General features: G+C 38.7%; 1 non-coding gene across 1 annotated transcript; it reads left to right on the top strand.

Moving 5' to 3' along the window:
* Positions 1–50,345: 50,345 nt before the first annotated feature.
* On the top strand, positions 50,346–50,418 carry TRNAW-CCA (transfer RNA tryptophan (anticodon CCA)). The gene has a single exon. It is a non-coding gene; the product is annotated as a tRNA-Trp (tRNA).
* Positions 50,419–72,089: the final 21,671 nt, after the last annotated feature.

Genomic DNA, 72,089 nt, shown 5'->3' with positions numbered 1-72,089 from the left:
CTCTTAAGGTAGGTTCCTGCAAAGTTATGGTAGATTCCTATACCCAAATTATATGTAATCATATCTTATTGATCAGAAGCTAGTCACATGGCCTTACACTCCTGTAAGGAAGACTGAGAAATGTAATATTTATTCAGAGAAACCATGTATCCAGTAAAAACTTAAATTACTACTAAAGAAAAGCAGTGGTCTCTTCTACACCCAAACAGTGATATTGGGGAGATCAGGATTTCACTGAAGTTCAAGCATTCATAGAAAAGAGTAAGGGTATAAGGAAACTTTAGCATTTTGTAAATAAAAGACAAAAAAGCACAGTTACGCTATTATCCCAAATTATAAGAAGTTGAGTTCCCTATCCACTTTACTGTGAAGCTTCCTAATATTTCCAGGAGTTTCTCTCCCTAAATATCTCTGAGGGTCCTCGGGTAGTATAAAAATATTCATGAACCATTTCTTACCATCTCTCATGCTTTTGCTACTAGGGGAGCAGAAACTGATGTTCTTGAGGATGAACACCATGATGACCACCCTTTCTGGTCCTCCATTACCACCATCAGGGGATCCAGAAATCTACCTTGATGGCTCTATATTCCTTCCTTTCATGGATGCCAGTTGATTTATTGCAACAACAATATCTTCATGAGTGGTAAAATCTCTTTCAATTCAGAGCCTCTCACTCTGCCGTGGCCCATGAAATACACTCATATTACCAAAATTAATTGTGCTAGTAGTAATTGGATTTTCAGTGGTGTATGTGGGCGGAATTAGTACTCTCACCTCACCCATAGCTTTGATAGACAGACATATTCGTGCTTCCAAACTCCTTCTATCTTCTATGGCAGGGGTCCCCAACCCCCGGGGCCGCACAGCAGGAGGCGAGTGGCAGGCAAGTGAGCAAAGCTTCATCTGTATTTGCAGCCGCTCCCCATCGCTCGCATTACCTCCTGAGCTCCGCCTGCTGTCAGATCAGCGGAGGCATTAGATTCTCATAGGAGCGCAAACCCTACTGTGAACTGTGCATGTGAGAGATGTAGGTTGCACGCTCCTTATGAGAATCTAATGCCTGTTGATCTGAGGTGGAGGTGAGGCGGTGATGCTGGCGCTGGGGAGTGGCTGCAAATACACATTATCATTAGCAGAGAGGTTTGACTGCACAGAGACCGTAATAAATCAATTGCTTGCAGACTCATATCAAAACCCTATCAGCGCGTAGCAAGTGAAAACAAGCTCAGGGCTCCCACTGATTCTGCATTATGGTGAGTTGTATAATTATTTCATTATATATAACAATGTAATAATAATAGAAATAAAGTGCACAGTAAATGTGATGTGCTTGAATCATCCTGAAACCATATCTCCGCTCCCCCACCCCTGCCCCCGTCCGTGGAAAAATTGTCTTCCACGAAACCGGTCCCTGGTGCCAAAAAGGTTGGGGACTGCTGTTCTGTGGTAAGCTCCCTCCCAGGCATCCTATTACTCTTAGTTAGAATCTGCCTTGGGCCAGACCCTTATCAGCTCACTGACTTATTTTAATATCTTTGAATGTCAATGGAGAGGAGTCATGGACTCATGGATTCAGCCCCCTTTTTCTCATAAACCTTACTTGTCCTTTATTCATTTGTTTTCACAAATAGTTACAAAGAAGGCAAGTTGCTAGCCTGGCAGGATCCAACTATAAAATGAATGCACGTGAGTCTATTGGGAAAGGCATGATAGAACTTCATGGGCGAGCAGAGTCTAAGCCCTGGGTTCAGTCTGTGCCCTATGACACTAGAGGTAGAAAGAGAATTCCACAGGAGTTAGAGCAAGGGACTAGGAAAGAGCAGGCAGCAGGAAGTGGTGTGGCCAGGGAAGGAAAGGTCTGTGACAGGGGCGATGAGACGTGATGGATACAGACAACGGACTGGAGAAGTATCCCTGTTGGGCGGTGATTATGCATCACAAAAAAAAGGATAGCATTCATGAACGTGACCAGGGTCACCAGAAATGAGAGAATAAGACTGACAGGAAAATTGGGAGGACTCCTAGGTGATTTCCTTCCTTGGTTTTCCCCAAGGTCAGTAATATGTATGAGCATTTTGAAACTGTTTCCACAAGTATGTTTTGTGGAATGCTTATAATTTATAATTAGTTAAATTTTAATATGAGTTCTAAAGAAATGACAGTTTCCCTGTGGTTTTAAAAAACTATGCTGTTAATCAACTACTTTTGAATATATTTACCTGTATTCTGAATGGATGTTAGAAATTCTCCCCACTCCCAATTATTTTCTTCTGTAAGTGTACATTGTGTTTGTCTTGGGTCTTTAGAGTTTTAACCTTTCGATAGGGGTTAGTTAGCAAAGAAATTAATTACATTACATTCTGGAATAAAGGGATTGCATATGATTTCATTACTACATCCACACTTGGTAGAACGGTGGACATCAGAACCTACTGGCCTATTTTGTGGATAGAGAGGAGGGAGAAGGAGTAGAGTATTAGCAGCAAAACAGGGTGCCCCAAAACTTGATTACTGACAACTTGTTGTCATTGGCAAGATCACTACCACTCATGAGAGGTTTCTCGTCAGGTCCGCAGAGCACAGCAACAGGGAGTCCAGTATTCCCTTACATGGTATGTCTTGGTCCAGGCAGGTAGAGAAGGGGAGAGCTGGCTCCAAGAAGGGGAACTAAGGATGCAGGTTTCAAAACTATAGTCTCTGAGGTGAGCTGGTAAGAGCAAGGCAGGAGCCAGTCCTTGAAGGATACTAAAGGAGAGGTTCAAGTGTACAAAATAAAGTGGAAAGGATCTTGATAATTACAACTGAATGATAAAGTCAGGGGTTGAAAGAACCATGAACTGAACTCATCTGTAAACTTCTCCATCAGTTTTAGAGGACTCGTCATCAAGTACAGGGAACTGGAGTGCATTCCAGATCCTAAGCCTTAGGGGATTCCATTTTGCAGGACTGCAGCCGCTCCATGTTCACGGCTACTGGACTAAGCAGCACCCTCAGACTGAAAACAGAGAACACACTCTCTAGTGCCTCTTCTCTCACTACAGGGTTGTGCAGCTGAGATGGAAAAAAAAAAAGACTAATTAGTATAATAATAAGTAATATTTGAATACAAGACTATGCTAAATGTTTCATATACTTTACCTCATTTAATTCTTAAATCCTAAAACCATTTACATATTAGGAAACTGAAATAGAGGAACTGGGATTTGGGTTTTTCGTGAAGGCTCTTACCACTTGAGGTTTCTATACATAAAAATATCCTGTGCACCCACTGAAAAATCGGGCAACCAGTTTCTTACCCTACCTTCCTCAAAATCATGCAATTAAAAAATTGCTTGACATTTTTGAGACTTCCTTTCATGTTGATTTTAGCTCATTAATAATTTTCAAGAGGAAGTTCCCTTGTATGGCTGTGATTTTGGACATCTCCAGTGGGGAATGTTTGTGGAGGGAATGATACAGTATCGTAAATAACTATATAGCTCTCTGCTTCCAAGAGACCTTGGTTTATATCTAGTTTTTCATCATATCAGGTATGTGTCCTCAGGAAAGACTCATCTTCTCTTAAGTCATATTTTTCTCACCTGTAAAATAGGGAATAATAAATAAAATAGGGATATTCTGAGTATTAAATGAGATCATGTGCATAAGGAGACATGGTCCCTGATATATGCAGCTTAAAGTCTAGTAGGGGTGGATAAACAGCAAACCAATAAAACCAAAGCAGAAATGGAAGCCACTCATATAAAATATATTAACAAATTTTAATGATTAGTGAAAAAACAATGACTTTATTTGAGATGTAAAGGTGGCAAGGGATATGATTCAAATTGTACTCATACTTTATCTTAAATACAATATCAAGTCTTTGAAGGCTTTTAAGAAAAAGAATATCATGTAATTTTCACTTTAAATTGATCATTTTGGCTGCTCTGTGGAGGATGGATGGAGGGAGGAGGGCAAAAAACGGCAAAAGCAGGGAGACCAGGTAAGCAATTAGAGTGAAAAGAGAGATGTAGGTGGATTCAAGTAATATTTTGGAAGTTGAATTGATTGGATTTTATAACGGACTAGCTATAGGAGTTAAGGACAAGTGATAAGATATTAAGGATGATTCTCAGATTTCTGGCTTTACCAATTGAGGTTTGAAAGACTAACGATGGAACAGATTTGGTGTGGGAGAAGGATGATCAAGAGTTCAATTTTGGAGCTGTTGAATTTTAGGAACATTTGAGATATTTAAGCAGATGTATAGAATAGGCAGCGGCCTATCGTGTCTGAGGTCTGTACTGGACATATACATTCAGGAAGCACCAGAATTTGTATATGGTTTCATAGCCATGAGAAAGGATGAGAGAAGAAATGTGTAGAGAAGCAGGTGGAAAAATGAGCCTAAAGATATCCCATATTAGAAGGTAGAGGAACTACTAAAAAAAAAACTTGAGTGACAAAAATAGGAAGAAAATGAAGATCTATTGTCTATAGGGCACAATTTTATACTTCAATAGAAAGTTTATTTTCTACTATTTCTTACCTAGTTTTATCTTATTTGTCTAATAAGGTGAACATTTCTAGATAGAGATTATGATTCTTCTTTCTCTGATGCTTTATATTGCAAAAGTCCAATAAATATTTTTGATTGATTTGAGAAAAAGAGATGATAAAATAAAGATTCTAACTTACGTCAGAATACTGAAAGTCATCTTACCTTCCATATCAAATCCTTATGTCTTTTAATAGACCATTAGGAAGATTTTAGCCCATCTCTTTGCGTAAGAGAGAAGGAAAATTTTCATAGCAAAACCATTTTCTTCCTTGTCTGCTTAAATAAGATATCTTATTTGTTAGTAGATAAAGGCCATTCAATTGCAATAAAGACTCTAAATCAGAGGTTGACAAAATAGGCAAGTATCTGATTATGATTCCGGACCTATTCAATGGCTAATCAAAACTATAATCTTTAGTTGATTACATTTAAGAGTGGTAACACTTCAGGTTTGTATCAGTTAATCATGAAAGCAAAAAATCTATTAAAATACTTCATAGCCTTTGTACCACCTGCCCACTAGTACAGTAATTACTGAAAGGCAAAAAGAAGAGTAGGGAGGAAGATTATTTCTAAGAGGATTTTAGTTTTAATACTTAGTTAAATTATGGCTACATGATTGTCGAGCCAGAGATCTACAGGAAAAATGAGAGATTTAGTAGAAGATAACAACTGAAGTTTAAAGGTAAGAAATCTAGGCGGTCATGTTTATCACCTGACTGTGGTGATGCTCTCCCCTCTGGTTTTTCATCTGTTTTACCTGGGGAACTGGACATTCATGGGATGAGCCTTTTGACTGAAAACAAACAAAAACAGAACAAACAGACAAAAAACAAATCCCCAAACCCCATTCTTTGGATAACAAAAAACAAATCCCCAAACCCCATTCTTTGGATAACATCTACTGTATTGCTCTGGGTTGGTTCAAGTAAACTTCAAGGCATGTGTGTTTTTCCTTTGATTTCTAACATTATAGAAAAAGTAGTCAATAGATAATGTTGTGTTTCTTAATATTTATTAATATTTTAATGTAAGAATGTAAAGCAAATATGTCCTATAATACTGTTTTCTGGATAATTATGGTTGACATGGAAAAATAAGAAGCAATATATGAATACTGGGAAAAAATGCAGACAATACCAAGAAATATAAAGTGAAAGTAAAAGCCTTCATACCTCAAACCCAGCCTTTCTATTGAAGGCTTTTTTGAACAGTGCTTGTGTAGCTTTCAAAAGCATATATGTATATATTTCATTCATTCATTCATTCATTCAACGAATACTATCAAAACATTTATTATGTGTTGATACATGCATAAATATATATGTATGTACACATATAATGCAATGTATTATATGTATGACATACATATATGTGTATACATAATGTATTGCATATATAGTACATGCATACATGTATATGTAATATAGCTACGAGATATAAAGAGATGTGTGTGTATGTGTGTGTGCATTCCAAAAACTACTAAAAATGATTTTCAGTTACTGAGATTATCTGCACACCAAAGATTTTTCTGTGTAGATAAGGTTATGCATTTTTTCCTCTATTTCAGATATTTTTCTTACCTTCTTTTCTTTTTCCTTTCCATCCTTCCTTCCTTCATTTCCATATTTGCAAATGATACATGATATAATAGACATCATTGTTTTCTAACTAATTTCCTAATTATGCCTCTACTTTTCATCTTAAGTGTGATTTTAAAATATTTTTTATAATATTAATGATATCATAGTGGTTTTGGAGCCAGGATACCTGAGTTCAAGCCTCAGTTTAACAACTTATTAGCTGATGACTTTGAACAAGTTTTTCTGAGTCTTTGTGACTCGGTTTCCTTGTCTATAAAATGGAGATAATAATAGTGCTGATCCCAGAGGATTGTTGTGAAGATTAAGTGAGCACATAGAAAATGACTAGAACAAAGTGCTCAGTATGTCAATACATGTTAGCTAGTGGTATTTTCCTTCCAGTCTCACTTGCTAAAGATCTTTTATGTTGTTGCTTGAAACGATGAAATATGGGTTTGAATCTATTAGTTGCTGTAGTGAATCTCTGCTTCCTTTTTATCTGCTCTGCATTTTTGCTTTTGGAAGAATTCTACCTTAAACAAAGCCAGTTGTCCTACTTATAAATTCATCTAATCATTACTTTGCCTAAACTAAAACCCACTTGATATTTTTACTTTTATATTTTTATTGAGGTAACATTGGTTTATAACATTATATAAGTTTCATGTGTACAGCATTATATTTCTGTTTCTGTACACACTACAGCATGCTCAACCACCAAAAGTTTAGTTTCTGGCTGTCACCATACAGTTGATCCCCTTTACCCATTTCACCCTCTCCCTTCTCCTCTGGTAAGCACCAGTCTGTTCTCTGTATCTATGGGTTTGTTTTTGTTTGGTTTGTTCATTTATTTTGTTTTTGTTTGTTTTTATATTCCACATATGAGTGAAATCATATGGAATTTGTCTTTCTCTGTCTGAAATCTCATTTCCCTTAGCATAATACTGTCAAAGTCCATTCATGTTGCAAATGGCAAGATTTCATCTTTTTTATGACTGACTAGTATTCCTGTGTGTGTGTGTGTGTGTGTGTGTGTGTGTGTGTGTGTTTTGGCATCAGCTTTACATTCCAGCACCATTTTATGTCTTATACTTACTTTCTTCTTTCTTACACACTTAATTTATATTATTTTAATAAAATATGCATGTTCTTATAAAGCAAATTTAATCAATTTTGAACAGGATGAGGTTATCAATTAATTACAGATTAATAAATAAAAATAAATTAAACAATTTAATTTAAAAATTAGGGATAAAGTAAATTAAGACAAGTGATTAGGTTATAAATGACTTTGCAATTGGCAAGAGGGTTTTATCATTATTAAAAAACAACAAACACCCCATGAAAGATAAAATCCTGTGGGGAGAGAACTTTGTTAAACTGGAAAATACGTCTTCATTTTGTTCATTTGTGGTTCAAACCTGTTCTAATATGAATGTGGAGAGGAAGGAAAGGCAATGCCAAAGGAATAAATGAATAAATAGGTGGATAGCATTAATATAAGAAAGAGATAAAGATATTCAAGATAGTTTTAGCTGCCCACTGGGTGGTCCTCGATGCATTCTGAAATCACTTGCATATCCCCAAGGGACTAGCTGACATCAGAATTAGGCATCCTAGGTAACACTTTCCAGGTCGATAGGAAACGTGTTGAAAAGTTTTGTCAGAACCACATAATAGCTGAATCCCTCCCCTGTCTGTGATTGTGTCTCATCACACTGGACTTTAGGTTTCTGAATTCTCACGGAGGTGACTCTTGCGGTCATCTGAAGAACCCCATTATTCACTTTTTAATTACTTACCCAAATACCACCTCCTGGAATAGGGGCTCGATCTGAAGACTGCAGCCTGGGCACATCCATGGATACTATGTTAGCCTCATAGCCTGTGTAGGACAGATGAGGCTGGATATGAGGATTTAGAACAGACCTCAGGATAGTCTGTCTGCCTGAGTCAGCAGATAGGTCAGTCCTTCAGGCCCCAAGGGAAGGCTTAGCCATGCAGGTGGTAAATGGCCAGGGAGATTTCTGCAGGGCTGTATTTCTTTGGGACTGGGAGGCAGATGACCTTTAGATTCCTGAGAAAGCTCCTCATAAGTAGTATATTATGACTTTACTGCACCAAATTCCCCTTTTCCTCCTAAGCACTCAGCTAGACACTCCTCCTTTACTGAACTCATAAAATTTTCACTAATGGATGGAACTAATTGTCCCCTAGTTTCCGACCCAGATTCTGATGCCTCTACTTTTTCCCATTACAGGTAGGATTGGGGCCAAATCATTATAGATGGCGCCAAGGTGTCCAGTCACATACTTGAGAGGTCAGGGAGTGTCTCTTTTCCCTTCTGAAACGTACAAATCAATTTACATCTTAAAACCACACTTAAAAAGAGGTTTGTTTTGAAGTGCTACAGAAAGCCGTGGTGTTTCCTTTAAACATTGTTTCCTCTCAGTTTTATAAACTCTCTGGTATGAAGCTCTGGTATAATTAAGAAATAATATTGGTTTTATGGTCTTGGAGTCCCTAGCATAGAAAACCATTTCCTTGGATTTGTTCATTTGTTAGGGTTTTTTTTTCCCCTCCTAACTTTAAAGTAGGAAAGAAGGGAAAATCATCAAGAATATCAGCATTTAAGCACACCATTGCTCAAATTTTGAATTTTGGCATGAGGTCGAGCAGTGTCTTCAGGTAAGGGGGATGAAGGGGGAAGGGCGATATAAACATAATCTGAATTGCTTGGGGGAACTTTTAAAAATGTAATATCCATTTTTTCTATCCCTTATCGTTTGAGAAGGAGAAATGAGGAAAAGAATAGTAGTGGTGAACAAGTACTTCTTGTGCACTCCATTTTTCTGGTTAGAAAGCATTTGGCACTTTGAGATAAGATATTTGCTGATTTGTAAATATTGTTTGTGTTGGGCTCGTTTGTGTTCAGATGCATTCATGCTTTACTTAATATCACTGGACGCGGGGGTGGGAGAGGGGAGCAATCCCTGCAGGCTGTGCTTCCCAGGCTCTTGTGTCAGCTGATTCCCACTTGGGTTTGGCCAGTGAGAGGCACTGACAGGAGGTCAGAGGAAGGGTGAAGGGGAAAGGCCAGGGTATTTCTCCCCATCTCTCTGACTCAGGCAACATGGCTCTCTCAGTGACTGAGTCTCTTCCACCCCTCTCGTTCTCAATGGATAGATCTCCCATGGTTTTAAGTTCCTCCAGGTAATGCTGACTGTTGGGCTTCAGTAACCTTCCTCCTCTAGGCCCCTTGCTGCTAGTCAGCAGGTTGCCTCACCATCCCCTCCCTGTTTGTCTTTCAGCTCTTTCATCATCTGGGAACCAATTCCCTGTATTGCTTCCACTGTTTTCAATACTTAGCGTCATTTTTAAATTTTCCTGCTTTAAGCTTAATGATATGTCATTATCGCACTTAACTTTTGCATAAAATAAACTGAAAAGTGTAAGTAGACCTTCTGTACTAGTTAATATCCATTCAATCACAAGATGGAGAAAACCAATCAAAACTTCCTTAAGGCAAAATCGTACATTTAATGGCTCTCATAACTAAAAGACCAAGGATTGTAGACTGATTTGGAGGTCTCACGGTGTTACCAGACCTCATCTCACTGGGTTGATTTCTTGTTTATTTTGTTCCCTCTGGATTGACATCATTCTCAGTCTTAGTCTCACTTGATCATAATACAAATTCCAAAAAGAGAAAAAATTTACTTTCCAACAGCTAGCAGCCTCCTGGAGGTGGCCAGTCTCAGTGCTGGGTCAGGTCCCCTGGCTCTGCGCACTTCGTTGATGAAACCTCTGCCAGTCCCAGATTGCTCCACTTTCTGTCCAGCCCATAGAGCCAGGCGCCATCCTGTCCTGGTCCAGTTTTTCTGCTTATTGACTTCATCAGAATGATGCTTCTCTTTGAAGGTGTTGACAGAGCTTGTCATGTGATTTGTGAAGTTCAAACAAAGCCTTAGGAAATGAAAAGAACTGCAATTCCTAATGGTCACTAATGGTTTGTAATGGATACATAACCCATCAGGCAATGAAGTAAGTGAATAACCATTTTGTTTTGAAATGTAAATAGAGGCTTTGGTAATTATCCATCCCTAGTAGGAATCAAAGGTGTATTTAAACCTCAGTGTAATAGGAATTTACCAAAAGAAAGTCCACAAACCTGGAAGCAGAAAAACCAGGCAATAAGACTGGTGACATTTTAGGGGGGCTTTTAAATAGCACTCTTCGCTTCCTCTCTTGAGTTTTGAATAAATGTATGTAAATAGGCAAAAGAGTCAGAAAGACAGAGAATGAAATATTATTTTTATTATTGGAAAGGCTGGAATGGTCTTTCCAAAACAGACATACTCACTGAGGACTATTGCTTTATACTTTTCAGTCCCCAAATAGGGAATGAGATGGACCTTCAGAACTGCTTCTAGAAAATAGGTCTTGGTCTGACCCCTTCATGGTTGCCCCCTGAAACAAGAACAGAGAAGAATGCTAGTTACCCCAGAGATAGGAGAAAGGTGAGCATACCCAACTGCTTTTCAGTTCCTCTAATGAGATATCTGTCAATCTTCCATTCAGGAATGGGTAGAAATTATCACGTGGGTAGATGCTTATATTTTCTGGGTTCAGGCTGAAATGCTGAGGCAGAAATGAAAGGATCCCTCTCCAAACACCTGTGAAATATGTGTAACATTTTTTGATCTAAGAAAGTTTTACCATTGGATAAAGGCTTCATAAATGTAATACATTAAAATGTGAAACATGTAGCAAACGATTCCCAAAAAATCAGCATAATGACTATCACTTAAGTGGGAATTCAATACCAAATCCTTAGTGGACTTAGCACAAAAATGATTGTGGATAATAGACCAAGCCATTAGTATTATTGTCTGGTGATTGTAAGAAGCACAAACAACCCTTTTTTGCAACTTTATTCTAGAAGCATGGTATATCATTCAAAAAAAATTATTTTCACATTAAATGTTACGGTTCTCCCACAGGGAATTTAATGTGATTTTACATGACTAATGAAAGTGAAACCTATATTCATGAAATAGAGGGGCAAGGCTATTGGTTGGGTAAGTACAACAAAAACCAGAGAGGAAGAATCCTTAGGATCCTGCTTTCTTCCACTGGAATAATGAACAGAGATTAAGTCATTACTCCTTCAACTAAGACATTTTAATTTCTTCTCAGGTTTCTGAAATGTGTTTTAATCCCTAGGAATGATTGCCATAAAATTAAATATGTTGGGTGGAGAAGTAAGGTGTATTTTGCAGTGAGCATGCCACATTTTCAACATGGCTCAGATCTCATTGCTTACAAAGCCTTGTCTACGTTTAAGAATAGCTCTAGTTTGTGTTAGCCTTTCTGTTGTTGGCAGTCTTTTTAGAATAACTTTTTATTTTGAAATAACCTCAAACTTAGAGAAATTTTTAAAATAATATAGAGAACTGCTGTATAACGTTTACCCATATGCTTTGATTGTTTTATTTATTTATTTATTTATTTATTTATTTATTTATTTATTTTTGGCTGCGCTCAGTCTTTGTTGCCATGTGCAGGTCTTTTTCTCGTTGCAGCAAGCGGGGGCTTCTCATTGTGGTGGCTTCTCTTGTTGCAGAGCACGGGCTCTAGGTGTGCGGGCTTCAGTAGTTGTGGCATGTGGGCTCAGTAGTTGTGGCTCGCGGGATCTAGAGGGCAGGCTCAGTAGTTGTAGCACGCGGGCTTCGTTGCTCCGCGCATGTGGGATCTTCCCGGACCAGGGCTCGAACCCGTGTCCCCTGCATTGGCAGGTGGATTCTTAACCACTGTGCCACCAGGGAAGCCCTGATTTTTAGTATTTTGTTGCATTTGTTTTATCATTCCCTCTCTCTCTCTCTCTTCCCCATCTCTTCATATTTCTTTACATATACCTACATTTCTATGTAAATTTTTCTGTGCCATTTGAAATTTGTAAAATATGATGCCTCTTTATCCTAAATATTTTAGTGCACATTCCTTAAGAACAAGAACATTCTCTTACATACCCATAGTGCAATTATCAAAATTGGAAAATTAACTTTGATACAATATTATTATCTAATCTATGGATCTTATTCAAATTTTGCTAATTGTCCAACTACTGTCTTTTTCATTGTTAGGCTTTTTGTTCTGACTCTCCCAGACTTTAGACAAAGTGTAGGTACAGAAAGCAAGAGGCACCACTTAGTGAGACATCGATAGCCTTTCCTATGTTTGAATTGCTTGTTCTCTTGTGTAAATATAAACTTTGACCTGCAAAGGAAGTCTTCTAAGACTTGCTTTCAGAGATGCTTTCCTAGCGCCTCTTCTAAGTCACAGCCAATGTTAAATAGCAGACCAAGACCTCCAGTTTCCTTAAAGACTTTCGACCAATTTCTGACCTCCCCCATGCATGGTCCTGCAAGTACTTCCTAGCAATCACTCCATCCTTGTGTGAGGATTCTGCCATTATTCTTTTCTAATCATCTCTGGTTCCCCGGTGGTATCAGCCCTTCAACCTGCAACGTCTTACTGCCGATGTTGGTCCTTAGATTTTGTTGCTTCCTATTAATGATGTTGAGAGATTTCACTGGGATGTGTGATCTCACAGAATTTGGATAAAACCTGATGTTATGATGTCCTCTAATTCTCTTTCCAATATACACTAAGTTTCCACAGTCCTTTGTCTTCCCAGTCAATCCTCCATCTCCTCCAAGGCATTGCCATCCCATTAGAGCTCTAAGCCAGTGCTTTGGGCCCAAGGCTCCTAATTCACTCTAAGCTTTCACCATCTCAACTTATCCTACCAGGATGAGGCTGGTCTCTTTCATCTTCTCAGGCTTGTGATGCTGATCATGGGGGAATGGCCTATGTGTCTGCACATTGTAGAAAATACATAAAAACTCATGTATACACACACACACACACACATATGCCATGTGAATAGACTTAACTGAGACTCATATTGCTAGCATCAGAACCTATCTTATGTTTCATGTGAGACAGGAGTTGGATTCAAGATCAGACAGCTGGTCTAATCTTCTTGCAGATAGCCACTCCCAATCTCATGATACATATATAAAATTAAGCTATCATTTGACAGCAAGCTAGAGTGAGTCGGCTGTTAGCAGGACAGGCAGAAGATTAGCCTGCGAGTCACAGAGCTTGGAAAACTAGGTCCTCAATGCTTCTCTGTTGAATAAATGATAGATAGGATAAAAAGCACTTAATTTAAATATGCTAGGGCTAGCTCCAAGAAGTTAGTTAGAGCATCTCAAACAAAATGCCTGCCTGAAACTTTAGTAAGATTCTTCTGAATGACCCTTGTTAGGTTAGCAAAAGTCCAAGAGATAAACAGAGAGTAAAGCTTTCAATGCTCATGAGAACACAAATTACAGTATTTTTATTAAAGTCATATAATTATAACTATTAAAAAAACTAGATACATATTGACCACTAATTACCTATATTCACATGCTTAGAAAGGGATTTTTAATTGAGTACTACAACTTGGCCTAGATAAACACCCTCATTTCCATATACTTATTTTAAATTGCTACTTAAATTCTGCTCAGTCTGGTTTTCTTCCTAGAAGTCAGAGGTCTTGCTTGTCATTCTTTTTCTCCCCCCCCAAGGGTAACTAGTTACCCTTATTTTTATTTCTTAACTTTTGTATTATATAAGTTTCAAGTGTATAGCATCATAATTTGACATCTGTATGCACTATGAAATGATCACCATCACAAGTGTAGTTTCCATGCATCACCATACAATTGACTCTTTCACCCATTTCGCCCACCCCCAACCCCTATCCCCTCTGGTAACCACTGATCTGTTCCCTCTATCTATGAGTTTGTTATTGTTTTATTTTGTTTGTCTCTTTGTTTTTTTTAGATTCCACCTATGAGTGAAATAATATAATATTTGTCTTTCTCCATTTGACTTATTTCACTTAGCATACTACCTTTAAGGGCCATCCACGTTGTCACAAATGGCAGGATTTCATTCTCTTTTATGGCTGAGTAGTATTCTGTTGTGTGTACCACATCTTCCTTATCCTTTCGTCCATCAGTGGACACTTAGGTTGTTTCCATATCTTGGCTATTATCAATAAAACTGAAATGAACATGGGGTGTATATATCTTTACGAAGTAGTGTTTTGTGTTTTTCAGATTTCTTTTTCAAATACCCAGAAGTGGAATAGCTGAGTCATATGGTTTCCCTGTCATTCTTGTAGTAGGCAACAATGCTACAGAGCTTTCTACATGAATGACTGTGCTATCTGTTTGGCCTTATCTATATCACTGTGTCTGGCCTATTTGGTGCTTCTCATGCTCCTGACTACTGGATTTCTTAGAAATTTTCTCTTTAACTCTCCACTTGACTTTACAGAAGGAACCACAGATCTCCTGATGTGGACTCTCTGGCTCTCTTGGATTGATTGATTTGATTTTTTTTTTAATTAGTAAGATTTATTTATTTATTTATTTATTTATTTTAAATATTTATTTATTTATTTATTTGGTTGCACCAGATCTTAGTTGCGGCAGTGGGCTCCTTAGTTGTGACATGCGAATTCTTAGTTGCGTCATGCATGTGGGATCTAGTTCCCTGACCAGGGATCGAACCCGGGCTCCCTGCATTGGAAGCGTGTAGTCTTAACCACTACACCACCAGGGAAGTTCCCAAGATTTATTTTTTAGAGTGATTCTAGGTTCACAAAAAATTGAGGGGAAAGTAGAGAGAGTTCCAACACCTGCCCATCATCCCCATCACCAATATTCCAGATCAGTGTGGTGCATTTATTACAATCCATGAAACAGCATGTATACAACATTACCAAACAAAGCCCATAGTTTACATTAGGGTTCGTTCTTGCTGTTGTTCATTCTATGGATGTTGACAAGTGTGTAATACATATACCTACTATTTTAGTATCCTATAGAGTTAGTTTCACTTCCCTAAAAATTCCCTGTTCCCCACCTATTCATCCTTCCCTATTCCTACCCCCTGGCAATTACTCAACTTTTTACTCTTTCCATAGTTTTGCCTTTTCTAGAATGTCTTATAATTGAAATCATACAGTATGTAGTACTGTCAGATTGCGTTCTTTCACTCAGTAGTATACATTTAAGGTTCTGCCATGTCTTTTCATGCCTTGATAGCTCATTTCTTTTTAGTGCTGAATAACAGTCCATTGTCTGAGTGTACCACAGTTTCTTTATCCATTCACCTACTGAGGGACACTTTGGTTGCTTCCAAGTTCTGGCAATTATGAATAAAGCTGCTATAAACGTTCCTGTTCAGGTTTTTGTGGATATAATTTTTCAACTCAATTTGGGTAGATACCAAGGAGCACAATTGCTGGATTGTGTGTTAAGAATAGGTTTGGTTTGGTAAGAAACTGCCAAACTTTCTTCCAAAGTGGCTGTATCATTTTGCATTCCCACCAACAATGAATGAGAGTTCCTGTTACTTCATATCCTCACTAGCATTTGGTGTTGTCTGCGGCTTGGATTTTAGCTATTGTTATTTTAATGTGCAATTCCTTAATGAAGTATGATGTTGAACCTTTTTTCATATGTTTATTTGTCATCTGTACTTCATCTTGGTTGAGGTGACTGTTCAGAACTTTTGCCCATTATTAAACTGGGTTGTTCATTTTCTTATTGTTGAGTTTTGAGTTTATTGTATATTTTGAATAACATTTCTTTATCGAATATGTCCTTTGCAAATTTTTTTTCCCAGTCTGTGTTGTGTCTTCTCATTCTCTTAACAGTGTCTTTCACAAAATGGAAGTTTTTAATTTTAATGACGTCCAACTTGACAATTTTTTCTTTCATGGATTAAGACTTTTGTGTACTATCTAAAAAGTCTTTGCCAAACCTAAGGTCATCTAGATTTTCTTCTATGTTATTTTCTGGGAGTTTTATAGTTTTGTGATTTACATTTAAGGCTGTGATCCATTTTGAGTTAATTTTTGTGAAGGGTGAATGGTGTAACGTCTATGTCTATATCCATTTTTTTCTTTTTTGGTACATGGATGTCGAGTTGTTCCACCAGTATTTATTGAAAAGACTATCCTTTCTCCATTGAATTGCTTTTGCTCCTTTGTCAAAGATCAGTTGACTATATTTGCGTGCTCTATTTTGGGGCTGTTTATGCTGTTCCATTGATCTGTTTATTTATTCTTTTACCAGTACCCCACTGTCTTTGATTACCGTAGCTTTACAGTAAATTCTGAAGTTGGGTAGTATAGTGCCTCAGCTTTGATCTTTTCCTTCAATATTGTGTTGACTATTCTGGGTCTTTTGTCTCTCAATGTAAACTTTAGAATCAGGGCGCGCCCTAGTGGTCTAGTGGTTAGAATTCCAGGCTTTCACTGCCAGGGCCCAGGTTCAGTCCCTGGTTGGGAAACTGAGATCGCACAAGCCACACGGTGAGGCCAAAAAAAAAAAAAAAAAATTTTAGAATCAGTTTGTCAATCAATCCCAAAATAACTGTCTGGGAATTTTATTGAGGTTACATTGAACGCTTATATCAATTTGGGAAGAACTGATATCGTAACAATATTGAAACTTCCTTTCCATAAACATAGACTATATCTCCATTTTTAAAGTTCTTCTTTGATTTATTTTATTAGAGTTTGGTAGTTTTCCTCATCTAGGTCTTGTATATGTATTTTGTTAAATTTATACCTAAGTATTTTTTTTCTTTCTCTAATGTAAATGATATTGTAATTTTTATTTCAAATTTCAATTGTTCATTGCTGGTATATAGGAAAGCAACTAATTTGCATATTAACTTGGTATCCTGCAACCTTGCTAGAATTGCTTATTAGTTTCTGGAGAGTTTTTGGTTGTTGTTGTTCTTTGAAATTTTCTACGTAGATAATCATGTCATCTGCAAACAAAGACAATTTTATTTCCTTCTTCCAAATCTATATACCTTTTATTTCCCTTTCTTGTCTTACTGCTTCAGCTTGGATTTCCAATACAATGTTGGATAGGAGTGGTGTGGGGACAGCCTTGCCTTGGTTCTGACCTTAGTAGGAAAGCATCTAATTTCCTATCATGTACAATGAGATGTTAGCTGTTAGTTTTTTGTAGATATTCTTTATCAGGTCAGGGAAGTTCCCCTCTTTTTATAGTTTGCTGAGAGTTTTTATCATGAATAGATGTTAGATTTTGTCAAATGGTTTCTCTGCATCTATTGACAAGATCATGTGATTTTTCTGCTTTAACTTGTAGATGCGATGAACTATATTATTTGATTTTTGAATGTTGAACCAGGCTTGCATACCTGGAATAAATTTCATTTGATCATAGTGTAAAATTCTTTTTATATATGTTGGATTCAATTTGCTAATACTTTGTTGAGGATTTTTGCATGTATGTTCATGAGAGAGATTGATCTATAGTTTCCTTTCTTGTAATATCTTTGTAAGGTTTTGGTATTAGGACAGTGTTGGCTTTATAGAATGACTTAAGAAGTATGTCCTCTCCTTCTATCTTCTGGAGGAGATGGCAGAGAATTGGTATAATTTTTCCTTGAATGTTTGGTAGAATTCATCAGTGAACCCATCTGGGCTTTGTTTCTTTTCTTCTCATAGTTTAGAATATTCTTGAAGAGAGAGATGAAGGCCATCAATTTAGGGGTTCAGTCCTCTTCCAATTAATATCAATATTGACCTTTGTTACGTTTAGTGACAATCTACTGATATGTCACATGCTGCTCTAAAATCTATCTTAAAAAAGAAAAAACCCTACATCTTTTGCAATTAAGTTCCCTCTCTCCTCTCATCTAAATGGACTTAGAATTTCTGTTTCAGGCTTCTGATCAAAATGTTTACTTTTGGTTCATTCTGGACCTGAGTGTTTGAAGATGGAAGTTATTTATTTATTCTTCCACTTTTATTAAGATATAATTGACATATAGCACTGTATAAGTTTAAGGTGTACAGCATAATGATTTGACTTACATACATCATGAAATGATTATCACAGTAAGTTTAGTGAACATCCATCATCTCACATAGATACAAAATTAAAGAAATAGAAACAAATTATTTTCTTGTGATGAGAACTCTTAGGATTTATTCTCTTACTAACTTTCATATATAACATATAACAATGTTAATGATATATTTATCGACTGTACATTACATCCCTAAGTACTTATTTATCTTATAACTGAGAATTTATATCTTTTGACTGCCTTCGTCCTATTCCCTCTTACCAAGAGACAGACAGAGGCTCAGCAATATTTTTTAAACCAATTACTGATGAAGCCATTATGGTTGTAAGTTCAGACTCCTTTGGGTGAGCTGTCCTTTGTACCAGGATATATCCAGCCTATGACTGAGTATGAGTGCTTACTGCACTGTAATTTAGGACTAATATGGTAGTTTCCTATTTACTGTATCCTTACGACATACAAGGTGTATTATATACAACATCTCATTTATCCTTACAGCAACCCTATATTCTTCATTGTTCAAATGAGGAAAATAAGGCTGTGGTTACAAAGCTTGCCTCACATCACACAATGACAAAGTCAGAATTTAAACTCAAGTCTGTCTGACTCCAGCCCATGTTTCTAATGACTATGGTATATAACCTCATTTAATAAGTAAGTATCAAGCACCTCAAATGCCAGATACTACTATGGTATGATACAAAGTTTTGCTAACTTTGTATCTCTTCTTTTATGTATCTATTCTTTGGATCTATTCTTTTATGATACTTATAATTTAATTAGAGATATGGAGAGATACAAATGAAGTACTGTAAAACACGAGGAAGGAAAAAAGGATAATTCTGCAATGGTTAAAGAAGACATCATGGAGATAATGATGCTTGCTCAAATGTTTGTATGGAGGACAGACATGGATATGGAAGGCCGTTGCAGGATGGCACAGAATGAGCAAAGATAAAAGTAATGAGCAAAATGTGCGTTCAGCTGTATGTAGCTTCATGAGAGAAAGGTCTGTATTTTATTTCTGAATACAAAGTACCCGATGTAATGCATAATAATCAGGTATCCAATGAATGTTTGTGGGTTGAGACATTGAGGCATTGTGCCTAAAGGAGAAGGGGTTTGGGTTGAAAGGTGAAAAGAGAGAAGGTTGTAAAGGTAATTGGAATCAGACTCTAAACAGCTCTGAAGGTCCTTCCTAGCCCTGAAAAGTATGCTTCTCTGAATTGTCAGCTTATAGCATAAGAATTGACTGGTTATGAAATACAGAACCATTGACTATTTTGGAGGAGGGCATAATGAAACAGGCATTGGAAAAAATAGACTGAGCTGAGAGAAAGACGACAGGGAAACTAATTAGTAAGACAATTGCAAAAATCTAGTTATGAGGCAAAAAGAGTATCTCCCAGCTTAACAACAAGAAAAAGCCAGACAGACTACAAGATCTTAACTTTTGCTAATGCCATCAGAGTGGTGAGTTCACAGGGTAGCTAATTAGTCTGAAATCTAAGAAAATACAGGTGTCTCCAAGAAGCTGGAAAGTGAGCACTGGCTTACCTGTGGCAAAGTGTAGGCAGAATTAGGGCTGCCATACAAGTAAGCAGCATTCAGCTAAAATTTCAAGGAATTGCTAAATAGACCCCTCTGAGCTGCAGACACAGGGGTGCTGGCCCTCACCTGTAGGCTCTTCTCCATGACTCTCCATGGGGTGCTCTAGAGAAAGATTGGAAGAAAGATGAGAGATCTGGGAAAGACTCCCAGGAAAGGGTTGAATCCTGGATGAGACCTTTGTCTCCCATGGAACAAAAGCCTGAGGCCACTGGGGGAAAGGCAGCAAACCTTGCTGTCCTGGATGGGAGAAGACCCACTTCTGCTTGGAGGAATGTAAAAGAAAAGCCTGTCCCTGGGGGAAGGACAGAAAACTTTGCTGGGCCAAGGACATTTGAGACCTCCTTCTACTGGAGGAGGGCAGGAAACACTGTTCTGCAGAAGGATCGCCTGAGACACAGGGCAGGGTTTAGCTGCTATAGGTAAGAGATAGTATCACTAAGCCCCACCACCAAGACCCAGTGACACAGGACTTACCTGAGACTGAGGCTGGACCAGGACAACAGTGAGCCTCCTGGGCCTCTGTCCCCAGGTAAAAAGCAACCTCTGTGCACCACAGGGAGAGGGCAATAATGTGGAGAGAGACACTGTCTGAGGTACAGGCAGGGATGGCTGAAGGCTGAGCCTAGAGTAGGAAGAGAAACCTTCTCCAGCAACCCATCATTTTGCGTGCTGAGTGGAGGATAAACTGTAGGGAGGTGAGAATCTTGGCAGAGAGATAAGGGTAAGCAGCTTTTGCAATAATCCAGCTGAGAAAGGATGGCAGCTTGGCTAGTGTGGCAGCAGTTGAGTGAGTGTGAAGTGATGTGGTTCTGATTATGTTTCCAAGCTAGAGCCTGCAGGGAGGGCTTGCTGATATATCAGATATGAGATGAGAGAAAATAATAGGAATCAAGGATGACTGAGGCTTTTGGACTGAGCTACTGGAACGTAGTATTATCAATTACTAGGTTTGGGAGGACTAAGGTTTGGGGGTAAATGAAGAGTTCCCATTATTTACTCTAGACAGCTATTTGTAATCATTTAGAAGCTTCATAATTATCTCCACATTGCGCTTCATCTCCTGTGTATATGGGAGGCCAGCCCTGCATTTGAGGTGCAGAAGAACTGCAGGCAGCTTCCTTCTCAGGAAGGTGCTTCTTCCATGGAGAACGGAAGTTTTCCCTGGTCCTTTTATATCAGCTGCCCTTGCTTTCTTGATTTGCAAGATGAGGAGCTTTTCTCTTTATCGATAGTCTTGATTGCCCCTTTCGTAGGGTAGAAAATGTAACCTGAGACTTTAGAGATGATATTTACCATTGTGCTTCAAACCTTGTTAACTAGATTTGTAAATGTCATGGTTCCTTAGTCTTTTTATGCCGTCCTCCCTTCTCCTCAATCTTACAGAGTCAGCAGTGCCTGCTGATTCACATGCTAACATGTTGTCTTTTCAAGTAGGAATTACAAATTTTATTGGAGGAAAGTGGAGAATTTTGAGGATCCTGTGAAGCAGTTGCATTATTTGGTCCCTCAGAACCCTTTAAGATGCACACAATTGTGTTCCAAAATATAACAGGTCTGCCAATATTATTTCTCATTGGTTTAAAATGGAAGGGACAAACTGCCCTTTCTCAAGCTAAATTTTCATGGTGTTCTGACTAAGCATAGGAAATAAAGTAGTGCTTAATTGCTGGGGGTTGGGAGAGTGGTAGAAAGACTTTCTTCAAAATGGGGAATGTTTAGGAGCAGGAGCATGGAAACTTATATACAGCAGCCTTCTAACCACCGGGGTTGGAATCTTGAAGGCTGAGAATCTCCAAGTGAGGGTTTGCTGACAATATTCATCAAAAACCTGAAATGCGTGTTAAATATTCAGCTTTTTGGGCCCCATCCTAAATCTCCTGCTTCGGAGTTCTGTACTAGGACAGGACTTGGTATTTTTAAAAAGTTCAGGTGATGACCCCAAGATCAGGTCTCTGCAGTGTGTCCTGCAGCTTCTGGTTTTCTCATTTATGTCTCCCCCAAATAGTCATATTTGCCAGGCATTAAATGTTAACTGCATATCAAGCACCTTGCAAATATTATTTCTGAAATTTCACCCTGAGAAGAGTGTATATTCACATTTTTCAGATAGGAATCTGACTTAGAGAGGTTGAGTAGCTTGCTCAAGTTGACACAACTGATGAGTAATAAAGTCACCATAGTACATGTAAAATACCAACTTCCAAAAACTAGAATACATTTAGACCATAAAATAGTACTGAATGAGTTTAATCTTTCTTTGATCATGCCAGAGGTACTTGTAGTACCTTAAGGTTATTATTGTAAACCTCAGTTATCATTAAATAGTATTGAACAAAGGAATTCTATTCATTTTAGTGTTCTTGTTCTTTGGGTAATTAATAACAGACAATACATAGAGTTGGATATGACAAAATTGAGTGTTATGTTCTTCTGTAGATTCAGAGAACATTCTAATCTTCCATCAAATTTAGAGAATTCCCTGGCAGTCCAGTGATTAGGATTCTGCGCTTTCACTGCCAAGGGCATGGGTTCAATTCCTGGTCAGGGAACTAAAATTCCACAAGCCCCACGGCGTGGCAAAAAAATAAATAAGTAAATAAAATTAAAAATAAAATAAAAAATAAAGAAATCTTTCATCAAATCTAGTCATTCTGCAAGCAAGGACACCTTATTTTTCACAGGCTTTATGCTACCTGATGTTAGTGGTTTCCAAATCTGGCTTTAAAGCAGAATCACTCAAATGGATCATAGGTTTTAAAAGGCTGAAAAATTCTTAAAAATACAGATTCCTGGGTTTTACTGCTAAGGATTTTGATTTGGTGGGTCTTAGGTGCAGCCAGAGAATCACGTTTTAGAAATCTTCCAAGTGATTCTCATGGAAGCCACGTGTAAAGTACCTGGTTCATGAAGAAGTTTGAAGATCATACTAGGAGTATATAGTCACTCAAAATGCCTTCCCTTTGTTAGTTCTAGAACTCTAAAAATCTGGGGGGGAACAGCTACTCATTTGGATTCTTCCCTTTAAAAACAGCTTTTACAAGGATCTCGACTTTGTGAATACGTGAAACTAGGGCATAAGGTATTGGTGGCTTCTGGTGCTTTCTGTCTGACGGGAATGAGAATGCATAAAAGAGCTTGTGAGAGATTAAGGAAGCAGAAGGCAGCAGGCACGTGGAAGGGTTCCGAAAATCAAATGAGGACTACCCAAAACCAAACTGGTCCATTTCATATATGTAACTAAGGTTAGTGTTATCTCCACATCAGTATTTGCTGTTTCCAAGTTAATCCACATATTTCCAGGATCCTTTGAGGGTAACTCCTTTCTTAATGTTCTTGGAAAGAAGGGGGAACATTGCTTCCTGCTATTACCTTAAACCATTTCCAGTGACTTGGAATTATGAGACTTGGCATCCTGTTTTGTGGTATCAATAACTCCTACTCATTACTTTTCAACTTCAAGGAGAACATGATTTAGGGACTTTGAGAAAATAGAAAAAAAAAAAAAGAGAGAGAAATTACGTTCACTAGTGAATGTCTCCCTGGTGTGATCTGAAATGAAGAGGCACTCCAGACCACTGATGAGGATACGTTTTTAGAGGGGGAAGGGTCTTAAACTCCGTAATATTCCAAACCAATAGCATTTTTTTATGTGTTGTATGGTACCCTGAATATTTTTTATCATGAATCCGATAGGTATATTCTTTCTGAATTCTTAATCAATGGCTCTGTTATTCTTATGTTATATCCCAGAAATAAAAATGTTTACATATATATTAGTCAACAAACAAACCATTTTCCCCAATCTGATGGAAGTACTTTATCCTGATGAAAATTCATTTAGTCATTTTTTTACCAAAGGATAGAAGGAAATACTGGTGATCTGCAGCTTGGGGACTGTTGCTAGTTTCCAGTTTACCAATATGACTTAGGGACAGGTGCTGTCTGCTTATCAGATATCACGTGAGGGAGAGCCAGCAGAATCCAGGTCTACCAATGGCCCCAAAGCATCTGGATTCAGAAAGACTGACTTAGGAAGAAAGAAACATTAGGGACAACAGCAGGAATATTCTGAAAGATACAGTTGTTTCAGGGCTGGTTTTTAAATATTTGGATAAAGAATGCTGCTCTTCCCTTTTTCCTCAGTATTTAGATTCTCAAGTAACAGGGGGCATGGGAATAAAGAATAAAGTCTACACGTCCTAGACTCCATTACGATCATGTGACTAAGTTCTGGCCAGTGGGGTATATGCAGAGTTACTTGTGAAGCTTCTTAGAAGAGTCCTTCAAAGAAAAGAGTTTGTCTCCTTTTTTTTTTTTTTTTTTTCCATCTTCTGGCTGACTGGAGTGGTTGGTACTAAAGCAGCCATTTTGGAATATGATTAGAAGTTGTGTATAGAAAATAGCAGAACAACAAGATAAAGGAATCTTTGGCCTTGGTAATTGTGTATTCACATATCAGTTTGGCTGGGCCTGCATACCTGGAATTGTATGTGGAATAGACTACACTCTTATTTAGTTGAAGGAAATTTAGCATCATGGTAAAGAATAAAGGCTCAGAGACCAGATTGGGTTTGATTGAGTTTTGGGTCTATTTCTTACTAGCTATGTGACTTTGAGCAAATTAAAGTAATGAATTGTGCCTCTATATCCTCATTTATAAAATGGGCTACTGATAACACTTAACCCACAAGATTGCTATAAGGAGTCAATGAAATATTGTATATAAAATGCTTAGAACAGTGTCCGGCACATGGATTGCACTATATACATAATAACTATTATTATTATTTGAGCCACAATTATTTTCACAGTTTTGAGATTACAGAATAAGCTAATACTAGTGAATGCAAATGCTTGGTACATATAAATAGTGCCTGGTAAAAAGTGGGTGCGTAATATTTTGAATGAATGAGTGAACTATTTCTATTTACCTTAAGTTCACATACTATAATAACCTGAAAAGTGACCTTAAGAACACTGCAGCTTTCATTCACCCTTGAATTATGAGCAAAGCAATTAGAGATTAAAGAGGATTATTAACCCTGTGTTCTGGTGACATCTAGATACAATAGTGTCCTTCTGGTATAGAGCCCCAGGACTCAATAGTCATTCACCACTCACTAGTTCAGCAGCTTCTCAGAGGGTCACTGCTTTCAGTTCTCAATCCTGTGCATCTGTCAAGCGTCAGGCTATTAACCCATTGCAGGCTCCTCTGCTACTGGCATGTGTGGCAGGCTATCCATGTGCCGCCAGCCATTGGCATACACTCAGAAAAGACCCATCTATTTAATATTACCCAAACAAAGACCACGGTCAGGAAGAAAACCCACCTCCAAGAAAATGCCATAATGTACTGAATTAAAAGAAGTACTTACTGGATTATCCCATAATTGAGGAAAAGGGTGCTTAGCCATCCTATATCTTTCCAAGCACCAATAATTTGGGGTCAGCCAAACTTTAAGAATGAGTTCTATTTTGTTAGCTCTGCCTATGTTTATACTCCATATGTATGACATACTTTTTCAAGTAGTGTTGAAAGGGACATATGATTTCCATTCTATTATTTCCCTAAGTGAAGAACATGCCAAACTTCAGGGAAGGCATGTGATATCTGCAATATTTATAGATTCCTCTGAAAAGCTTTGCTACTATATAGAGCATACAGTTAGTTTCAAGTTGCTCTTTTCTAACCAGTCCATATATTTTCTTTAAAGTTAACATAAATTTAGACATTATGCTACCTATAATTCGAATGCATCATAAAGAAGATGGAAGACTTTATAGTAAAGGTATAAAATTGAAAAAGAAATATATCTGATGCAACAATAGTATCTTCTTATACACACAGTTTAAAAAATTTCATTACTCATTGGCCCAATTTTGCATTTAAATATGAATTCATTTAATTTTACTTTGCAATCAGGTAAATTAGTGAGAAGGAATCTAAACAATATGCTTTAATTGCATTTATAAATTATTCTCTCTGTACTTCATGAGCATTCTTTCTTTTTTAGATATTGAAATGTAGTGTCTAAATATAAAGAGCAGTAACATCTGGTTCTAATTGCTGGTTTGAATAATACAGACAGACCTTCAACATTTCATGCTTTTGAAAGGATGTGTTTAGTAGGAGGTACCAAGTCAAAGGTTGTAAAAATTTTATACCACTAAAAATAGTTGAAATCTCAGATGCATTTAAAATGGAAATTACCACTTTTTGAGCAAATAGTTCCTCTCTGTGTAAGCTGTATATACGCTAGAAATGGTTCATCAAAAGAAACTTTTTGCTTTTTTTTATATCCCATATACCATCATTCTTATAACCACAGTACTTTTATTTTTCACAGATTCCATGTCTTATTCACATCCTGAAGTAAACATTCAATAGTCACTGAACCCGTATGTTGTGCAAGGTTTTATATTTAGGGTTGTCTTTTAGACCTGTTCTACCATAATAAGCTGCAGTGGAAGAGTTCAGTTGTCCTCATGGGTGACAGGCAGATGGGTTATTGTACTGCTAGAAGTGTGTGTGTGTGTGTGTGTGTGTGTGTGTGTGTGTGTGTGTGTATCTTAGGTGTTACGTGTGACAGAATACTGTGTCTCGCCAAAAAGTCCTGAAGAGTGTATGTGTATGTTAAAGCCTTTCTTACTTCCCCTGACCATAAAGATCCTTCCCCCAATACTTGTCTGACTCACAATTCTTTTCTGAGTTCTGATTTTGTGGCTTTATTGGTTTTAACACCCTTGAGAAAAAAATATAAAAGCAAACAGACTTTTATCTGTGGAACCCAGTAAATAACTGTTGTCTTAATGCTTAAATCAATGGAAAAATCGTGTGTCATAGAACATTATACAATTATTCCATTTAGAATAAAATCTAATATATATCTGGATTCAAGATCTCCTTACAAAGATAAGCATTGCTCCCTTTCTTGAAAGCCAGTATCCCTGAGAAGGTCAGTGCTGTGAGTTCTCAGAAAAGGTCTCTCCATAGTTTGTTGGGCACCTGAGACCATCTGGGCCATGAATATTCTGGGAAGTTGAAAGTTACCACTTCTGAAATAGTATTTTACAATTCATCTCAGCAGATTCCTGTTTTTAAATTATCAGTTGAACTGAAATTTTGAACTGATAATTATGGACCATTTGAAATGGACCAACCTCTCTCTGCATGGCAGAACAGCAATAGTGGGTGCTTAGTGCTTAGTGGGTGGAGAACGCACGTTTAAACACACAGGCTCTGGAACCAGACTTCATGGACTCACACCCATGTTTTGCTGTTTATTAGATGTGTTGCCTTAAGCAATTGAATGAGCTTCTTTGGACCTCAGTTTTCTTATCTGTAAAATGAGGATAATAATAGTACCCACTTCATAGGTCGTAGTGATACCTAAATTAGTTAAATTACATTAACTACTTATTATTACTGAGATTGTTTGGGACTCTTTTTTCATGACTTTATTGAGAAGACAGGATCAAAATAATCTCTCCACAGGCATAGTCTAAGAAGAAAGCTTGGTCAGGAAGGCAGGTGTGAAGGCGGAGAATTCAGCGAAGATTTCCGAGCCAACTCCAAGCCAGCACCGGCAATGACTCTCAGTGGGCCTTTTTTAGAAATAGGCCAAAGGCAACTAGTCGTAGCTCAGACGTTTGACCCTCTGGACCCAAAAAGAGTGTGGATCTGCTCCAACGTCTAGAGGGAAAAAGAGTTTTCACCCACCAAGACCTCTTAGGAGCCATGTCTGCTAATACGAGGTGAGCACAGGTTTTGTTTTCCCTTATGGTTTCAGTGGACTCTGGACCCTGGGTTAGAGGAATACTCGGATTCTTCCCACCATATTAATCTTTCTTCTTAACTCAGTTTCTTCCTGAACCAGAGACAGTGATCTTGACTGGAAGAACTTCACAGTAGTCAGTGTTTATATAGCACTCAAATTAGTACCTTATGCACTGTGAAAATGCCCCCAAAATATGACTGTTAAAAATACTACCCCTGATAATCTCAGCTATGGTTAGCTGAAATAAAATTGGTGAGCATATAACTAAAATGAACTGTTATCACACTTTGTTAATTTTGATCAATGGCAACTTTAAGGAATTAACATATCTATTAAAGTTTTGCTCGATTATTCTTATTAACATCATCCTTCTGGAAAAGTTCACTTAATTTAGAGGGAAGCCTTTGTCTTGGTAACGATTTGCAGTTCATGCCACTGCCTTGCTCAGGCCCTAATTATTTCTTAACTAAATTTGGAATAAACAGCTTCTGCCTTTGGGGCTCTTCATCCAAACTTCCAATCAGATCCTTTATCACTGCCAAAGTTGTTGTTTTAAAAATAAAACTCAAATCTGTTCCTATGACTCATTCACTTAAAACTCTTCAATAATTCTCCCATAATCTCAGAAGAGAGCCCAAACCTTTATCGTCTGCATTTGGTCCTTTATGATCTGATCCTGCTTTTCTCCAGTCTCATCTCCTACTACACCTTGGCAAAAAACTTGGTAACACCCAACTCTTTGCTATGTCCTAAGCTCTTTCTCATTTCTATCTGGTTGGCATGCTGTCTTTCTATGTGGAATGCCTCCCCCTACGTTGTCTATTTGGTGATCTTCTACTCATCCATCTTGCCTTCTCCGTGAGGCTTACATAAGCATCTGTGATCTAGGCTAGATGATTCTTATTTTGGGTTCCCATAACAACGTTTCCATATCTCAATTATAGCTCTTATCATCTTGTGCTACAATGGCCATTGCATGGCCAATGTAATGATTAATAGCCATTAAAATTACATACATAAGATTATTTACTTACAAGGAAAGATGTTAATAACACATTGTTGACTGAAAAAAAGGTTAAAATGTATGTACCCTATGACTCCAATTTTTGTTAAAAAAAAAATATGTCTATATATATGGATAAAAATCTCATGTGTATTCCCAGCCTAGATCTGTACTTAGCTTATAGGCAATATTTAAATAACATTGAATGAACCTAGCACAGAGGTTTGCCATTAAAGAGAGTTAGGTGATGTGCTCACTGACACTGTGTCTTGGCCCATGAAGGGGGCATGACTACATGAGTAGGACTAGCTGTTGCTTAACTAAGGTGAAAGTTTAGATAAGCCAAAGGGCTATCTGCCCATCCTGTTCAGTCTGACATTTCTTTATGCCTGTTTCCCTGAGTATGTTCTGTTGGATCCTAGTCCTAAAATATACTTCAAAAAAGTATATAAACTTGGTCATAAACTTGACAAATGCCACAAACTGTCTCCCTCTTAAGGCTCCACATGCACAAAAACATCTTAAAGTATCTGAAAAGTCATGCAATGCAGAAGTTCATTTAACTTTGCTTATCTAATAATTTCTTAGACTTACATGACCACAGGACTCTTGTATTTCATAACTTCCTTCAACATTTTGTGGAAAGACTGTGCTATGGAACACATGTTAGGAAACACTATTCAGTACCAAAAACATTTAAGTGTAGAAGCCATGGGCTCAACATTTACGATCATTCTAATTTCTCCAACTCTGACACTGCACCCCTTTCTTCCATATTTTTTTCAACTCTTCTAAATATAGCTACATAGAACTGCAGAGAGGAAAGTTATCATCTTGTCTACCTTTGTATTAGAAATGAGAAGATGGAGTTCCAGACACCTTCACTGGCTTGCTTAATGCTAATAAGCCTGGTACATGAAGGAGCCTGGTTGCTTGACTACCAATCTCACCATGTTCCACTGTATCCAGGCCCTCCCTCTCCATGCCCAGTGAACTGCCTCAGCACTCAATGCACTTCAGCTGTATGTCAACTTATGTATGTCCTGAATGTTTACAGTATTAACTTGGGTATGAGTAATCTTTGCTTTGTTTGCATGTTTGTTTCTTAAACTCTACAGTGATTTTTAAATTCCCCAATCAGGTATTAGTTTCTCAAAGGAAATAATTTTCAATTCTTTATCTGAAGCATTTTTTTTTTGGCCACTCTGTGCAGCATGTGGGAATCTTACTTAGTTCCCCCACCAGGGATCGAACCCACACCCCCTGCATTGGAAGCATGGAGTCTTAACCATTGGACCACCAGGGAAGTCCCTATCTGAAGCATTCTGATGGAAACAACTAAAAGTTTCCTAAGAAGTGACCGCTAACAATTTACATGACAAAATAGAGAAAATCATTAGCAAATAGAAAAGTAAAATACAAATAATGAATATACTTAGGAAACTATTTAATTCAATTAATAAGCAAAGAAAGGTAAAATATAACCAAACCAGATAGTATCTTTTCATAAAATTTGTTTAAAGTTTTTATTGTTACCCAAGATTGTCAAGACTGAGGTGAAATAGGCACTTTTGTATTTATCCTAGGAATTACGCAGCTTGGAAAATATTTTTGAATGGAAATTTGGAGCCTGTCTGAAACCTTAAAACCCTGCCTGACGTGTTTTTGACCCATTCTGTTGATGCCTAAAACTTATATTTGATTATTTACCCAATGCAGTGTACACAAATAGTATCACACAGATATTCATCAGGGTATTTTTTTTTTTTTTTTTTTTTGGCTGTGTTGGGTCTTCGTTTCTGTGCGAGGGCTTTCTCTAGTTGTGGCAAGCGGGGGCCACTCTTCATCGCGGTGCACGGGCCTCTCACTGTTGCGGCCTCTCTTGTTGCGGGGCACAGGCTCCAGATGCGCAGGCTCAGTAGTTGTGGCACACGGGCTTAGTTGCTCCGCGGCATGTGGGATCTTCCCAGACCAGGGCTTGAACCCGTGTCCCCTGCATTAGCAGGCAGATTCTCAACCACTGCGTCACCAGGGAAGCCCCATCAGGGTATTTTTAATGGAGTAAATTGAAAAATAGCTAAAAGGCAAAAAGAAGCATACTTTGACCTCAGGTCAAACAAACTACAAATACAATGTGTATTCCCAACTTAGATCTATACTTAGCTTATAGGCAATATTTAAATAACATTGAATGAATACATTGAAACAAATCTGGAAGTACATATGGCAGAATGGTAACACTGATTGATTGGTGGTGTGACAGATCATGTTTTTCTTTGTTTTTTATATTTCTTTTATACAATAAACCCATGTAAGTTTTGTAATAAGAATTTTTTTTTTTTTTTTTTTTTTTTTTTAGTAATAAAAACAGGGACTTCCCTGGTGGTGCAGTGGTTAAGAATCTACCTGCCAATGCAGGGGACACGGGTTCGAGCCCTGGTCTGGGAAGATCCCACATGCCATGGAACAACTAAGCCCATGCACCACAACTACTGAGCCTGTGCTCTAGAGCCCATGAGCCACAACTACTGAGCCTGCGTGCCACAACTACTGAAGCCTGCACACCTAGAGCCCGTGCTCTGCAACAAGAGAAGCCACCACAATGAGAAGCCCGCGCACCGCAACGAAGAGTAGCTCCCACTTGCCGCAATTAGAGAAAGCCCGTGTGCAGCAACGAAGACCCAATGCAGCCAAAAATAAATAAATTAATTTTAAAAAAATAAATAATAAGAACACAGTTGCTCAGTTAAAATCATTTCCTAGCAAAGCAATAATCACCATTTAACCCACTTGATCTGAGGTGCCTCTAATGTTTAAATGAAGATGCTCACATCTCATTCCTTGTTTCCTCAGGGCTGCTGTGGAATTCTACCCGTACCAGGCCCCCCCCCCCGACAGCCAGGCTTGTATTATTGACTGTCATTTTTAAGTAGCTCAGACTCTATGCTCAGAATTTCCTGAATGCCTAAAGAATAACTGCTCACCTGCAAACCCCATCGTGCTCAGCTTGGCAGGGCTCCCTTGTAACATATCGTATTTTCCAGGAACATTTCTGTAGAGAAAAATGGCCCCCAAGGAGCAACTGAAGCGTGTGTGTAGGCACTTAGAATTGACACACTGTGGAATGACTGGGAATTTATTTGGATAAATAGCCTGTAATATAGTCAGGGACTTCCCATAATTCTGAAGTCAATGAGGCCCTTGGTGGTTTTATTTCCCTCACTTTTGAGACAATGGGATTCACATAGACTATGGATTTATTCATTAAATGCTGAGTGTAAGAACTTGTCACCATCTTCTTTTGGGATAACTGAGCATGGTTCCTCTTGGTAAGTAATATGAACACAAAGTAAACATTGCCAGCTATCTGTGTTCCAATCTTCCCTGTGAGCAACTGCAAGTTCAGCTGCTGCTGTATTCGAGTAAGATTCTGCTCAGAAAGTAGTAAGATGCTGGGCTGCAGTATTTCACTGTGGGATACTGTAATGTCAGGAACCCGTACCAACACATTCCAGAACTCCTATACTATGTGCTCCAGAAAAAGAGGCACAAAATTCCTTCCAGTGTGTGAACTCTGGGCCTAGAGAATTTTGGTTTCGATAATTGATAACTGTTTTTATCTTGAGTAAGTACCTTAACCTCTCTGAGCCTTGTTTTTCCATCTGTAAAAAAGGGAAACTATCAGTAGCCATCTCATAGGGTTGTTGTGAGGAATAAATTCGATCATGTTTGAAATGTGCTTAAACGTGACTAGGAAAAAGAAACTTTAAAAAAAAGTGACCAGCATATCTTAAGTGCTCAAAATGTGAATTCCTTTTATTATCACAACCGTCATCATTATCATGATGATCACCCCAGAGAAGGGGATCTAGTTTTACTGTCTCGGCTGTGTTTCAGTTGACATTTCCAGCCTCAGTTAAATGCTATAGGAAAAAAGAAAGAAACCTAGAGAGAGGCAAAGCAAGGTAGAAGGAGGAAGTGAGGGGAGAGCTATGGGGAGGAAAGGATGGAAACAAAAAGAGAAATATCAACGCCACTGAAGTTGTCTCAGGTCCTTGGGTAGCTGACACCTACCTTAAATAAGTCAAAGGGCAGAATTTGGAGGGAGGGTGTTAACCAGCTAAACATTAGCCAGATGGCTACAGCAAGTTATTTTAAAGTAAGTGGGACGCATTCTTACCACGATGCATACCTCTTCAGCTGTGCAAGATGATTGTTAATCACGTGGCCACGATTCTCAGTAACTCCACGTTGTAAGCTCATCTTCTTCACTGGTGGTGGGTGATGGTGATGCTGATGATGATGGTGGTGATAGCAGTAGTAGCTGTCAGTTACTGAGCCTCTATGTTGAGCCACACACCGCATTTTACAGGTGAAGACATTAAGTATCAGATGGGAAAACCAGAAATTAGACGGCCTCTGGAGATACCACACAATGGATATACACGTGTGCCTGTATGTTTCCAGTCCTTGGATCTTTCTGCCATACCACTCTGTCTCTCTTTTCTTCCCTGCAGGTTAAAAAAATAGTTGGTTTTATGGTCCTCAGAATTTGGTAGATTGTTCTGCTGTCAAGTGCATGAGAGCAGGGGAATGGGGCAATAAGGATCAGATTACTTTTTTTAAATAATTAATTAATTTATGGCTGTGTTGGGTCTTCGTTTCTGTGCGAGGGCTTTCTCCAATTGCGGCAAGCGGGGGCCACTCTTCATCGCGGTGCGCGGGCCTCTCACTATCGTGGCCTCTCTTGTTGCGGAGCATGGGCTCCAGACGTGCAGGGTCAGTAATTGTGGCTCATGGGCCCAGTTGCTCCGCGGCATGTGGGATCTTCCCAGACCAGGGTTCGAACCCGTGTCCCCTTCATTGGCAGGCAGACTCTCAACCACTGCGCCACCGGGGAAGCCCAGGATCAGATTGCTTTGATCTTAGGGGGCATGCAGGTTTCTTACCAGAAACTTTTCACTTATGCAGGGCACAAATACTGGATTTTCCTGCTGCTTCAATTTCCCAAATATTAGGAGTTCAGTGGGGATCCTTTCAATGAGAAGCTTCTTACTGCCTCTACCAGGTCAATTCTCTAGAGATTCATTTAACCCAAACTAATTTGTCTAAAACAAATACAATTAAAAGTCAGTGTGCCTAAGAGCATTTTTGGTTATAATAATTTTTACTGAATAATATTAATCACTTTCAGTATATTTCTCATATGATATGAGGTATGGAACCCCTTTTACATATTCTTCCCTTTTTAAAAGTACTTTTCTGTTTTTCTTATCAAGGATCCCAAGCTTTAGCCCAACTTATACACATTTCTGGGATTTAGATGTCCGCACATGTCTTGCAAATAAGTTGAGAAGTACAAATCATATTATTTGCTTAAATCTTGAAGATGTTTCCTGGGAGAAATTTTATCCTGAAAAAAAAAGAAAGTAGCATGATTCAGGGACAAAAGTACTAGACACTGGGGGAAAGGACTGGCTGTTTTTCCACTTTGAAACCCAAATTATAAATCATTGCTTATTTAGTTAGTGCTAGATACAATTGTTTCTAAAGGTCAATCAATCAAACAAGTATTTATTGCATAATTACGTGCTCAGTATGTAATTAGTGCTATAATTGGGTATGTGTAAAACGTATGGTAGTTAGCTAGCTACTCCATTTGTTCTTGGTTTTTGTATACCCAGAATCCAGAATAGTGCCTGATTTATGTACATGATCAATAACTAATTGATGGATAAGTTAGTGAGTGAACAAATGAATGAATCATACCCTCGTTGTGGAGACAACACAAATGAAAAACAGCAGCAGTCTTTAGAGAAGAGAGAATGTAATTTAGTACTGAATTATGCATAGTGTGGTGGACTGAGCTAATACTTGGGTTCCATTCCTACTCTGTCTTTGACTTATTCAGTGACCATGGATGTTACTAAAATATGTGACGCCCAACAGATTTCTAAGATATTTTCAAGTTGTAACATATTTTGATTTCATAAAAATGAGCTCTGAAATATCCAAGATTTCTCAGGTAGGAGGAGACAGTGAAGATTGGAACGATAGGGGAAGTCTTCCGTGAAGAGATAATATTTGATTTGGGTAGGATTTTGGTTGGGTGGAAGAACAAGAAACTAGTAGGTTTCCTTCTGTGTAGCAGATGCTTAAACAAATATCACGATGTCAAGAGGTAGCTTAAGCACCATTTTTGTAGACAAGAGAAGAAACCAATAGCTCCAGTTGAGTTAGAGTAATAAGGATTGGAGCCAGGACAGTCACACACTAAATCCTTTGCTCTTTCCTGTGCACCCCATTAAGGAGACCAGGTGAGGGTTTGTTATATAAGCAGATCTTAGAAATTTGGTTTTGTATTTGCATTGCTTTTGCAAATTAACTCTTAGCTAGGGAAGGTTTCTCACCAAAATGAAGTTTTGTCAAAATTTCCATCTGTGGAACAGAAGCAAGAAAAACTACAATCCTGCAGCCTGTGGACCAAAAACCACAGTTACAGAAAGACAGAGAAGATGAAAAGGCAGAGGGCTATGTACCAGATGAAGGAACAAGAAAAAACCCCAGAAAAACAACTAAATGAAGTGGAGATAGGCAACCTTCCAGAAAAAGAATTCAGAATAATGATAGTGAAGATGATCCAGGACCTCGGAATAAGAATGGAGGCAAAGATTGAGAAGATGCAAGAAATGATTAACAAAGACCTAGAAGAATTAAAGAACAAACAAACATAGATGACCAATACAATAACTGAAATGAAAACTACACTAGAAGGAATCAATAGCAGAATATCTGAGGCAGAAGAACGGATAAGTGACCTGGAAGACAGAATGGTGGAATTCACTGCTGCGGAACAGACTAAAGAAAAAAGAATGAAAAGAAATGAAGACAGCCTAAGAGACCTCTGGGACAACATTAAACGCAACAACATTCGCATTATAGGGGTCCCAGAAGGAGAAGAGAGAGAGAAAGGACCAGAGAAAATATTTGAAGAGATTATAGTCGAAAACTTCCCTAACATGGGAAAGGAAATAGCCACCCAAGTCCAGGAAGCGCAGAGAGTCCCATACAGAATAAACCCAAGGAGAAACACGCCGAGACACATAGTAATCAAAGTGGCAAAAATTAAAGACAAAGAAAAATTACTGAAAGCAGCAAGGGAAAAACGACAAATAACATACAAGGGAACTCCCATAAGGTTAACAGCTGATTTCTCAGCAGAAACTCTACAAGCCAGAAGGGAGTGGCATGATATACTTAAAGTGATGAAAGGGAAGAACCTACAACCAAGATTACTCTACCCAGCAAGGATCTCATTTAGATTTGATGGAGAAATCAAAAGCTTTACAGACAAGCAAAAGCTAAGAGAATTCAGCACCACCAAACCAGCTCTACAACAAATGCTAAAGGAACTTCTCTAAGTGGGAAACACAAGAGAAGAAAAGGACCTACAAAAACAAACCCAAAACAATTAAGAAAATGGTCATAGGAACATACATATCGATAATTACCTTAAACGTGAATGGATTAAATGCCCCAACCAAAAGACATAGACTGGCTGAATGGATACAAAAACAAGACCCATATATATGCTGTCTACAAGAGACCCACTTCAGACCTAGGGACACATACAGACTGAAAGTGAGGGGATGGAAAAAGATATTCCATGCAAATGGAAATCAAAAGAAAGCTGGAGTAGCTATACTCATATCAGATAAAATAGACTTTAAAATAAAGAATGTTACAAGAGACAAGGAAGGACACTACATAATGATCCAGGGATCAATCCAAGAAGAAGATATAACAATTATAAATATATATGCACCCAACATAGGAGCACCTCAATACATAAGGCAACTGCTAACAGCTATAAAAGAGGAAATCGACAGTAACACAAAAATAGTGGGGGACTTTAACACCTCACTTACACCAATGGACAGATCATCCAAAATGAAAATAAATAAGGAAACAGAAGCTTTAAATGACACAATAGACCAGATAGATTTAATTGATACATATAGGACATTCCATCCAAAAACGGCAGATTACACGTTCTTCTCAAGTGCGCACGGAACATTCTCCAGGATAGATCACATCTTGGGTCACAAATCAAGCCTCAGTAAATTTAAGAAAATTGAAATCATATCAAGCATCTTTTCTGACCACAACGCTATGAGATTAGAAATGAATTACAGGGAAAAAAACGTAAAAAAGACAAACACATGGAGGCTAAACAATACGTTACTAAATAACCAAGAGATCACTGAAGAAATCAAACAGGAAATAAAAAAATACCTAGAGACAAATGACAATGAAAACACGACGACCCAAAACCTATGGGATGCAGCAAAAGTGGTTCTAAGAGGGAAGTTTATAGCTATACAAGCCTACCTAAAGAAACAAGAAAAATCTCAAGTAAACAATCTAAACTTACACCTAAAGAAACTAGAGAAAGAAGAACAAACAAAACCCAAAGTTAGCAGAAGGAAAGAAATCATAAAGATCAGAGCAGAAATAAATGAAATAGAAACAAAGAAAACAATAGCAAAGATCAATAAAACTAAAAGTTGGTTCTTTGAGAAGATAAACAAAATTGATAAGCCATTAGCCAGACTCATCAAGAAAAAGAGGGAGAGGACTCAAATCAATAAAATCAGAAATGAAAAAGGAGAAGTTACAACAGACACCGCAGAAATACAAAACATCCTAAGAGACTACTACAAGCAACTTTATGCCAATAAAATGGACAACCTGGAAGAAATGGACAAATTCTTAGAAAGGTATAACCTTCCAAGACTGAATCAGGAAGAAACAGAAAATATGAACAGACCAATCACAAGTAATGAAATTGAAACTGTGATTAAAAATCTTCCAACAAACAAAAGTCCAGGACCAGATGGCTTCACAGGTGAATTCTATCAAACATTTAGAGAAGAGCTAACACCCATCCTTCTCAAACTCTTCCAAAAAATTGCAGAGGAAGGAACTCTCCCAAACTCATTCTATGAGGCCACCATCACCCTGATACCAAAACCAGACAAAGACACTACAAAAAAAGAAAATTACAGACCAATATCACTGATGAATATAGATGCAAAAATCCTCAACAAAATACTAGCAAACAGAATCCAACAACACATTAAAAGGATCATACACCACAATCAAGTGGGATTTATCCCAGGGATGCAAGGATTCTTCAATATATGCAAATCAATCAATGTGATACACCATATTAACAAATTGAAGAATAAAAACCATATGATCATCTCAATAGATGCAGAAAAAGCTTTTGACAAAATTCAACACCCATTTATGATAAAAACTCTCCAGAAAGTGGGCATAGAGGGAACCTACCTCAACATAATAAAGGCCATATATGACAAACCCACAGCAAACATCATTCTCAATGGTGAAAAACTGAAAGCATTTCCTCTAAGATCAGGAACGAGACAAGGATGTCCACTCTCACCACTATTATTCAACATAGTTCTGGAAGTCCTAGCCACAGCAATCAGAGAAGAAAAAGAAATAAAAGGAATACAAATTGGAAAAGAAGAAGTAAAACTGTCACTGTTTGCAGATGACATGATACTATACATAGAGAATCCTAAAACTGCCACCAGAAAACTGCTAGAGCTAATTAATGAATATGGTAAAGTTGCAGGTTACAAAATTAATGCACAGAAATCTCTTGCATTCCTATACACTAATGATGAAAAATCTGAAAGAGAAATTAAGGAAACACTCCCATTTACCATTGCAACAAAAAGAATAAAATACCTAGGAATAAACCTACCTAGGGAGACAAAAGACCTGTATGCAGAAAACTATAAGACACTGATGAAAGAAATTAAAGATGATACCAACAGATGGAGAGATATACCATGTTCTTGGATTGGAAGAATCAACATTGTGAAAATGAGTATACTACCCAAAGCAATCTACAGATTCAATGCAATCCCTATCAAATTACCAATGGCATTTTTTACGGAGCTAGAACAAATCATCTTAAAATTTGTATGGAGACACAAAAGACCCCGAATAGCCAAAGCAGTCTTGAGGCAAAAAAATGGAGCTGGAGGAATCAGACTCCCTGACTTCAGACTATACTACAAAGCTACAGTAATCAAGACAATATGGTACTGGCACAAAAACAGAAACATAGATCAATGGAACAAGATAGAAAGCCCAGAGATTAACCCACGCACCTATGGTCAACTAATCTATGACAAAGGAGGCAAAGATATACAATGGAGAAAAGACAATCTCTTCAATAAGTGGTGCTGGGAAAACTGGACAGCTACATGTAAAAGAATGAAATTAGAATACTCCCTAACACCATACACAAAAATAAACTCAAAATGGATTAGAGACCTAAATATAAGACTCGACACTATAAAACTCTTAGAGGAAAACATAGGAAGAACATTCTTTGACATAAATCACAGCAAGATCTTTTTTGATCCACCTCCTAGAGTAATGGAAATAAAAACAAAAATAAACAAGTGGGACCTAATGAAACTTCAAAGCTTTTGCACAGCAAAGGAAACCATAAACAAGACGAAAAGACAACCCTCAGAATGGGAGAAAATATTTGCAAATGAATCAACGGACAAAGGATTAATCTCCAAAATATATAAACAGCTCATTCAGCTCAATATCAAAGAAACAAACACCCCAATCCAAAAATGGGCAGAAGACCTAAATAGACATTTCTCCAAAGAAGACATACAGACGGCCACGAAGCACATGAAAAGATGCTCAACATCACTAATTATTAGAGAAATGCAAATCAAAACTACAATGAGGTATCACCTCACTCCTGTTAGAATGGGCATCATCAGAAAATCTACAAACAACAAATGCTGGAGAGGGTGTGGAGAAAAGGGAACCCTCTTGCACTGTTGGTGGGAATGTAAATTGATACAGCCACTATGGAGAACAATATGGAGGTTCCTTAAAAAACTAAAAATAGAATTACCATATGACCCAGCAATCCCACTACTGGGCATATACCCAGAGAAAACCGTAATTCAAAAAGACACATGCACCCGAATGTTCATTGCAGCACTATTTACAATAGCCAGGTCATGGAAGCAACCTAAATGCCCATCAACAGACGAATGGCTAAAGAAGATGTGGTACATATATACAATGGAATATTACTCAGCCATAAAAAGGAACGAAATTGAGTCATTTGTTGAGACGTGGATGGATCTAGAGACTGTCATACAGAGTGAAGTAAGTCAGAAAGAGAAAAACAAATATCGTATATTAATGCATGTATGTGGAACCTAGAAAAATGGTACAGATGAGCCAGTTTGCAGGGCAGAAGTTGAGACACAGATGTAGAGAATGGACATATGGACACCAAGGGGGGAAAACTGCGGTGAGGTGGGGATGATGGTGTGCTGAATTGGGCGATTGGGATTGACATGTATACACTGATGTGTATAAAACTGATGCCTAATAAGAACCTGCAGTATAAAAAAACAAACAAAACAACTAATACTAAACTTTCATTGGGTTATTTGTATGGAAATATGTTAATATAAATGTTTCAGACATTACATGAAATTTCTAAAAATCTTATATTTGTATTTGTATGGAAATATGTATGGAAATATGTTAATATAAATGTTTCAGACATTACATGAAATTTCTAAAAATCTTATATTTGTATTTGTATGGAAATATGTATGGAAATATGTTAATATAAATGTTTCAGACATTACAGGAAACTTCTAAAAAAAAAAAAAATTTCCATCTGTGGCGGACAATGTTAGTTGCTTCTTCAATATCTGTTCTCTCTTTCTGTTTTACTAGAGGAAGTAAATATGCCAAGTTAATAATATATGATTCCCTAAGCTCACTTGTAGCTAGGGGCGGCTGCCTGGCACATTTTCCCCAGTGTGCTGTAAGTGGATGTATACTAGTTGGAATGTCTGGGAAAGCAATTATTTTCCACAGGGATGAATTCACCTCGAATATTCTTTTTGTTGTTTGTACTTCATACCTCTTACTACTTGAAATTCAGATATTACCTAGAGGTAGAGCAGACATACTGTACGCATGGTGACAAAAGCCACATGCTGAGAATTACAATACAGAGTGATAGAGATTTAGATTGTTAGCATTGTGAAACCTCTGTCCCAGCCTTGAACTACCAACTGCAATGCTTCATGTTACATGAGAAAACTAAGTAAGGATTCAGTAGCTTGCCGCTAACTGTTATACCAGAGTGGAAGATAGTATATTCAGTCAATACAAGTTTCTGGTTATCTCCTCCAAATCTAACTCTGGAGATACTAAAGGAGTTGAAGAATTTTAGACTTTAACAAAAGTAAAGTGGTTGGGTACCTGTATTAGGGCTGCCATAAAAAACGTCCACAAACTTGGTGGCTTAAAACAACAGAAATTCATTCTCTCAGGGTTCTGGAAACTGGTATTGGAAGGACCATGCTTCCACTGAAGGCTCTAGGAAGGAATTCTTTCTTACCTCTTTCTAGCTTGATAGCACCCAACTATCCTTGGCATGTTTTTGGCTTGTAGCTGCGTCACTCTAATCTCTGCCTGGGTCTTCACATGGCCTTCTTCCCTGTGTCTCCTTGTGACTCTGTGTTGCTCTGTTCTTTCCTCTTTTATAAGGACACCAGTCATTGGATTGGTGTCCTTATAAAAGGACAAAGGATTGGTGTCCACTTGGTGGACACCAGCCACCCATCCTATTCAATATGATTTCATATTAACTTACTAATTAAATTAAGGCCCTCTGCAAAGAGTCTGTTTCCCAATAAGTTCATATTCTAATGTTCTGGGTGGACATTATCTTTTAGAGGACACAATTCAGCCTACTACAGTCCTGATGTAGAATAAATGCTTAATTTAGAATGGGAGAAAGGCAGACACCACAGATAGGAGGTAGGTTGGGGGTGGGAGAGCTTTCTAGTTACACGGCCCCTTATTTTCTCCATACTATCCCAAGTACAATGTCGTTAGCCCTACCACTCTGGAAGGGCATGAAAATGGCAGTGCCTATAGCACTCAGAGGTGTTGCGGAGCAGCAGAGCAATCCTGGAACGTAGGTTAAATGGGGAGCCCATCACAGCCAATGGTGGTGGGATGGATGGGCCTCGGGGCTGCCTCTTCTCCCCCCCATCAATTCTTTGAGCCAGTGAATATGACACAGGTAGAAACTCTTAGAAATGAGCAGTTCCAGGGCAGAGGTATTGAGAGGTGCCTTAAGGGTCAAGGTCATCTGAAGTAGTGGGCAAATGAAGACTCACCGAAGACTATAACATAAGAGGCTCTCTCTGGGACTTCCCTGGTGGTCCAGTGGTTAGGACTCCCCACTTCCAAAGCAGGGGACACAGGTTCGATCCCTGGTCAAGGAACTAAGATCCTACATGCTGCAGGGCATGACCAAAAAAAAAAAAGAGGCTCTCTGACAGGCACAACACCACACCTGATGCCGTAAATTCACCTAGAAGAGCATTAACTGGGGCCTAGACTTTGCCCTTCTTCATTGTGTAAAGCAAAACTAGCTTGTAATCCCTTTGTCCATAAACTCTTGAGGACAATAATGAAGAGGGTGCAAACTATGAGAAGAAGAAAACAAGATATTAATCTATGCATGAGAGCACAGAACTAGTAAGCCAGAGCAAACAAGACTATTCTCAGGGAGAAAAAACTGATGATTATTGTAAAGAGAAAGAGTATCAAGAATTTGTGAAAAGGAACCATTAGGAGAAAATGGGTATAAAACCTATAATTATTAAAATAAAGAAGTCAGTGCATAGATTGAATCCTAGATCAAATACAGCTGAAAGATGATATAGCAAATTGGAATATCAAGGTCAGTATCTCTCCTGGAAGATACAGGGAAGAAATAAAGATTTGGAAAAAATGAGAGGGAGGAGATACAGAGGAGTGAAATGTGTCACTATCTTTCTAAAAAAGCCCCAGAATGAAGAAAAAGTAGTTAAAAGGAAGGAATGCCTGAACTTTTCCTTAAATCATCAAGAGATGTAAGAGCTTATTGAAGGGGCTCATTGAGACACCAAGAAAAAACAAATCTAGACACATCATAGTGAGATATTTGGAGGAAGTACTCTTGGCATGTGTTTTGATTGGCTAAATTTATCCCTTTCCTCCCTCTTGTCAGTGGCAAATTATATATATTATAGAATTTGGCAAAGCAAAATATGCACCCTACCAACCTCTCTTGCAGCTAGGAGTGGCCATATAAGGGAGTTCTATATCATACTCTAAATGGCTGCTCTGGCACCAACCATCCTGTACAGCCTAGGAAGATAGTCAATAATACTGTAATATGTTTGTGTGGAGACAGATGGTAAGTAGACTTATTGTGGTGATCATTTCTGCTGTATAAAAATATTGAATTTACAGTTTACACCTGAAACTAATATAATATTAGATGTCAATTATAATTTTTTAAAACTTCGGCTCTAAAAGAAAAAAATGATAAATTGGACTTCATCAAAATGTAAAAAGTCTGTTCTTCCAAAGACACAATTAAGAATTTGAAAAGTCAAACCACTGATTGAAAAAGAAAATACTCTCCATGCATCTATCTCAGAAAGATTTGTAACCAGATTATAAAGAACTCTTAAAACTCAGTAAAAAGACAAGCAGCTCAGTTAAAAACATGGTCAAAAGATCTGAACAAAAACTTTCCAGAAGACACACAAATAGCCAATACGCATGTGAAAACATGTGTCACATGATTGGTCCTTAGGAAAGTGCAAGTTAAAACCATAGTGAAGTAGCTAGTTATTTTTAACTAAAGTTAAAAATATTTGAAATCTCAAGTGCTGGCAAGAACGTCCAGCAGCTGGACCATGGATGCATCACTGGTTAGAACATAAAATGGTTAGACCACTTTGTAAAACTGGCAGATTCTTTTTAATTTTATTTATCTTATTTATTATTTATTTTTGGCTGCATTGGGTCTTCGTTGCTGCACGCGGGCTTTCTCTAGTTGTGAAGAGCGAGGGCTACTCTTCGTTGCGGTGCGTGGTCTTCTCATTGCGGTGGCTTGTCTTGTTGCAGAGCATGGGCTCTAGGCGCATGGGCTTCAGTAGTTGTGGCACATGGGCTCAGTAGTTGTGGCTCGCGGGCTCTAGAGCGCAGGCTCAGTAGTTGTGGCACACGGGCTTAGTTGCTCCGCAGCATGTGGGATCTTCCCGGACCAGGGCTTGAACCCATGTCCCCTGCATTGGCAGGTGGATTCTTAACCACTGCACCACCAGGGAAGCCCAAAACTGGCAGATTCTTAAAAGGTAAAATATACCTTTGACCATGTAATCCAGAAAGTCTACTTTGAGGTATTTACCCGAGGAAAATGAAAACCAAAAGTTCGTACACAAATGCTCATGGCAGCTTTATTTGTTAAAGCCTCCAGAGGGGAAGAAACCTGAATGCTTGTCAGTGGGTGAGTTGATGATCACTATGGTATATTCATTCAGTGGTACACTACTCAGTGATAAAAAACAAACTACTGATACACACAGCAACACGGATGTCTCTCTAAAATATCCTGTGCAGAAGAAGCCAAACGCTACAGAGTATACAGAGTGTGATTCCATTTATATGAAACGCTAGAAAAGACAAACCTAATTTGCAGTGTCAGAGAGCACATCATTGGTTCTCTGGGGCTTACTCTGAGCCAACCCCTGAAGGTACAATGGGGCACCAGAGATGAGCTTGACCAAAGCTGTTAGGTTTCCATTCATTTTTGGGCAGGTTCTCCCTTCACCCATGTCTCTGCTATAAAATGGGGAATGTTCTAATTCAGTGGGTCCCAACTCTTGGTCCATGAACTAGTGTGCTATGAAATGAGAAAAAAAAAAGAAATCAGACAGGTGGGAAGTTTTTCAAGGTGTTAAATTTATTCAATTGTAAGTGACTATTCATTATTGTGAAATTACCTCCTTGTAATTTGGTGTTAAAATACCTATTTATTTATGCAATGGTGACAGTCAGTGATGAAGTTGAATTTTTAATTGTCCTTGTTTGGTAAAACAGATATTTAACAAGTTTGGATATTAAAAAAAAAGGAGAAAGATGAAGATGAAGGGAATGTAGGAGAATGTCATGTTCTATCTTGATTTAGGGAAAGATATCTATTTTAAAAATCCATAAAAGCACAGGCATAAAAATAACAAGAACAACAGCAACGGAGAAACAAAATAACAAAAACTAGAATTTTTAACTGCAATCAAAATAGAAGTTTTATGCTTAGTTAGACATATTATAGGAAATTTTAGCATATGGAATTTACAACAGTGAGAACTTTAATATTTAAAACATTTAAAAAAATACAAGCTATTCAGCAAAATAAGTGACATCTATGAAGATGAATATAATATTTGAAAGGACAGTTCACATAAGCGTATAATAAACATGTGAATTGATTCTCAAACCCAGTACTAATTACAGAAATGAAAATTAAAACAACAATAAAATACTACTTTATAATCACCAAATTAGCCCAAGTTTGAAGGCAGGTAGAGGTGAGGATGGGTGGTAGAGACATCTTTCTACATGGACAGCTAGTGGGAAGGTGAAATGTTCCAATACTGGAGAGAAGCTGATAGTACCTAGCGAAATAAGTGTTACTGGACCCTATGGCCCAGCTCATGAAAATCACAAGGCATGGTGGAGGAGTTTCATAGCATCACTGCTGTATTAACAGGAAATGATAGACAACCTGAGAAAATGGCCAAGTAAAATGAGGCTTATGCATATGTGGGAAAACAGTCAGCAACCATGAGCTAGATTTACACTGGACTACATGGAATGATCTCACAAATAGTGAGACGAAAATGGCAAGAAATGTGATATGTAACAATAGTATTTATGCAAATTAAAATCAAATGTTATTAGAGAAATGCAAATCAAAACTATAATGAGGTATCGCCTCACACCGGTCAGAATGGCCATCATCAAAAAATCTACAAACAACAAATGTTGGAGAGCATGTGGAGAAAAGGGAACCCTCTTGCACTGTTGGTGGGAATATAAATTGATACAGCCACTATGGAGAACAGTATGGAGGTTCCTTAAAAAACTAAAAGTAGAACTACCATATGACCCAGCAATCCCACTAAAACCATAATTCAAAAGGACACATGTATCCCAATGTTCATTGCAGCACTATTTACAATAGCCAGGACATGGAAACAACCTAAATGTCCAATGACAGACAAATGGATAAAGAAGATGTGGTACATATATACAATGGAATATTACTCAGCCATAAAAAGGAATGAAATTGGGTCATTTGTAGAGATGTGGATGGACCTAGAGTCTGTCATACAGAGTGAAGTAAGCCAGAAAGAGAAAAACATTTCACATACATGTGGAATCCAGAAAAATGGTACAGATGAACCTATTTGCAGGGTAGGAATAAAGACGTAGATGTAGAGAAGGGACATGTGGACACAGTGGGGGAAGGGGAGGGTGGGACGAATTGGGAGATTAGGTTTGACATAAATACACTACCATGTGTAAAATAGCTAGCTAGTGGGAACTTGCTGTATAGCACAGGGAGATCAGCTTGGTGCTCTGTGATGACCTAAATGGGTGGGATGGGGGGTGTGGGAGGGAGGTCCAAGAGGGAAGGGATATAGGTATACATATAGCTGACTCACTTCACTGTACAGCAGAAACTAACACAACATTGTAAAGCAATTTTACTCCAATTAAAAAACAAAAATAGCACACACGAAAAACACTCTTCAACTTCCAAGGATAAAATGTATCTAAATAACCACTTGGATGGAAGGTTGGAAGGATGGAAAAGGGGAAGGAGTGATAAAAGGGAAAATATAATAAAATAAGAATGATATGAAATAGAACAAAAAATGATCTTTAACATGATAAAATTACGGTGAATTGAAAAATACGATTAATCTTATATATATTTTAAAAATTAATCAAAGAAACCACAATAAATCAGTACCTTAGAGTTCATGTGGGAAAGAGAGAGAGTGAACTATGACCAAGAGCGACCCTCATCAATCCAGTGCTGTTGTAGATCACTACACAGTGCTGTGTATTTTTGTATATTGCTTACCATTAAAGTATGCAGTGATTTTTTCTGACACCTTCTTCAGCTAATTAACTCCCGCAAGGTAGACTCTCTGGTTCAACTTTCCCCATCATGCTTGACCCATAATGTTGCAAATATTAGGCACTCAGTAATATTTCACTCTTTTGATTAATAGAACCAAAAAGTTGGAATTCTGCAGAATATGGCTTCCTTGGATCCATCCTTAAGCGATTGCCCCAGATGTGTTGAAAACTGCTGTATCTGCTATCATCCTTATAAAATAAATATTCTCGCCCCCTTATATGTTGTTGCCAGTTTATTTTGCATTTTGCTGGCGAGAGGATATTTCCTGTGCTAGGTGTTTTGTAGCACTTCTGCAGCTTTGCTGTGTAGTGATACATTTAGGCCGTAATACATCTTCTCATAATAAGAGTTTCAATTCTTTTTGGAACATGAGAAAAAAAATTGTTTGTGGACTATTTCTCTCACAGACCTCTTATCCCTCTCCCCCCACCACACTCTGACTTTCACTTTTCTACGGTGTCCTGGATGTTTTACTTCTATGCTTCCTCTCTGTGTTCCAGCAGGGGCCATTCGAGCAGTTGGTGCCATGTAACGAAGCGGAAAAGCTAGGCAGCCGGGCTTGCACGGAGTCAAATCCTGCCTGAGCCAGTTATTAACTGTGTGACCTCGGGCAAGTCATTTAGCTTCTCTAGCGTTATCATTTCTAACGTAAAGAAAATGACACTTTGTTGATACAGTTTTTGTGCGAATTAAATAATAATGTTAACGTGGAAAGTTTACACTCTGTGGCTCAACTTTTTTTCTTAAGATTTTTTTTTTTTTTGATGTGGACCATTTTTAAAGTCTTTATTGAATTTACGGCAGCTCAACTCTTTGATGTACCCATTTTAACACTATGAAAAAGTTGATAGTCTCACATATTTAGTGTCCTCTCCCAAAGAAATCATTAGTTTTCAAAAATTTTTAAAAATTAGTAAGCAGAGAGACTCACCCTAATCCCCAGCTTATCCAATTATAAAGCCATATCATGCCTTGAGACTTGCCCCATTATTGATACCTCAATCTGTAATTTTTACTCAGATTTCTGAAGTAAGTTTTAAGGTAAGGTGAGGCTTTTGGAGGGGATGATGATATAGTTGGGCACTTCAGTGGGTAGTAAAACAAAGCTGAAAACACAGTTTATCTTTAGGATGTACTACAATGTCTCCTGAGCGAAATAAAATAGTGAGAGCTCTCGGTACAATTTCTGTTCAAAATGCCAGAGAGAGAATGAGAAACTCACTCATAAAAATGCTGAAACTAAAGGGAGGTAGTGACAAAGCATACCAAAGGTTTTGATAAACTTTTGGAAGACAGAAGGTGTGTAGAACCATATTGACAGATGAATCACAGAGGAGAGAACCACTATTGACAGCAGGCACATGAGAAAATTCTCAGTTGAGGAGGAAGTTGTTCTTCATGGTGGAGGCTGCTGGATTTAGCTTGTGCAGAGTTCATATGAGAAAAGGAAATGAAGTTGAGGCTATTGTTTAAAGAGCTATTTAACAGAATGTACCTAGGGACCTCATCTCCTCCTTGAAATGGTCCTTGCCCAGTGCTGCCTGTGTTGTCAGCGTCTGCAACTGACCAGAAGCTAGAGATATGCTCTATGCAGTATATTGAGCCTTCCTTCTGTCAGGGGATGACTTACCGAAGCCCCATTGTAAAATGGACTCGAAATGTGTGCTGGTTTCTGCTATTTAGAAGTAAAGCAAGTGTGATTAAAACTAACATCACCACCGCCAACATTACTTTGCCTTTGCCTTTAATTCAGTCCTTAAAGAGACATGAAGGGCCTTCCCTGGCGGTCCAGTGGTTAAGACTTTGCCTTCCAATGCTGGGGGTGCGGGTTCGATCCCTGGTCAGGGAGCTAAGATCCCACATGCCTGACGGCCAAAAAACCCAAAAAACACCCCATAAAACAGAAGCAATATTGTAGCAATAAACACTTTAAAAATGGTCCACATCAAAAAAAATCTTTAAAAAAAAGAGAGACATGAAAAACAAGAAAGAAAAATTGCTCCCTCAACAAGAAATATTCATCCCTTTCTCCTTCCTAACCACTAGCAACAACTGACCTTCTTACTCTCTCCATAGTTTTGTCTTTTCCAGAATGTCATATACTTGGAATCACACAGTATGCAGACTTTTTAGAATGGCTTCTTTCACTTTGTAATATGCATTTAAGATTCCTCCATGTGTTGTCATGGCTTGATAGCTCATTTTTTCTTAGAGATAAATAATATTCCATTGTCTGAATGTACCAAAATTTATTTGTCTATTCACTTATTGGAGGACATCTTGGTTGCTTTCAGGTTTTGGCAACTACGAATAAACCACCTATAATTACTCTTGTGCAGGTTTTTGTGTAGACATAAGTTTTCCATTCAATTGGATAAATACCAAAGAGCACAACTGCTGAATTATATGGTAAGAGTATGCCTGATTTTGTAAGAAACTGCCAAACTGTCTTCCAAAGGGAGGAATGAATGAGAGTTCCTATTCCTCTAATCCTCGTCAGCTTTCTGTGTTGCAGGTGTTTCTGATTTTGACCATCCTAATAGATGTGTTGTGGTATCTCATTGTTGTTTTAATTTGCAATTCCCACAATTCCATTTACCATCATATCAAAAAGAATAAAATACCTAGGAATAAACCTACCTAAGGAGGCAAAAGACCTGTACTACAAAAACTATAAGACGCTGATGAAAGAAATTGAAGACAACACAAACAGATGGAAAGATATACGGTGTTCTTGGACTGGAAGAATCAATACTGTTAAAATGACAATACTACCCAAGGCAATCTACATCCCTATCAAATTACCAATGGCATTTTTCACAGAACTAGAACAAAAAATTTTAAATTTGTATGGAAACACAAAAGACCCTGAATAGCCAAAGCAATCTTGAGAGAGAAAAACAGAGCTGGAGGAATCAGTCTCCCTGACTTCAGACTATACTACAAAGCTACAGTAATCAAGACAGTATAGTACTGGCACAAAAACAAATATATAGATCAATGGAACATGGTAGAAAACTCAGAAATAAAACCACACACCTGTGGTCAACTAATCGACAACAAAGGAGGCAAGAATATACAATGGAGAAAAGATAGTCTCTTCAATAAGTGGTGCTGGGAAAACTGGACAGCTACATGTAAAAGAAACTAGAACATTCTCTAACACCATATACAAAAATAAACTCAAAATGGATTAAAGACCTAAATGTAAGACAGAATACTATAAAACTCTTAGGGGGAAACATAGGCAGAACACTCTTTGACGTAAATCACAGGAATGTCTTTTTGGATCTACCTGCTAGAGTAATGAAAATAAAAACAAAGATAAACAAATGGGACCATATTAAACTCAAAAGCTTTTGCACAGCAAAGGAAACTGTAAACAAAGTGAAAAGACAACCTACAGAATGGGAGAAAATATTTGCAAACAATGTGACAAATAAGGGATTAATTTCCAAAATATACAAACAACTCATACAACTCACTCAAAAAACAAACAACCCAATCAAAAAATAGAAGAAGACTTAAATAGACATTTCTCCAAAGAAGACATACAGATGGCCAATAGGCACATGAAAAATGCTCAACATTGCTAATTATTAGAGAAATGCAAATCAAAACTACAGTGAGGGATCACCTCACACCAGTCAGAATGCCCATCATTAAAAAATCTATAGGGGCTTCCCTGGTAGTCCAGTGGGTAAGACTCCATGCTCCCAATGCAGGGGGCCCAGGTTCGATCCCTGGTCAGGGAACTAGATCCCACTGCATGCCGCAACTAAGAAGTCTGCATGCCACAACTAAGAAGCCTTCATGCCTCAACTAAAGATCCCGCATGCTGCAACTAAGACCCAGTGCAGCCTAAATAAATAAATAAATATTTTTAAAAATAAAAAAATAAAAATTCTATAAATAACAAATGCTGGAGAGGGTGTGGAGAAAAGGGAACCCTCCTACACTTTTAGTAAGAATGTAAATTGGTGCAGCCACAATGGACAACAGTATGGAGGTTCCTCAAAAAACTAAAAATGGAGTTGCCATATGATCCAGCAATTCCACTCCTGGGCATATATCTGGACAAAACTATAATTTGAAAAGATACATTCACTCATATGTTCATAGCAGCACTGTTTACAATAGCCAACACATGGAAACAACCTGAATGTCCCTCAACAGATGAATGGATAAAGAAGATGTAGTATATATAAGCAATGGAATATTACTCAGCCATAAAAAAGAATGAAATAATGCCATTTGCAGTTACATGGATGGACCTAGAGATTATCATACTAAGTGAAGTAAGTCAGAAAGAGAAAGACAAATACCATATGATATCACTTATATGTGGAATCTAAAATGTGACATAAATGAACATATCTATGAAACAGAAACAGACTCACAGACACAGAGAACAGACTTGTGGTGCCCAGTGGGAAGGGGTGGGGAAGGGTTGGATTGAGAGTTTGGGATTAGCAGATGCAAACTATTATATATAGAATGGATACACAACAAGGTCCTACTGTTTAGCATAGGGAACTATATTCAGTATCCTGTGATAAACCATAATGGAAAAGAATATGAAAAAGAATATATATATATATATATATATATATATATATATATAACTGAATCACTGTTGTACAACAGAAACTAACATGACAGTGTAAATCAACTACACTTCAATAGAAAAATTTCACCCCCTCCAATTTTAAATTCCCTAATGACATGTGCTGATGAACAACTGTTCATATGCTTCCTTGCCATCTGTATATCTTCTTTGATGAGGTGACTATTCAGGTCTTTTGGTGACTATTCAGATCATTTTTTAATATAAATTTTCTTTTCATTTTCCACAGTTACTTAAATTTACATTTTTATGAAAATATATTTAAATTTTATAGACTGAATACAATTACATTTCACTTTTAAATTACTGTCAGCAGAACAGAGTGTTTGTGAAAAGTCTTGATTAAAATAATTAATGATTTTACTAAACTAAAGGCAAGTAAAATAAATTTTATGAAAAAATATGTAATAGTTTATAAGTTATATGAACCCATATTTTATTATTAATCCAAATATCACTGGTACATGAATAGAACAACCAGATGTGCACAAAAACTATGCAATTGTCTTTGATATTTTGCAAATATTCAGTCACTTAAAAATGATAACTTTAGGTAGTTCCCTGGTGGTCCAGTGGTTAAGACTGCGTGCTTCCAATGCAGGGGATACAGGTTCGATCCCTGGTTGGGGAACCCTCATACTGCACGGTGTGGCCAAAAAAAAAAGATAACTTTACACACAGTTGTCATTGTAAAGGCAAATTTTCAAAGCAGGACAATAAAATGTTGAACAGTTTGATAGCTTGAGTTATAACGTTTGTATATTTCTACGTATGGTATGGAGGCTTTCATTTCTACTCTGTCCTGGGCCCCCTGAGTGTTATGGGCGGGACTAAACCCTATTCTTTCCCACTGGCTGACAATTTGTTGTGCACCAGATTCTCCCACCCCGGGGGCTTTGAAAAGAAAATTCCATAAGACTGCTCCCCGCGCCCCGCCCCATTACACTGTTTTCCCCCCATTACACTCCTCTGCTGAGGCTGTGGGCACAGAGCCTAACATCTGCTTGAATAGAGAGGAAAGGAACAGGAAGAATATAGAACTACAAAGTTGTTTTTAAAAAGGGTTACTATTTACAAACACTACCTTACCGCACCTGGATAAAAGTGTGAACAATATTTCCCCGGAGCACCGAGGAGCCGAAGTGGCGAACGCTCCATGCACAGGCAGTTTAAGGACAGCCTCCCTGTTGTGACTTGAAGTTTTTAAGTGAACTTCTAGATTATGGGTTGTGGGTCCTGAATCCTGTGATGGCCTTGCACCAAAGAGGACAAAATATCGATCGGTTATGATTCAATAATAAAATAATAAAGTGAAATAGATCTATATGTATATAGACATGTTTCAGTTATAAATATTCATATTTTTGAAGGTGTCTCCTTAAGCATATTTTACCTCTCCGGTTGTAAAATCAAAAGAGTTTGGAAATCACTGCAGTAAGGAAGTGTGTCAGTATGTGGCCTACAGACCACCTGGTGCCGAATGGAGGTCCTAGGGCATGCCGCAGCAGTGTGTGAAGGTGTGTCTTGGGAGTTTTTCTGTAACAAGCTGCCGAGTTCTTGTGCACACTAATGTTGGAAAACCCTTGTGCATAAGGGCTAAGGAAGATTGTCCTGCTGCACTGTGGAGAAAGGAAAAGAGGGCCAAGAAAGTGAAGTTAAGAACAGGTACTGTGGTTTTATTTTTAAAAATTTTTTTCACATTAAAAAAAAATTGAAGTATAGTTGATTACAAAGTTGTGTTAGTTTCAGGTGTACAGCAATGTGATTTAGTTATACATACATATATATATATATACATATATATATATATGTATGTATATATATATATATATATATATATATATATCTGTTCTTTTTCTGATTCTTTTCCCTTATAGGCTATTACCAGATATTGAATATAGTCCCTGTGCTATACATTAGGTCCTTGCTGGTTATCTATTTTATACACAGTAGTGTGTATATGTTAATCCCAAACTCCCAATTTACCCCTCCTCCTACTGCAGTTTATTAATTCAAAACTTAGATGGTGAAAGCCAGCTCTAAGGGGAGTGACAGTGGGAGCAGGGAAGAAAGTATGGACCCTAAGAAAATCTTGAAGGTAAATTATATAAACTTTATTGTCTAGATATAGGGGGCTTAGGAAGAGAATAAATCTTAGAGTTCACATTTTCTAAATTAATTAATTAATTTTATTTTTGGCTGCGTTGGGTCTTTGTTGCTGCGCACGGGCTTTCTCTAGTTGCGGTGAGCAGGGGCTACTCTTCATTGCGGTGCGCGGGCTTCTCATTGCAGTGGCTTCTCTTGTTTTGGAGCACTGGCTCTAGGCACGCAGGCTTCAGTAGTTGTGGCGCACGGGCTTAGTTGCTCCGCGGCATGTGGGATCTTCCTGGACCAGGGCTCGAAGCTGTGCCCCCTGCATTGGCAGGCGGATTCTTAACCACTGTGCCACCAGGGAAGCCCAGAGTTCACATTTTAAAGAATTATTTCTCCCAATAAACTATCTAGTTGCCCATTCCTCTCCCACCCTCCCACCTCCCAATTTGTAGGCCCATTGAGAATAAGCGATTTGCCCAGGGTCACACATCTACATAGTGACAAACTTTGAATAGAGACCAAACCTTTAGGCACTAAGGCCAATAGCCTTGCCACCAAACCATGAGTCACACATGTTTCCAGGTATTGAGAAAATGGGTCTGCCATTCAGTATTTTGTTGAGGATCATCTACATGTTGAGCAATGGGCACTGTGCTAAGGGCTGGGATTAGAATGGTGAATAAATATGTTACCTGCTCCCCATTTAACTCACTGTCTGGTTGATAACACAGTGATACTTATGCCGGAGAAGGTTCAGGATGGGAGGCTGATGCAGTGATGGGGATGTGATGAGTTATTTTAATGCACGTTAGTTTTGGACGTGCTGGATTTGATGTCTACATTTCATGTACATACAGATTGCCCCGTTCTCCCTGCAAAATACATGGACGTATTTATTTATGTATATGTGTAGGTTAAGCAAACCTTCCCTAGGTGTCTCTTCGGATAAGGGAAAGAGAGAAGTGTAAATAATGAGGAGAAGGTTTATCACATCCGTTAAAAATACCCTTCCTGAGTTTGTAGCAATGTGACCTCTGGCTTGTGGGAAAGAATATGAGGTTGTTTTACCAGATGGAACAAAGTTGCAGGTTTTTGACGTGATTTTTTTTTATCATTACTGAGATATATCTTTCTTCTGTAAAGTGTGTCTTGTCTCCAGGGTGGGTTATTTTTTTAGATTCTTCTGTCCTTTGGAAAGAGACAAAGCACAAAGGCAGTATTAGCTGTTTGCAGCCTATACTCTGTAAATTGGCTATTAGCCAGGTTTCCTCATAGAGATGGGCAGTGTGCCTTTGTCCTACCTTGCATCGGGAACAGGAAAATGAATTAACTTGGACATACTTTGGATGATTTTCAGCATGAAAACTGATATCAATAGGTTTAAAATGAATTTACTCTCTAAATACTTGGACTCAGCAAAGTTTAGATGAAAATACTTTGTGATGATTCAAAGACAGAACATTGAGAAATAATAAAATTAGAATCACTTCAGAGAATTTAAAGAGACACATTGAACAAAATACCTGTGGATGGAAGTGGACACAGCTCTGAATGTGACTGCTTGAATATACTTCTGAGAGATTTTTCTAGCTGTTAAAGAAAATTTTTATGTTGAGGAAGAGGTCTGGGGTTTTTTATATGCTCACATGATACAATCTACTTTTTTTTTTCTTCCCTCAAGTAAGGAAGCATAAACATCAAGGAAAAATTTGAAAACTGTAATACTTAATAATTTACTAATAGCAAAATATCTTCATAACTTTTACCATTTTAAGTATTGAATAATAAAAAATAGACTAGAGCCATGAAATCAAGTTCTATATGATTACAGAGAAGTAGAAATATTTTTACTTCTTTTGGTTTATAACTTGAATTTAAAATGAAAAAAGAAGAAACAGAAAGAAGAGGAAGAGGAGGAAAAGGGAAAGGGGAATATTTTGATAGATTTTAAAAATTCTTTTGAAGACTTTTTGTTTGTTTAGAGAAACAGGCACAATTTATCTTGATTTTGTGTACACCATATCAATTATTGTTAATATGATCTAGCAGGCTTTCTTTTCCATATTTAGACATTATGTTGGTATAGCTAATAATTCCCATAAAAGAAAAAAGTACCCTCATGTTAAATGGGGTTGAAGTAACTTAACAAACGCTTATACAGTCACAAGTGGAACAGTTTGAAAAACACTGCTTATATTTCTTAATTATCAATATTTATTTATGAGAGTAATTCTCTGTTTACCAATTGTCATTAATCCTTACAGCTTTATGGTTTATGTGCTCCCTTAGGCATGAGGTAATGACTTTGGTTAACAAATTTTACTATTCCTACAGTTTTCTGGATTTGCCTTAGCAACTTGGCATTCTACAAAGTCATGAACTGAAGGAAAGTATTTTCCTGAGAAGAGAACTTACAACCACCTAACAGAACCATGACCACACGGTACATGATCAAAAACCGCAAAGAGTTTCTATCAATAACGAGGTAAATGGGAACCTCAGTGGTACAACTTAAGGGTAAGAAGTTCTGAGCAGACTCAGCGAGGACTTTATTGTCTGGGAGTTTGCAGTTCCAAGGGGAAATGAATGTATCTCTTCATTTCACTGTTCCCGGAGCCCTAATCACTGGTGAAAATAGTATATTCCATGAATTTATCAATATTTAACAATATTTCTCAAAGCAAGTTCACGTGTTTAACAAGAAATACCCCTGAGTGCTGCTTAAACGTACTTATAGTTCTCTTATGAAGACAATTGGCAAAGACTTGTTATGCTCTGATTAGTTTATTAGTTCATTCTGGATCTGATAGAGAGTTTTGGGGCATTGTCTGTCAACTTGCAAGAAATTAGGACAGGAAATGCCTTTGAATTGTCTTTGCTCATTTAACCATGTCTCTGCAGATGTTCACTATTTTAATATGTCTTTTATTTGGAAAGTGCACTATTTGTGTAATCAATTAGAGATGTACAATTCTGAATAAATGGAGAAGTTTATAAGTAGATTAAAATGCTAAAGAGACATACTTCCCCTTCAAATGAGTGTCAACCTGCACATCAACATATGATTAATTCTGAGTGTCAAAAGATCATTTCAGGCTCCCTAGTTAGTTCATGCAGTGATAATAAAAAATTACACAGTATATTGTTTACAAAGGCAGCCCATAATGATAGTTTAGCTTGTACTTAGGTTATTTACAAATGATCATAAATTACTTTTTCTGTAAGAATGGAAATATGAAAGAGTTGTTGCTTTAAGGATCAAATTACTTAAAATAATTCTGTAGAAATATTAGTGGTGTTTTCAAGAAGTGCAGTGCAAAACTCAACTCTCACTATTTTTTCTTTCCCCAACTCCTGTTTAATCTTGTTATTTTAATATGAATGAGTTAGTGAGATGGAAATACAGTGCAGTAAAAAGAGATTAGACTTTTGAGATAGATACAGGGCTGTGGCACTGGATAGCTCCAAGGGGTACCATTCATATAATAGGCTCTGTGAATGGCATTCCTGGAGTTGTGCAGTATACACCATGGCTCACCATACACAGTGGCCTTGTGGTAGAGTAATGTTGGAGACTTGATTAAATAGTGTTGGGCAAAGTTCTTGGCTCTCTTCGCACCTTCGTTTCCTTGTCTATAAACTGCAGATGATTTTACCTACCAGATGTGGTTCTTTTGTGAAGATGGGGTTTTACAAGGGTTTACTTCCATAACAGCACTTAACATAGTACCAAGCACATAGTAAGTGCTTAATAACTTAGCCCTGAAAGTAGGTAAATGAGATGAAATCTGACAAGTTGATTAAAAGAGGGGAAAAGATGATATTCACTTAGGGTCTACAACTTAAAAGAAAGGAAAAATGAAATCAGTCTGGAAAGGCAGCCTAAGCCTTTATGTGGCACCTGAGGTTTACTCCTTATACTGAATGCAGGCCTTAAGAGGGCAGGTGACACAGAATGGATATATGCATATTATCAGAAGTTTGAAACCTTCAAATATTTAAAACTAGCCCTGCTTATGTATCATGACAAACAGCAAAACTAAATCAGAGAGTTGGTGGTGCTTTCCATCTCAGTTTTAAAATTCTTTCAAAGTAATTCATTTTTCTATTTCTGTTCCAATCCATTTTTTCTAAGTGCTTTAGCAAAGACTTTAATAATTAGCAATGCTACACACATGTGTATGCATGCACACACACAAATATGTGCACACACACCCCCTATAGATTTTGGATACTGAATTTTAAAATGTTAATTTCTATCATATAAACTTTAGACTTTTACAACAAAATATAAAGCAGACATTGGAAATTGTTTTTCAGAAAAAGACATTACAACAAAGAAAAAAGATAGAAGAAAGTTTGTATAATTCAATATAATAGAAATAAAAGTGTAATGATAATTACTATAGCTATCAATCTTCAATAATTTGTGAAAAAATCTAGCCTCAAATGCAATGAAGCTTTATAAGATTTGTGATTACAGAGTGTAAAATATAACAGATGCTACAATATTTAGATGCCTGCTGGCATTTACCTTTTTCTCTGCACAGTTCATTTCAACTATATGAAAATTTTATGTGCTATATAAAAGTAGAGAAAAAGAAATTTATTTGTAAAATAACCACAGGAGAATTGATGGTGCTTCAGCGATGTGGTATTTGATTCTCTTTGACCAGATGAACTATGGGAGAAAGTGGAGAATTTGATGATACAGTATTACTTTCAGTTTTCATATGGTGGTGGAAGATGCACAGGGCAAAAAATAACACTGGTGTTGAATTCAATTACTTTCTCTGTGGTGTTCAGAGCTGACTTTTTAAGATAGGAGCCCTATTGTTCACTGGAGAAATGGTTTTGCTTTGAGTATTGCAATGGAAAGGTATTGGCATTGGTGACTTTGGAAAAATGGCCAATGTTATATTTCAGAGGCGAGATACTTGGGGTGCAACATCTCATTTTTTAAAAACACATTTTACAGGTTATTAAATATTAGTCGTCTTCTTTAAAAAAAATCCTTTTGCTGTCTTACCTATGTTCACATTGTAAACATGATTTTAAATTCCAGATCCCCTAAAAAAAAACAAAACCCTAAACTGCCTACTTTTGAAGATTTATGTTCCCTCTTTTAAAAGGTTTATTTTAAAATTTCCCATTATATCATATACTTTATTTTCAGAAAAACCTTTTTATTGAGAAAATAATGAAAAAAAAAATTCTAGATCTTCAAACTAGAAACCTAGAAGTCATTCTTGGATACCTTTATCTCCATCTTCCCCCCATCCCCAAATCACTAACTTCTATCAATTTTTATCTTCTAGTATCCATTAAATCTGTCTGCTTCTCTCCATTACCACTTGTACTACTCTGCCTGGAACGATGGAAACATCTCTTATTCTCCCTGCATCTACATTTCTAAAGCAAATTCATTTTCCATAATGTTTTCCATAATGTTTCTGACCTTGTTCTACCTATATTTACTTCAAGGAATTCCCACTGATCTTAGAACGGAGACCAACATTCTCAGTAGAGCCCACGAGCACTGAGTTGGCTTTGAAACAGCCGACTCTCAGCTGCATCTCCCCTGGCTCTCTGCAGTCTCCAGTCCTCTTCTACACTTCTAGGACCTGAAAGCCTTTATTATTATTTTTCAAAATTAGGAACTTCCCCCCTGCCAGCAGTACTTCAGATTGAAATTCATGCAGCCTTGGATGTGCATGAAGGTGTGCCATGCACAATGCTAGTTTTATTGTTTATCATTGTTTTTTAAATAAACGTATTTATTTTATTTATTTTTATTTTTGGCTGCATTGGGTCTTCGTTGCTGCACGCGAGCTTTCTCTAGTTGCGGCGAGCGGGGGCCACTCTTCGCTGTGGTGCGCGGGCTTCTCACTGCAGTGGCTTCTCTTGTTGCGGAGCACGGGCTCTAGGCACGCGGGCTCAGTAGTCGTGGCTCGCGGGCTCTAGAGCGCAGGCTCAGTAGTCGTGGCACACGGGCTTAGTTGCTCCGCAGCATGTGCGATCTTCCCAGACCAGGGCTCGAACCTGTGTCCCCTGCACCGGCAGGCGGATTCTTAACCACTGCACCCCCAGGGAAGACCCCACACTGGTAGTTTTAAAAGAGTCGGTTTCCAGGTCCACGACATCCACATGGATTTTTCTCCTATGAACGATCTGCCTCAAGAACCTGTCTGTAGGTGAGGCGTCCTGCTGCTTCTCCCCTCCATTCTCACTTTCACAGTCACTCTTTTACTTTACAAACAAACAAAAGAAGGTGGACCTTTCATTCATTCTGATTCTTATTGTGGAACACTGCATCTCACTGTGGTTTTGATTTGCATTTCCCTGATGATTAGTGATGTTGAGCATCCTTTCAAATACCTATTGGCCACCTATTGGTTTGCCTTTTTTGGAGAAATGTCTATTCAGATCCTTTGCCCATTTTTAAAATGGGTTATTTGGGGTTTTTTTTTTTTTTTTTACTATTGAGTTGTAGGAGTTCCGTATAAATAAAGATAACAACCCCTTATCACATGTATGGTTTGCAAAATTTTTCTCCCATTCCATAGGCTGTCTTTTCTCTCTGTTAGATTGTTTCCTTTGCTACACAGCAAAGTTTGATATAGCCCCATTTACATATTTTTGCTTTCCTTGCCTGTGCTTTTGATGGTGTATCCATCTCTGAGAATATTGATAGTAGTATGTGTTTGTTTACATTTTCAGCTCTTTGCATGGTCTATTGCTTCCACCTTGTTTTTGTTCAGTTCTTTCATTTCAGTCTTTCTTTTTCCTATCAAAGTCTTCCTCCACTGTTTTGTAACCCTTGATTGTCTGCTATATTTAAGACTAGGGGAAAGCTGTAGGAAGTTTTAAATGGGTGAGTGGGACTGATTGATTGTGGGACTCGCTATAAGAAAATGTGGTTTGGCTGCTTTCTTTTTTTTTTTTTTTTTTTTTTGGCCCTGCCGTGCGGCAGGCAGGATGTTAGTTTCCTGACCAGGGATCGAACCCATGCCCTCTGCAGTGGAAGTGCAAAGTCCTAACCACTGGACCGCCAGGGAATTCACCATGGTTTGGCTACTGTATTGAGGAGCCCCTTATATTCATCTCTTTAGGACTTTTCTCTTGTGCTGGTCACATTCCCCAGGGAAGATCCATCCAGTCTCCTGCCTGCAGGATAAAGTCGAGGCTGCCAATGTTCCAGGAGCTGATGAAAAAAGAAGAGAGCTAGGGGGATGTCAGCCTTCAGTAAACATTCATCCCTTTAATATCCATTTCCAGTACTCTGCCTTAGAATGCATGGTGACTCAGAGACCCTCTGTTCAAGGCAAAAGCAAACTTCCAGCCCTCTGCCGGGGTGGGGATGAGGCGAAGTGGAAGAGGGGATCAGCTTCTGCTTCTTATGGAATTTTGGAACAATTCTCCTTATTTTAGTTCCCTCTCATTCACTTCCACAATTGGAAGTACCTGATGCCACTAATTCCTGAGACTTTGGAGATCGTGTCATTTAAAACATTGCCTTAATTTTTTTTTTTTTTTTTCGTGATGATCCATTTATTTATTTATTTATTTATTTATTTATTTATTTATTTATGGCTGTGTTGGGTCTTCGTTTCTGTGCGAGGGCTTTCTCTAGTTACGGCAAGTGGGGGCCACTCTTCATCGCAGTGCGTGGGCCTCTTACTGTTGTGGACTCTCTTGTTGCGGAGCACAAGCTCCAGATGCGCAGGCTCAGTAACTGCGGCTCACGGGCCCAGTTGCTCCGCGGCATGTGGGATCCTCCCAGACCAGGGCTCGAACCCGTGTCCCCTGCATCAGCAGGCAGACTCTCAACCACTGCGCCACCAGGGAAGCCCTGCCTTAATTTTTAGCTTTCAAATTTAGCAACCAGTTTTTTGTTTTGGCATTTTTGTTTCTGTTTTCTGCTTCAGTTCTCACACTCATTCTTCTGATTTCTAGACTGAAGAAGTGTATTGCCAGTCCCCCTTCTCTCTCACCCTCCTCGTCCTTATGAAATTAAACATGTTAAAATATATCTTTATGGTACTCTGTTGAGGTTTCAGGAGATAGTGCATTTATATATGTATGTATTCAATCTCCTTACTATTTGGAACCTTGCTTGTTTTTAAAATCCTTGTTTTTGTTGTCTTTCAGGGAAGAAAAGTGTGTGTGTGCATCCAAATCTGTCCATTTTTTTCAACATGTTTCTGAATTTTTTTTGAGAAGGCCTTCCTTATATCAAGGTTAAAACAATTCTATTTTTCTTAAGCTTTTACTCCTTCTGGAGGTTATTTTAGTCTATGAAATGAGGTAGAATCCAATTTTATTATTTTCAAAATGTCTCAACTCTGTTTTTTAAGCAGCTAATAATTTCCCAACTGATTTATAATGACATCTTTACCTTTAGAAAATTTTTATACAGTTTACAGATCCAGTTTTTGCTTTTTCTGTTTCACTGTCTATTTTTCTGCCCAAATTGGATTTTTTTTTTTTTTTTTTTTGGCCTCGCCACGTCTTGCAGGATGTTAGTTCCCCAACCAGGGATCAAACCCGGGCCCTTGCAGTGTAAATGCCGAGTCCTAACCACTGGACCACCAGGGAATTCCCTGGAACATTTTAAATTATTATGGTCTTATGGCATATTATGATATCTGAAAGATTATTCCCCACATTTTCCTTTTTCAAAAAATTTTTTGGTCTTGCTTATTTCCATTAGTTGTATAGTTATGTATTTCCATTATTTAAAAAGTCATCCTATACTGTCTTTGAAATTAAAGATTATTTGGTCAAACAAGGAAATTAATAATCCAGAAGTATTGTGAGTTTTCTCTATTTATTGTAATCTCCTTTCATGTCTTGCTTGGTTGTATAAGACCCTCTAATATTTCTTTTTCTTCATTTTATACTTTCATTGCTATTGTGAACATGCCAGAAAATGGCATAGACGGAGACAGAACCTTGCTTTGACTTTTCTTCAAAGCCTGGGCTCTAACATACTTCCCAGCCTCGTCTATACTGGGGTTTCTCAAACTTGGCCTTCATGAAAATCATAAGGCATGCTTTTAAAATACCTTTATGCCTAGTCCCACTCCCTAGAAGTTCTGATTTGATCAGCCTAGTCTGGGTCTGGAGTATTCGTATATTTTTAAAACTCCCCTGCAATGTCTGATGTTTGAACAAGCTTGAGAATCACTCCTCTATACCAGTAACTCTCAAACTTTGCATACATTAGAATCATCTGGAAAGCTTTTAAAAAAGCAATGAAACAACAACAGCAATAAAAAACAGATGCACACACTGCACACCACAAAAATTACTTTAGAATTTTTCGGGTGGGTCCTAGGCAGCAGGATTTTTAAAAATCTCCAGTTGATCCCAATGGGCAGCCAGGTGTGAGAACCACTGCCCACCTCTTGCAACTCAAATGGTGGTCCAAGGACCAGTAAAATCAGCATCACCTATGAGCCTGTTAGATGTATAGCATCTGAGTCCCAACCCCAGACCTATGGAATCAAAATCTGAGAGTGAACAAGATGCACCAGGTGATTTGTATGCACCTTCAAGTTTGAGGCACACTGCCACATACAATACTATCAATAAATGTGTTCCCAAACTTGCCTGAACATTCAACTCAATTCAGGAGTTTTTTAAAATGCTGTTGCAAGGCCTTAGACTAGATTAATTGGATCAGTACCTTCAGGAGATGGGCCGTAGGCATAAAAAATTTTTTTAAAAATTCTTCAGGTGATTATGAGGTGAAGCCAAGTTATACCCGTGGACCTATATATTAAGGCTACCACGTTTGATGTCATTTATCATTTAATAAAAGTAACATGTATGTGACGCTTCTCTGCACAATCAGTCATTAAAAAAGGTGTTTCTGGGGCTTCCCTGGTGGCGCAGTGGTTGAGAGTCTGCCTGCCAATGCGGGGGACACGGGTTCGAGCCCTGGTCTGGGAGGATCCCACGTGCCGCGGAGCGACTGGGCCCGTGAGCCACGGCTGCTGAGCCTGCGCGTCCGGGGCCCGTGCTCCGCAACGGGAGAGGCCGCGGTGGTGGGAGGCCCGCGCGCCGCGATGGGGGGTGGCCCCCACTTGCCGCGACTGGAGAGGGCCCTCGCACAGAAACGAAGACCCAACACAATCAAAAAAAATTAAAAAAAAAAAAAAAAAAAAAAAGGTGTTTCTGGAGACTGCAGCCAAGAGAGCTCACCTCCTCTCACGAGCACACCAAAAGCACAACTATCTGCAGAGCAGCCATTGATGAAAAAGACTGGAACCTACCAGAAGAGATCTTCTACAGCTAAAGACATAAAGAAGGAACCAAAACGAGACAGGTAGGAGGGGTAGACTCGTGATATCGTCAAATCCCATACCCCCCCCAGGTGGCTGACCCACAAATGGGAGAAAAATTCTATTGCAGAGTTTCTCCCACAGGAGTGTGAGTTCTGAGCCCCACGTCAGGCTCCCCAGCCTGGGGGTCCAGCACCAGGAAGAGGAGCCCCCAGAGCACGTGGTTCTGAAGGCCAGCAGGGCTTAATTGCAGGAGCCTCACAGGACTGGGGAGAACAGAGACTTCACTCTTAAAGGGTGCACACAAAATCTCACGTGCACTGGGACCCAGGGCAAAAGGAGTAATTTGATGGGAGCCTGGGCTGGGCCTACCTGCTGGTCTTGGAGGGTCTCCTGGGGAGGTGAGGGGGTGAGGGAGGCTGCAGCTCACTCTGGGGATGAAGACACTGGTGTTGGACATATGGGGGGATGTTCACCCACGTGAACACTGCTGCTGACATCTTGGATCATTAGCTCCAAGACCTGGCCCTCCCCAACAGCCTGCAAATGATAGCGCTGGGACGCCTCAGGCCCAACAACTACCTGGGCAGGGACACAGCCCCACCCATCAGCAGACAGGCTGCCTAAAGACTAAAGACCCCGTAGCAACCTCTGGGCTCTACCCCAGACACAGCCCAGCCCACCAGAGGGCCAAGACCCAGCTCCACCCACCAGTAGACAGGCACTGGCCCCTCGCACCAGGAAGCCAGATCAAGCCTCTAGACCAGCCTCATCCACCAGGGGGCAGACACCAGAAGCAAGAAAACGACAATCCCACAACGCAGGCCAGACCCTAGCCTAGGACCAGTTGGGCCCTGGCCCAGCCAACTAACAGGCCAAGGCAACCTGTGGGACACCCCAGACCCCAGACCCAACTGTATCAGGAACCAACTCCTCCCCCGATCCCCCCTGCAACAAGCTGAAGTGAGCTCTGGATCCCTGGGCCCTGCAGCCAGAGTCTAGGAACCAGTAGTCTGCACTAACCCCAGGATCTGGCTTCACCAGCAAGTGAGTGGGCAACAGCCCCAGACTCTTCTGGACCCTGACTCTGCTCACCAGTGAGCGCATTAGCCCCTGGGCACCCTAGGATTCTGCAACCAGCCACCTAGTGACCAGGCCCCACTGAACATCAGCCAGAAGCATCTGCACAAGGCAGGGCCTGGCAACTAACCAGGCCAGGGGCTTACCAGACTGCCCAGTTAGCCCGCTACAACAGAAGGACCCACGTAGCTCTCTTAGGGGGAACCCCTAGAGCATATAGCTTGGGTAATGAAAGGGGAGTGCACTGCTGGGATGCATAGGACGCCTCCTACAGAGGCCACTTCTCCAAGGTGGAGAAATGTAACTAACCTACCACATACATAGAAATACAGATAGAAATCTAGACAAAATGAGGCATCAGAGGAATATGTTTCAGCCAAAAGAACAAGATAAAACCTCAGAAGAACTAAGTGAAGTGGAGATAAGCAGTCTACCAGAGAAAGAGGTCAGAGTACTGGTCATAAAGATGATCAAGGAAAGTGGGAGGAGAATGGATACACAGACCGAGAAGTTAGAAGTTTTTAATAAAGAGAAGATATAAAGAACAACCTAACAGAAATAAAGAATACAATAACTGAAATAAAAAATACTCTGGAAGGAATAAATAGTAGACTAAATGATTCAGAAGAATGGATCAGTGAGCAGGAAGACGGAGTAGTGGAAATCACTACTGCAGAACAGAAAAAAGAGTGAAAAGAAATGAGGACAGTATGAGACCTCTGGGACGACATCAAGTGCACTAATACTTGCATTATAAGGGTCCCAGAAAAAGAAAAGAGAGAGAAAGGGCCCGAGAAAAATATTTGAAGAGACAATAGCTGTAAACCTCCCTAACCTGAGAAAGGAAATAATCACCCAAGTCCAGGAAGCCGGGAGAGTCCCATACAGGATCAACCCAAAGAGGAACACAGCAAGACACATTGTAATCAAAATGACAAAAATTAAAGAGGGAATACTAAAAGCAGCAAGGGAAAACAAGAAATAACATACAAGGGAACTCCCATAAGACTATCAGTTGATTTTTCAGCAGAAACTGCAGGCTAGAAGGGAGTGGCACAATATATCTAAAGTGATGAAAGGGAAAAACCTACAACCAAAAATACTACAACCAAACCTACCAAAATACCAGCAAGACTCTCATTCAGATTTGATGGAGAAATCAAAAGCTTTACAGACACGCAAAAGCTAAAAGAATTCAGCACCACCAAACCAACTTTGCAAGAAATGTTAAAGGAACTTCTCTAGGCAAAAAAGAAAAGACCACAACTAGAATTAAGAAAATTGCAGAATGAAAAAGCAGTAAAGGCAAACATATAGTAAAGGTAGGTAATCATCCACAAAGCTAGTAGAGAGGTTAAAAGACAAAAGTAGCAAAAATTATCTATATCCACAATAAGCAGTTAGGGGATACACAAAACAGTTAGATGTAAAATATGATATCAAAAACAGTAACCGTGAGGGGAGGAGAGTACAGATGCAGGGTATTTAAAATGCGTTTGAAATTAAGAGATCAGCAACTTAAAACAATCACGTATGCATATAGACTGCTATACAAAAACCTCAAGGTAACTGCAAACCAAAAATCTGTAATAGATATAAAAAAGGTGTTTCTGTACTCTTAGCATGGTTTCAAATTATTTTTGAACAATATATATTTAAAAAACAAAAAAGATAGCTTTATCTAGCACACATGCCAAAAGTAGGCTTGCTTTACTTCTAAGAGACACAAATTGAAGTGCTCTAGAATACATGTGACACACATGGAAATAATTAATGAAAATAGCATTTGAAGCTCAACTAATGCATGCTGAGATGATTTGCATTTTAAAAGAGTCTACAGGCCACCTTATGGACCCACACCACCTACCAGAAGTCTCATTTTGAGGCCCCCTGTGCTAGATTATAGATGCTTCACCTGCAGGAGTACTTATTTGATTGCTGTATTTTAATTCATAGAATGGCATTGTTGATTGAGTACCCTAAGCCAAATAAATGAGCCACTTATGTTAGGCACTTGTTCACATTCATAAAAACAGCAAATAATATTATCTTCATCAAGCCCTTCCTAAGAAATAGTGACTAAATGATACCTGGTGTTTTCTTTGTGTGCAATTCCTTTCCGAGAGGCGGAGGAAACTGATTTGCTTTTGATGAACCTGTGTTGCCTCCAAACTGATGTCCACAGATTTCCTACTTCATTAATTGTCCCAGCAATTTAGCAAGCAATGATTTATATGAAATATTCCCTCTTGTTGCAGGCTCTGCAGTCAGCTAATTGATTGCTGTATGAATTATGCATCCTAAACCAAATGCAAGGGTGCATGAAAGATGCAGCCAAGGTCATTTCCACCAAAGAGAACTATGGTGACTAAATGCCTTTTTAAGACAGGCTTTATTACTTTAATTTTGCTGCTTTCTTCATGTATACATCAAGTCCAGAGTAATGAGCAAACTCTAAAATCATACCTTTAATTTATAAAAAGATGCATGCACCCACAGTTCGGTGTTCTGCTGCCTGACAAGGGCTATCATTGAATTAATTTGGTAGCACTAAGGAAAGAACCAGAAATGGCATACAGCTGCTTTTTATCTAATTCCAAAATATGCCAAATCCCATCAAATTTGCCTATAGTTTATTAACATTCAAAAGTGACTGCTCCCAAAATAAGCACTTTGATTAGATGAAGGCCATGTTGGGACTAAATACAGATGATTTGGCATTTCGGCAGATGATGAAGGACAGTTTTGAAAAGTTACAATCAATTATCATTTATTCATACTAAGAGAAGTGAATGATTTATACATTCTAGACGCTGTATAAAGGAGAAGAGTGATGCTTTACTAAAGCTTTCAGGATTAAAGAAATCAAGTTGGAATAATGAAAAGATCTTCATTTTTGCTGTCTCCGTGGCTTGGTTTGAATTATCACTTAGACGTTTATTAGTTGAGTGACTTTAGGCGATTTAACCCCTCTGGACTTCAGTTGCCTTCTGCAAAAATGGTCATAATAATACTTTACTTACATAGTTATTGTAAAGATAAACATGACTGTAAGAGTCATTAAAATCAATAACTTAACCTTAGACGGTACCTTGTTGCTTATACAACAGAGCATACTACCAGGTATAGTGTTCCTCGAATTACAAGTTGCGTGTGAGGTTTGTAAAGAAAACTTCCAATTTGCTCTTAAAATCACCCCCAGAATGGCCGTGAGACCATATCAGTATATGCCCCCTAAACCAAACAAGCAGCTTCTGATGTGAATATTTCCATATGCTCCAAGAACTCTTCTCAGGCATTAATCCACAAGAAGTACATGTTTCAGGACAAACTACAGATACCTGAGGCATACCAAATCACACTCAGGCTGTGCTGGGTAATGGATGTGCTATGGTTTCACATTAGGGGAACAGACACCTCACAAGAGAGGAATCAATCACAAACCCTTCAGACCAGCACTTCACGCTTGAATGCATAGAGCAATCAGCTGCGGGTCTTGTTAAAATGCTGATTATGGTTCAGCAAGCTTGGGTTGGGGCCTGAGATTCTGCAGTTCTAACAAACTTCCTGATGACGTGATGCATCTGGTCCATGAACCACAATTTGAGTTGCAAGGCTGAGTGCTTTTCAAACCCAGCTGCATGTGAGATTTGCCTGAAGATCTCCTTAAAAATAATGATGCCTGGGCTCTTCCTCAGGTTAGCTGAATCTCTGCAATTCAATCCCTGGCTTAGGTACGTTTTTAAAGCTCCCTGAGTGATCTTTATTTGTAGAGCCATGGCTGAGAACCAGTGTTTTAGACGTAAAGGCAAGCACTTCCATCACCTCATATCATATGATCGTTCTAAAATCATTTATTAGCAAAGCCCAGACTGTGTAACATAGAGAGCCCAGGACTCGGGCCCAGGACTCAGAACGCGACAGTAAGTGTAGCAGGGCTTCTGCTTCTCACAAGGGCCTGGAGGAGGGCTCCCCACCGTGTTCCACGTCCCTAATCTGGAAGAGAGCTGTCAGGATAGCTTCTCACCAGGCCCTGGGACAGGATCAACACCTCATCGCTTCCCTGTAAAAAGTATCACCCCGATCAGTGATTCTGGAGCTTTGATTTGAACCTGGAGTGGAAGGAAATGCCATATAGCATTGAAGGACCATAAGATTCACGGATTTTACTTACAGAGTAGAAAATGCACATCATGATGGGGAAGTTTTGCTGCTATGGAAGATATCGGTTCTACTTCCAACTACCAGTGACCTCATGCCTTTAAAATTAACACGCATAATATGCTGTCTGTAAGTTAACTCTACTTTTTCTAAGTTCCCACAGTAGGTTTTTCTTCTTGCTTGTTACATTCCCAACATTGTAATTTTAATTCAGTACCTGGTTTCTCCGTTTCAGTGGCACCTGCATCCGATCAACTGGAGCCTTTTAAGACCATACTGATGTGCCCATCTACCATAGTTCCTGGTTCAGTAGGTCTGGGGTCAGGACCGAGAAATGGCATTTCTTTTTTTTTTTTTTTTTTAAAGGTTTTTATTTATTTATTTATTTTGTTTTAATTTATGGCTGTGTTGGGTCTTCGTTTCTGCGCGAGGGCTTTCTCCAGTTGCGGCAAGTGGGGGCCAATCTTCATCGCGGTGCGCGGGCCTCTCACTATCGCGGCCTCTCTTGTTGCGGAGCACAGACTCCAGACGCGCAGGCTCAGTAATTGTGGCTCACGGGCCTAGTTGCTCCGCGGCATGTGGGATCTTCCCGGACCAGGGCTCAAACCCGTGTCCCCTGCATTGGCAGGCAGATTCTCAACCACTGCGCCACCAGGGAAGCCCCGAGAAATGGCATTTCTAACAAATTCCTATGAGGTGCTCTTAGATATTGGTCCAGGAACTACCCCCTCCCCCATCCTTTGAGAACTACAACTTTATCATTTCATGAGCTTCATGGGAAGAGGTATTGTGCTTTTATATTCTCCATATACCACCAGTGCCTAGTGTGTAGATGGCATGAACAAATATCGTTTGAATAAAAAGTGATCGGCAAGCCCCATCTCATTCATAGTGAAAACACTTATGGAACATTGGACATTTCATCCAGCCTGTTAAGGATAATGCTTTCCAAAGAAACTCAGAAAATAACATTGACTTAGGGATTTCTGCTACTGTGGAATCTAGAGCATCTGGAGTCACTTTCTATGAAAGCTTTCTTTTTTTTTTCCTGAGCCACTAAGGTATGGTAATGAAATCAGCATGACACACAGGTGTGTTGACTGTTCAGGCTTCCATTCAAGGTGCTTTGAAAGCAGAAGCAACAGAATCCCCTCCTGTAGGGCCATCTGCTTTCAATTTTTCAGCTGAACCTCCTGAAGACTCACCAGGTGCTAATTTTGTATATGATTCCATTGGAATTCTATCACTTTTCTTTAGATTTTAATTCCCAAAGGAAGGGAAAGATTCACTGAAGCAGAAAAGCTCCCTGACATAGGGAAGATCAGGAATGATCTCTAGCTGAACAAAGGCCAATTCTACAGAGTTGACAAATTGTCTGAGTTTTAGTCAACTCATTTTTTAAAGTCACCTCCTGAATGTGTAGGCTTTTGCAGTCACTGGATCAGCCATGCAGTCAATCCAATTCAGTCTCAGAAGGAGGAAATAGATTGTTTTTAAACCTATAGTTTTTACTCTCCTAACTCGGGCAGTCGATACTTTGGACAATTTCGAACACAGAAACCATAATTTTATGAAAATCTGCTGCATGATTTACTTTTCACATTCAAGTACTTAGAAATCTCCTGCCCTTGTTACTAGAAAAACTAATGTTGGGCAAGTGATTAGAATCTCTTCTAATCCTCATGTTTCCTGAATTCATATTAACAGAAAGGAGAGAGACCAACAACCCCATCTGCAGTCATTCCAAATAAAGTCTGAGCTTCATCTTCACATTTGAGCACTAAATTTAAGAGCAAAACTCATGACAGAGCAGAGAAAAGGGGCACATTTTAGCAGTTAAGCTTTAGGCCGACTTGATCTGAACTAAATGCTTTGTAATCTCTCTTTAAACAAAGCTTTAGCTTCTGTAATCCTCCTTTTTATCTATCCCTATGAAGCCTCCTGAGGTTAAAGCTGCTGTGCATGTCATTTTTTATAAACAGCCTAGATCTTTGCCCACAAATTGCTTCCCAAGGGTGATGGCAACAGTGTCAACTTAGCTCAAGTGTCATGAGTCATGTTCCCCTCCCTTTGGAGACACCTGCCCAAGCAAAGCCTGAGCATCCTTTGCTTGTATTCTCACTGCACAGACGTCCTGCTACTGAGCAGCCAGCCAGCCAAGGGCCCTGGCTCGATAAAGCATGGCTGAGAGACTATTGTGTCTGTCTGCACCTTCTGTTATTGAAATCCCAAGGAAAGCTTCCATTTGTCACATTGAACCATGCCATGTTATACTCTGGCTCCACCCAAAGTCTGGTGTTTTTGATGGGGTCCTTCAGTGCCTGTGAACTTCCACTGCCTTTCCTGAGGGGAAACAGCAAGGAAGCTCAGGCTCCACGACAGACTGATGCCCTAATGAAGCAGTCTAGCCAGGATTGAAATGTCTCACGCTGGCCATTGTGTGGTCACTGTAACTTTCCAACAGGCATCTTTAATGCTGCTTGTGAAAGCCTGCATGGAGAGACAGTGAAAAGCTGAACTTCATATAAATGCCAAAAAATAAAAACACATCACTATGCAGAAACATCAGAGAGAGCATACAACTTTTGCTACACCTATTATAGTAGGACCATGTGTTCACATGTGAGTATAGGCGCACGTGCGTGCACACACACACACTCCTCCACAAGAGAGCAGCTGTTCTATCTTCTCACAAGCCCAAGCTCTAGCTATGTGTGTAAGAGAAACAATCTCTAGATAAATCCTCATAAGATAAAGACCAATTTTTTTTTAAAATTTTATTTATTTATTTATTTATTTTTGGCTGTGTTGGGTCTTCGTTTCTGTGCGAGGGCTTTCTCCAGTTGCGGTGAGCGGGGGCCACTCTTCATCGCGGTGCGCGGGCCTCTTCACTATCGCGGCCTCTCTTGTTGCGGAGCACAGGCTCCAGACGCGCAGGCTCAGTAGTTGTGGCTCACGGGCCTAGTTGCTCCGTGGCATGTGGGATCTTCCCAGACCAGGGTTTGAACCCATGTCTCCTGCATTGGCAGGCAGACTCTCAACCACTGCGCCACCAGGGAAGCCCGATAAAGACCAATTTTGACTTTCCCTTTGACTTAGAAATCTAGGCTCAGACTCCTTGATAAGAAAGTTGCTATAACTGGGAATTTAAAAATAATTCTGGATTCTCAAGAAG

Source organism: Balaenoptera acutorostrata, chromosome 8, assembly GCF_949987535.1.
Source record: "Balaenoptera acutorostrata chromosome 8, mBalAcu1.1, whole genome shotgun sequence".
NCBI lineage: Eukaryota > Metazoa > Chordata > Mammalia > Artiodactyla > Balaenopteridae > Balaenoptera > Balaenoptera acutorostrata.
This window is presented reverse-complemented; position numbering and strand designations above follow the sequence as displayed.